Source organism: Eptatretus burgeri, chromosome 22, assembly GCF_056783735.1.
Source record: "Eptatretus burgeri isolate ZD-2024b chromosome 22, Ebu_testis_v1, whole genome shotgun sequence".
Lineage (NCBI taxonomy): Eukaryota > Metazoa > Chordata > Myxini > Myxiniformes > Myxinidae > Eptatretus > Eptatretus burgeri.
This window is the reverse complement of record NC_140982.1, coordinates 181,805-250,415: the sequence shown is the minus strand read 5'-3', so window position 1 is coordinate 250,415 and position 68,611 is coordinate 181,805. Positions and strand designations below refer to the sequence as shown.

At 46.0% G+C, this 68,611-nt stretch overlaps 3 protein-coding genes across 10 annotated transcripts; 2 read left to right on the top strand and 1 right to left on the bottom strand.

Moving 5' to 3' along the window:
- Positions 1-21,429: 21,429 nt before the first annotated feature.
- Positions 21,430-23,036, bottom strand: LOC147007986 (tubulin alpha-3 chain-like). Of its 2 annotated transcripts, none has more exons than XM_085865737.1 (3): positions 22,747-23,036; positions 22,032-22,173; positions 21,430-21,897 (listed from the first exon to the last, which is right to left on the bottom strand). In XM_085865737.1, the coding sequence occupies exons 1-3, from the start codon at positions 22,830-22,832 to the stop codon at positions 21,853-21,855; spliced, it is 273 nt and encodes a 90-aa protein (XP_085721863.1). In that variant the 5' UTR covers positions 22,833-23,036; the 3' UTR covers positions 21,430-21,852. The 2 variants fall into 2 exon arrangements, with proteins under 2 accessions (XP_085721863.1, XP_085721862.1); XM_085865736.1 differs by having other exon boundaries at positions 22,692-23,018.
- A 506-nt stretch (positions 23,037-23,542) lies between these two features.
- Positions 23,543-37,241, top strand: LOC147007985 (junctional adhesion molecule 3B-like). Of its 5 annotated transcripts, none has more exons than XM_085865730.1 (10): positions 23,550-23,794; positions 24,670-24,735; positions 30,651-30,773; positions 33,491-33,658; positions 33,811-34,013; positions 34,138-34,237; positions 34,418-34,525; positions 34,658-34,676; positions 36,756-36,822; positions 36,957-37,241. In XM_085865730.1, exons 1-10 carry the CDS (start codon positions 23,728-23,730, stop codon positions 37,017-37,019), a joined length of 984 nt encoding a protein of 327 aa, XP_085721856.1. In that variant the 5' UTR covers positions 23,550-23,727; the 3' UTR covers positions 37,020-37,241. The 5 variants fall into 5 exon arrangements, with proteins under 5 accessions (XP_085721858.1, XP_085721860.1, XP_085721856.1 ...); XM_085865731.1 differs by lacking the exon at positions 23,550-23,794 and adding an exon at positions 23,816-24,335; XM_085865732.1 differs by lacking the exon at positions 30,651-30,773 and having other exon boundaries at positions 23,543-23,794.
- A 6,748-nt stretch (positions 37,242-43,989) lies between these two features.
- LOC147007984 (uncharacterized) lies at positions 43,990-54,856 on the top strand. 3 transcript variants are annotated; one of them, XM_085865664.1, is made up of 7 exons: positions 43,990-44,109; positions 45,016-45,162; positions 47,053-47,238; positions 49,984-50,099; positions 50,652-50,793; positions 52,349-52,570; positions 54,315-54,856. In XM_085865664.1, exons 2-7 carry the CDS (start codon positions 45,132-45,134, stop codon positions 54,386-54,388), a joined length of 771 nt encoding a protein of 256 aa, XP_085721790.1. In that variant the 5' UTR covers positions 43,990-44,109; positions 45,016-45,131; the 3' UTR covers positions 54,389-54,856. The 3 variants fall into 3 exon arrangements, with proteins under 3 accessions (XP_085721790.1, XP_085721792.1, XP_085721791.1); XM_085865666.1 differs by having other exon boundaries at positions 43,993-44,109; positions 49,984-50,066; XM_085865665.1 differs by lacking the exon at positions 43,990-44,109 and adding an exon at positions 44,173-44,192.
- The last annotated feature ends 13,755 nt before the right edge of the window (positions 54,857-68,611 follow it).

Below are 68,611 nucleotides of genomic sequence, written 5' to 3'. Positions count from 1 at the left end.
ATGTCAAAAAATAGGAATGACGTCATAAAAACGAATATGACGTCATAGCGATGCATCATATGTGCGGTAATTCATCTCTGCTAATGCCCTGTTCGATTCCCGCAAACAGAATTCAAAAAGCTTGTCTACTTTCGGAGATAATTATTTCGGCGATTTCCATCAGCGGAGATATTTTGACGTCATAACTTTTTTTCTTGGTGGAATTTTCAAAATCGGAGAGGGTTACTGTCTGCGCAGGTATTTTTACATGTATATGCCAAGTTTCAGGAAGTTTCGTTGAAAACTGAAGGCTGTGAAACAAAAAAGTCCACAAGAAGAAGATGAAGAACAACAACGTGAGTAAGACTCAGAGATCCTCCACAAGGATCGAAAAACAATGGACCCCAAAAATCCGCACCCCCTCGTGGCCACGATCTTGATTATAAATATGGCATTTCGTCGACATTTGTTGTATTATACTGCTGTAAACACAGGATAGAATGTGTCCATATAATATTTGTTGTATTATACTGCTCTAAACACAGGACATGATGTGTCTCTAATATTTGTTGTATTATACTGCTGTAAATACAGGATATGATGTGTCTCTTATATTTGTTGTATTATACTGCTCGAAACACAGGATATGATGTGTCTATATAATATTTGTTGTATTATACTGCTCTAAACACAGGATATGATGTGTCTATATAATATTTGTTGTATTATACTGCTCTAAACACAGGATATGATGTGTCTATATAATATTTGTTGTATTATACTGCTCTAAACACAGGATATGATGTGTCTATATAATATTTGTTGTATTATACTGCTGTAAATACAGGATATGATGTGTCTATATAATATTTGTTGTATTATACTGCTCGAAACACAGGATATGATGTGTCTATATAACATTTGTTTTATTATACTGCTCTAAACACAGGATATGATGTGTATATAATATTTGTTGTATTATACTGCTGTAAATACAGGATATGATGTGTCTCTATCATATTTGTTGTATTATACTGCTCTAAACACAGGATATGATGTGTCTATATCATATTTGTTGTATTATATTTTTTCACAGATGGTTAGAATGGTTGAATAACATGATGGTTGAATAACACAGGATATGATGTGTCTATATAATATTTGTTCATTTCTTATTCTTTGTTTGATGCCTTTGTTGTGAGAAAATTGGCATCTCAACGCATACGGCACAAATTTAGCATCGAAATAAGTGAAAACATTGAGATAACAATTACTAAATAAAAGTTCTTTATTTTCAGGTTGCAATGACACGGTGTGAATGATGGAGAAACAGTTCCAGCTCGTTAAACCAAGTGATGAAGCTGAAGTCCAGAGGCCGCCAATAGACTGGACCTTGTGCATTCTTTGTCGGACAACATCCGAATCACTTTCACAACCCTGGCGAGGACGTGGATGAGGACGAGGTCATGTCGAAGGGACTGAAACAGGTTTTCAATCATTTGAAAGAAACCTCGTGAAATTCGAAGAACTTGGCATATTTCCCTTGAACGAGTGCCCTGATGAACTGAATGATGGGTTGGGGTATTGCAGAAACATTGCAGAAAAACAAAGCACAGTGGCATAAGACTTGTAGAAACTTGTTTAGTGACCTTAAGTTAGAGTGGCAAATAAGACGTGCGTCGGGTGCAGAAACGAGTTCAGATGTCAGTGGCCCAAATAGTTTGGGAATTTTAGTAAATTTTCTAACCATCTGTGAAAAAATTGCTTACCGATAGCTTTCATCACCAATGTGTTCATGTCGGTGTCTACTAACGCCTCTCAATTTATTCCAACCAAATATCCACGGGGAAAATTCTGGGGAGCCAACAATCTGGGGAGTTGGGCAACCCAGACCGGGGGGCCTGGGCGAAAAAATTCAAAAATAAAAATTTGCCAATATTAGCTTGTGGGATGTGTAACTCGGGGGTTTTGGGGGGTGCTGAATCTATTCCAACCATTAATTTTCAGTAAAAACCACTCCCTGGCCATAAAATATTGGTATTTTTTATTTGTACGTATCTCAAAGGGTGTCAACAGTGGGGTTTTTTGGGTGTTGAAGTTATTCCAATCATTCAATGTGAGCTAAACCCACTCCAAAAAACATTGTACAAAACACTGCAACATTAGAGTGGACACTTACTCTGCACATGTTCAGCAGGATTCTCTCTCTGCCTGTGGAAATGGAGCGGCAGCATTTCACCTTGGCAGAAGTTTCAACAAAAAAACGATTTTGAGGTACAGTATGAAAGTTACTTTTTATTAAGTGTTTTTCTTCTGCTGTCTAAAGTTTAGATGACTGCGAATTTAAACTTACATCAGTTTTATCTCGAGGTTATTGCTTAAAAACGAACATCTGAACAACCTATGCTAATCGGTGTTGCCAGCTCGCACAAGAGATTTTATCATGGCTGCAAGATCGAGTACATGGCCCAATGTAAGAACTTTGTCTGTGTTGATCGACTAAAATTTAGTTTTTAAGATTATCATGCAGTGGACTCACTCTATAAATTACACATAATTCAATGTAAGATTGAATCATTATTGTTGTAACACAGATCTATTAGTGTGATTGTTAACACACATCACTGTATGGACTCATTTTGTCTGTTGTGTGCCAAAATACATGACACACGTATGTGTCGTCAAAGAGAGAAGTATTTTGCCAAATTCTCTTGTCTTTTCGGACAGTATGGAAGAGGATGTAATGACTGCATCTGGCCATGGCTTGAGGTGTTTCATCTGTGATGGTCCCGGAACTGAGATGCAGAAGCTGTCAAAAGTCACCAAATGTGCCACCCACAGATGTTGTCATATTCTGAGCGCGTGGACGATGCGGCGCTGATCAGGAGACTAAATGAGTACTGGAACAACGGAGATGACCCCAAGTTGAGATATCATTTGGATTGCCGAACCGAGTTGTACAATCGTGCGAAAAGTATATCCACTGCAACTGCAACTGCTAATCGTAAGTTTTTTAGATTTATCATTCAGAGGAAGTTGCCACTTGCAGAGAATTCGATCCCAATCTGTTCTAAGTTGTGACGTTGCAAATGAATAGAAACTACCCAAAACTATCTTTCTACACAATCCATTCCCGAGGACAAGACGAGGAGGACCGATTATCAGACAGGATGAAAAGACGCCGGGTATTCTCTGGGTCTGAAAGCACTTCAAGTGCCGGCAGCTCCATGTCCAAAGCCCCATCAGTAAACCTTGTCTGCCGTGAAGTTTGTATACTCTGTAACGAAGGCATCAACGTTGGAGCATTGGCCAGACACCCTGGTAAGTTGCCTGTCTGCGGGGTCCTACAGAAGTTCAAATGAATGTTTTGAGAATTCATACTTATTTTTTATTTTTCTTGCTCCTCACTGGACTACTCGGAGTAGAATCATCTAATCATGCGCCTAATCCTATATATGTGGCTATTTTAAAACATACCTATCTCCCAGATAGAGCCCGGAGGTTGTATCGTGCACCTGACAATCTCAACAAGGACCGACTGAAAAGGAGCTTCATGGAGACAGCAGTGAGCCGAGGAGATGCCTGGGGAATTGAGGTCGCCGGTCGCCTGTCTGGGATCATAGATTTGTTAGCCGAAGAGGCACTGCAACATCTTCGGTGCATGACCCTGTTCGAGCACTCAGTTACAAACTCTGAGGTATTGACTTATCCATCTATAATTCCAGGTGTGTGTGTGTGTGTGTGTGTGTGTGTGTGTGTGTGTGTGTGTGTGTGTCACGGCTGTTTCTCGACAACCACTGGTCCGATCTAATTGAAACTTGCCAGGTATATTGCTGGGGACCTGAGTATGTGCCTTTTCAAGGTTTGATATTAATCGCACAAGTGGTTCCCAAGTTATGGCCATTTATTTACCAAACCAATGACAGTATACGTTGCTGCGTCGGTGTGGCCGATGGGGAAAGGGTGCCATTTAGTTACCAATGACAGAACACGTTGCTGCGTAGGCGTGGCCGTTGGGGAAGAAATCCTCAGCTGCAGTGCCCATTACGGGTTACAACGTACAGACTTCCGGATAGTGATGACTCACTGTATTATAATAATTTCTCGATTTCTTATGCGCATTTATAGACAAACACAATGCCCCAATCCAGTCGTCATTTACGAGAGTGAAGGAACGGCCTGTGTGTTTGTTTGAAAGTTTTTGTTATTTTTTGCATGTACGGCCACGCACGTACGGGCACGCGAGAGCGAAGGAACGGCCTGTGTGGTTGTTGTTTCTGGTACGCAGATTCTGGTACGCACTAGTACATTATGGCCATTAAATTATAGCCATTATGTCTCCTTATCCGTGCTGTTGGGCACAGCACGGATAAGGAGACAGCATGGTCCACTAGTTAGTTCACGCACTAGTACATTATAAAACAAGAAAAAGAACAATCCGAGATTGCAGACCCTCGCCAGGACTTCTTTTGAGTGGTGTATTCTTAAAGGTTTTCGGGTAAATCCAATATGGCTGCCAAACCATGTGACCTATGACGTCATATGTGTAAACCTTTTGTTCCTCATGGACAGCCGGTCAGACGTGTAAGGTTTCGCCTCGACTTGTTCAGCCACTTCAACCAAGAAGATTTTTGAAGGTTTTTGTGTTTTTTTTTAAACAATATGGCTGCTGAATCACGTGACCGATGACGCTAAATCTCTGAAAATTTTGGCACAGCTCTGGCAGACACTATAAATCAGCAGTTCCTTTGGGGGACAGGGTGTGACGTCAAGCAGTGAATACATTAAATCATTTAGCTCAACGAAGCTGGTTCATTTTGGCACATTTCTAAATCGTTTCTTCACCAAATATAATTCTCCAAACAGTGAAAAAGAAAAGTTTAATATTTTGGAAATTTCACATTTTCGTGTGTGTGTGTGTGTGTGTGTGTGTGTGTGTGTGTGTGTGTGTGTGTGTGTGTGTGTGTGTGTGTGTGTGTGTGTGTGTGTGTGTGTGTGTGTAGAAGGAGGGAACATAGCCTTGCTTGATTGAAGTAAATCGGTATATATCGGCTTAGTTATACGACTCGTGAGAGTAGATCGTGGGAAATTGTTGGATGTAATGCATGAAATCGCTCCAAGCTCCTCATTTGAAAACTATTAGCACTTACAAAAGCGATGTACACAGCCATTCATGGCTTTGATGAACAGGCATTCAATAATATGAGTGAGGAAAGTGGAAAAAACAATTTTATCGTGAAGAAATCATTGTGGCCTGTTCCAAATCAGGGCATGGTTGAGGAAGCGAAAAACATGGCGGCTTCAGATCCCAGCAAGGTGACCCAGGAGAGGTCTCAAGACCCCAAAGAGCGAGGTGGCCGAGGATGCACCCAATAAAGGATATATTTAAATAATGCCGTTAATTATCTCCAAAAGGGGTGTGTAATATCCAAATAATAACCGGTCCCCTGAACCGGAAGTACTCTCGGATGAGGAGGGAACAAAGCTGGTGTTGAAACCAGCATGGCGTCCGGCTGACTCATTATTACAACTGGCGACGAGGATAACGGTTATTAGCTCTTCAACACTCCTCCCATCTCTACAAGGGCAGAACGGCGCATCTCTACAAAGGGAGAACAGCCGTACAGCGAACAGGAAGCCGAAATTTCAGCGCAAAAGCGCAAAAGGAGAGAAAGAAAAAACCATAATTTTTTTTTGTGACGCCAAAACCACGTGGGTTCCACCTCATTCTGAGCTATTCTAAATCCGAGCCCCAAAGACTGTGATGTGTCAACTCTCTTGTGCATAAACTGTTATTGTGGCGTGTGCTGTGACAATATTCTAAAACACAAACGACCCTGTGGGTGAGCGATAACAAGTGAACTGACCCGTCCCGAACTTTTTGTGTTTTCTGTCGTGTGCAAAACAAAACAAGAACAATGTCTGTTGTTATGAATGTGCCCCCTGTAGCTACTTTTGATGCACATGGTGAGCCAAGCACCGTGTCAGAGCGCTGGAAGCGCTGGCTCAGAAGTTTTGAAGGCTTCGCCGCTGCATCCGGCTGCACAGACACTGTGCAGAAAAGAGAACTTTTACTGCACTGCGCTGCCATAGATGTGCAGGACATCTTTGACACTCTGCCAGAAACCGAGCCGAACACATACAACACTGCCAAAGCTGCGCTCACAGAGTACTTTGCGCCACTCACAAACACGTCATACTCCCGACACCTGTTCCGCCAAGAGAAGCAGAAGGATGGAGAAACCGTAGCTCAATTCTCCACACGTCTGCGCACCATGGCGAAGACCTGCTTCAGCGAATTTGAGCCCGAGGTCATCAATGACTACGTCCGTGACCAGATCATTGACGACTGCAAGTCAAAGCGTCTACGCACCAAACTGCTAGCGCAGAAGAACCTGACGCTGAAGACCGCGCTGGAACTCGCCCAAGCAATGGAGGCCTCGGAGCGACAAGCCGCTGAGATGGCTCACGAACGCACCGATCCCGAGAAAGCGTACGCCGTCCACAGCGAGAGTCACAACGCGCAGAAGCCGTCCCAGCGAGGAGGTCGCAACAGCCGCCGTGGTGGAAAACCGCCACAACGATGCCGCCGCAAAAACCATCATGAAGGCACGCAAGGATCTCCGCGCCAGCGCATTAAAGCCCCCCATCAATATTGGTGATGTTGTCCTCGTCAAGCAACAACGAAAGAACAAGTTCTCCATGCGCTACAACCCCAAACCGATGGTTGTCACCAACGCGCAAGGCTCCATGATCATCGTAGCATGGAAAGATGGCGCAAGCATGACCAGAAACTCGTCTCAGTTTCACGGCATACCGATCACACCCACATTCAAGGTGGTAGACAGTGACACCCCCCTTGATCCTCCACCCGATGAACTGGTCCCAGCGACGATCCACCCAAATCCCGTCGGAACAACGCCCGTTCCAGTTCCTCAACCACTAGTGGCGCCCTCAACGACAACACCCGAATCCGCAACGCGCCCTAAAAGAACCGTTAAAAGGACGCGTCGACTCATTGAAGAACTCTAAGTCGGTTCGGACCCTCCATGGTGTTTTATACCTGTTTATTCCGTGTCCGAAGCACGCAGCATTTTCTTGCACAGTTCGAGAGGAAATGTACAACCTGTGAAAATGATTTATATGTTTACATGTTCTAAATGTACAATCTATGAGAATGATTTATATGTTTGCATGTTCTGGTAATTAGTTCCGTTTTATTACCTTACCATCTTACCGAACAGTTTGCATGGTATTTTGTTGTTATGCAAGTTGGAGAGGGATGTAATATCCAAATAATAACCGGTCCCCTGAATAATAACCGGGAATAAAGCCAGTGTTGAAACCAGCATGGCGTCCGGCTGACTCATTATTACAGGGTGTTTTAATTAACCCAAACACCCGATTTTCACTCTTGAACTTTCTTGGAATTTTCATAGCAATGCAAAGTTTCAGGTTGTTAGGTTTTACGGTTTTTGAGTTACGGAGCAGACACACTGAGGCACACACTGAGTCACACACTGACACACACACAGTGAGACATACACAGTGAGACACACACACGGCTTGGGGAGAGGGTTTGTTCCATATTCTTGGTTGCTTGCTGTGGTTAAACTGGATGTTTCAAGACCGGGGAGGGCTCTGTTGGGCACAGCACGGATAAGGAGACAGCTTGGTCCATAAGTTGTGGTTCCTTGCTGGGGTGAAGATGTATGCTTCATGACTGAGGAAGGCTCCGTTCAGCCTTAGGGACTCGTGAGTGAAGATGACGACTGGTGGTGGCGGCGCATACACACGCACACACACATACATGAATCGTGATTTACACATGTACATGCACGATTGTGATTTATACACCTCTCTAAGAAATAAAATTCTGTCTGCATGTTTGCATTTTTTTCAAACACTGCTGGGCCGACAAGTACAAAATTTGGAACACAGGCCAAGTCAGACCTGGAGATTGTTCGAAAGATGTTTTCATTCCCCGCATTCCCCGTTTTCAGATATATATATATATATATATATATATATATATATATATATATATATATGAAGATGTGTTACGTCATCTTCATATATATATATATATATATATATATATATATATATATATATATATATATATATATATATATATATATATATATATATATATATATAGAGGTGGTGAGACGTAACACATCCACGGACCAAGCTGCACTAGACACTCGGATCTTTCCTCGGAAATTCCTCCATCTTCCTCACAAACATAACATTGTTATCCTGATAAAAGTGATAACTATAACGGGCACTCAGTAGAGCGCATACCTTCGCCAACGCTACTTTTGCCCCCCAGAAACCGTTGATTGTGAGGGTATTTAATCCCATACCACATCTGCCATCTCATATGTGTTATGATGGCTTAAAAACATTAAATTTCCTGTGTCATATCGTATATCACAAGATTGGGCATTGAATTCATAACATTTTGGCATTGGTTGCATCCAAATTGGATAAAAATCGACCGCACAATGGCAAAATGACGATTTTGACCTTTTCATGACCTCGACCTTGACCATTGTTCTCTTAATTTTGTAATTGGTATTAGAGTGTGGGGAACAGAACAGTCAACATTTTGGTGTTGGCTTCATGCAAATCGGATAAGAATTGACCGTGTTATGACGAAAACTGCACATTTTGCAATGTCGTGACCCCCCCTTGACCTTTGACTCCCAACCGCTAATAAGGGTTATTACGTCATTGTGTCATGTCACATGTCACAAGATGGGGCATTGAATTCTGAACATTTTGGCATTAGTTGCATGCAAATTGGATAGAAATTGACTGCGCTATGGTAAAAGACGATTTTGACCTTTTCATGACCTTGACCTTGACCTTTGACCCGATCGCTCCCAAAATCTAATCAAATGGTCCTCGGATAATAACCAATCATCCCACCCAAATTTGCTGCGATTCAGTTCAATACTTTTGGAGTTATGCGAATAACAAACAAACAAATAAACACACATATTCACAAGTAAATAAATAAATACACAGCGATCAAAACATCACCTTCGCAACTTCAACAAAGTTTGCGAAGGTAACGACTCCTCACATGAACACGTGTGTCGAGTCTTCGTCTTACAGAGATCTTGAAATGAAGAGAACTTCATGGAATTCAAGATTCATCATTTCATTTTATCTTTCACCTCAATGTATGTGAAACATGCCTCCATGGCCAGATTGGACACATGCTCATGGAATCTTCACTGTGCGTATGTACGTGTCTCACCGTGCGTATGTACGTGTCTCACCGTGCGTATGTACGTGTCTCACTGTGCGTATGTACGTGTCTCACCGTGCGTATGTACGTGTCTCACTGTGCGTATGTACGTGTCTCACCATGTCCTGAAAACTCGGAATTGTGCCCCTTTTGCGACACCCCAGAGACCATTTTTCACATTTTCATTGAATGTTCAAGGAATGTCGCGCTCGGTTTGACTTTTTGTGTTTTTATATTTGGTTTCAATGTCTTGTATCAATGCAGAAATGAATGTCTTTTAGCAAACTTTTTGTGTTTTGAGGCAAAACTAGTCATCTATTTATCGAGGAAACGAAAACTGCAGAACACTGACGTTTTAGCTGATGACGTTTTAACTCTTTTTAAAGCATTGGATACATCACGTGTTCTTTTTGAGTTTGAAATTCAAGATCCTGTTTTATTTAAAAACCGGTGGTGTGCGAAGCAATCTTAATGTCGCACGGTTGGTGGTGCTCTGACAATAAATTTATAATTTTAAAATATTACTTCTTTGTGAAACCTTCCTTTCCTGGTTGTCTTTTTTTAAGCCTGTACAAACTTCCTTGCAATAAAGGAGAAGAAAAGTGAAAGTCAGTCTCTCTCTCTCTCTCTCTCTCTCTCTCTCTCTCTCTCTCTCTCTCTCTCTCTCTCTCTCTCTCTCTCTCTCTCTCTCTCTCTCTCTCTCTCTCTCTCTCTCTCTCTCTCTCTCTCTCTCTCTCTCTCTCTCTCTCTCTCTCTCTCTCTCTCTCTCTCTCTCTCTCTCTCTCTCTCTCTCTCTCTCTCTCTCTCTCTCTCTCTCTCTCTCTCTCTCTCTCTCTCTCTCTCTCTTTCTCTCTCTTTCTCTCTCTCTCTTGCCCCCTGCTGGTCGTTGGTGAGTCATGCATGGGTGTGGCATCATGACAGCTCCGTGTGTGCAGCTGTGCGTACTGTGCTGTGTTGGTGTTGTTCCTGTCCCCCATTTCGCTTCCCTCTGTGTCCCCATACGTGTTTGTGGAGTTTTTTCCCTGTTTCCCTTCCTGCTGAGACGAGAGAGAGAGGGAGAGCACACACGGTAGGTGCTTTGTGGGTTTTCCTTGAAACCTTCAGGTTTCCGGGCCTACTTTTTCATCTGCCTTGTTTTCATAGGCCTGCCGTTTATCGGTGGTTTAGCTTCTTCCTTACACTCTTCTTTTCCCTTATACTTTATTTGACCCCACTTGCTGGTTGCTTGTGACGGTTTTCCTTTGTTAAACTTAAACTTCTCTTCTTTTGCTTTAAGCTATGGCAAACGGACGTTTGCACAATAGTGTGTACGAGTCACTCACTCGGAAAAATGGAGTGACAATTACTCCACCTGATGGAGTTAGTGTTGAGAACGTGGTGATGGCTCTGGAAGACCTCGTAGGAATCGAGAATGTTCTCGCTGCTTCGAAAATGAGCCAACGTGTCGTGGTTTTCTTGTCGGAGGAGCGACACGTGGCTCAGGCGGTCGAAACCGGTCTATCCGTACCGCCAGACGTCTTCGTTAACGTTAGTTATCTCGACACGATGGCGGTAAAATTAACACTGTCCAACATCCCGCCCTTCTTCTCGAGTGAGGAGATTGTAGCTGCATTCAGCGTTTTTGGCACAGTTGTATCACGAATCTCCATGATTCCACTTCGTCTGCGCTCTGACGCTTCGGTTCGCCACATCATGTCGTTCCGACGTCATTGCTATATCATTCTAAAAAACAACGCTCAATCGCTCAATGCAGTTATGACTTTAAAAAATAAAAACCGCAATTACCAGATGTATATTGCAACGGAGACCACAACTTGTTTTATCTGTGGTGAATCGGGACATTTAAAAAGCGATTGCCCCAAGAATATATTAAGTGGCATATCTAGTGTGGTCGAACCCATTGAGACGAATAGTGGTATATCTAGAGTTGGACACGTTGGTGACGCTTCAAACTCGAACAATCTGCCTGGGCCGTCGAAAGTGGAGGTAAATCCCCCCCTGGCAGATGACGAAAGCTTCACCGTTGTTCCTTCAAAAAGGAAACATAAATTGAAGCATATAAATGATAACAATAGTCAAGATGTGACGGCGAGCTGTGCAAAAAAGATGGCGCCGGCTGCCGCGAATAATGACTCGTGTTTGGAAGCAACAATAGATGCTCTTTTTAAAACGAAAAATCGATTTGATGTAATTGCTCCGAGGATGATGACTTTTTTGTCGGTGGGGTTGGTGAACATGAGGAGGAGATTGGTTTTGTGCAGCAGGGAGCACACGTGACCACTCCCATAGTCACAGGCACCTTGGACATTAACACCGAATCCACTGTAATCCCCCTCCCTGTAAAGACCAACAGTGAAGTGTGTACCATTTCTAAGTCACCAATAACTCCAAACCTGGTTGAATCAGGGTGTAAAGCTTCAACTAGTGAAACACCAGGTTTATCTCAAGCGGAATATAACGTTCCTTCCATTCGTATACTTCCTCCTTCCCGTCCTCTTCACCCTCCCACTCCTCCTCCTACTTCTAATCCTCTTCCTCTTCCCACTCCTCCTCCTCCTCCCACTCCACCTCCCCCTACTCCTCCTCCCCCCACTCCTCCTCCCCCCACGCCTCCTCCCTCCACTCTTCCTTCCCCGACTCCTTCTCCCCCTTTGGAAGTGGAATGTGAGGCTTCCCTTATTAAACCATCAGCTCCATCTTTGGAGCATAACGATAATGTAATGGACACCGGTCGGTACTCGGATTATGATTCGGACGGGGCCTCATCACTTGCTTCTTGTGGCGGTGCTGAAGCATGGAATGACCCAGTTTCCCAAGATTCGGAGAGTGTTACCAGTATTCCACCTGCCGATATCATAAAGTTTCTTCATGACACCTTTCGCAAGAAACATGTTAAAATTAAAAACTTTTACCCTGACTTGTCCGGCCTTATAATCTCTGCGAAGTATTTGCTCCTCAAAGCCGGACAGCTTGGTGTGACGGAATCACAAGTGTATCGACTCCGGAAATGCATCCTCAAAGCAAAGAATGAGCTGCAGACACAGAGAGACTTAAGTTTTTGACACACCCAAACTCTATGTTAGCCTATGGCCTTCTCTATAGCGAGTTTAAATATTAACGGGGGACGCTCCTCCATCCGTAAAGCAGAAGTTAAACAGTTTGTTGAAACCAATCACATTGATGTTTTGCTTTTGCAAGAAACAAGATGTAGGTCCTCTTGTGCATGTGAATGGCAAAGGACAATGAGGGGAAAATGGTTTTTTAGTAGTCTGGAACACCCAAGGGCTGGGGTGGCTGTTTGTATACAACCTTCCTTTTGCAGTCCTAGTGTTGTTTTTAATGAGATTATCAAAGGGTATTTGATTTCACTCACCTTCACACACAATGGTTTTAAACACACCGTACTGAATGTCTACGCACCTAGCGATAGCACGGAGAGACTCGCCTTTTACACACTTAGAAACTTCTCTTGTACACATTGATTTTGATGGACTTGTCTGCTTGGGTGGAGATTTTAACTGCACGATGGACCCCACCATTGATCGTAATGGAGAGGAGCCGCACCCAGCAAGCGCAGCGCCTTTGTTGAAAGCCTTGTCCAAGTTTTCTCTGATTGATGTGTGGAGAATCCGCAATCTTTCTCTCCGCCAATACACGTGGAGTCGGTGTTCAAAAGGCCACCTATCACTTGCAAGATTGGACCGTTTCTACATCAACAGTACCTTTTTAAATGTTGTGAGCAATATGAACATTATTCCGAGCGGCTTCTCAGACCATCACATGGTCGCACTTCGTATTCACCAACCAGTTCGGAATCGTGGTGCTGCCTACTGGACCTTCAACGCAAGCCTTTTGGATGACCAACTGTTTGTTGATGCCTTTGGTGTGTTCTGGAGAGCCTTGCTCCAACGTAAAACTTCCTTCCCCTGCCTTGGAAAATGGTGGGACAACGTCAAAGTGCAAATAAGATCCTTTTGCCAACAATATGGAGCCTACCACACCAAATATGACTCTGCCCTTCAATCCTTGCTTGCCAAAGAAATATTATATTTGCAGACCAACCTCTTGGCTTCAAATGATGAAAGAACCAACCTCTTGCTGGCGAAGAAAAAAGCTCTTCTTTCTGGATTTTGTGCAAAGCAAGCCAGAGGAGCGCTGATTCGTCTCCGAATGGAGAATTTGTGTTACCTGGACACCTCCTCTAAGTTCTTTTTTGGACTGGAAGCTCAAACAAAGAGAAGTCAGCAGATAACTTCAGTAAGGACAAAGGAAGGAAGGATAACACACAATCAAAAAGATGTCAGAGCCTCACTCAGACACTACTTCACTGAACTTTATCATCCTCCGAAAATCGACAACAAAATGATAACAGTGCTGACTTCTTCCTTACCTCCCTTGTCAAAATCTGCAGTTCTACAAATGGACAAGGAAGTAACTTTGGAGGAACTCCAAGCTGCTCTTCAAACTCTACCCTCGGGTAAGGCCTCCGGCCTGGATGGAATTCCTGCGGAATTTTAGAAAAACCTTTTGGGACCTCCTAGGACCAGAACTACTTGAGGTTATAATCGACGGTCGACGATCAGGCTCACTGCCATTAAGCTGCCGGAGGGCTGTCCTCGCCCTTATCCCCAAAAAAGGAGACCTTCAGCAACCACACAACTGGCGTCCCATCTCATTACTCTGTGCAGACTACAAAATATTTTCCAAGGCCCTTGCCAACCGCCTTAAAGCCATAATCGAGGAGATCGTACACCCAGATCAGTCTTACTGTGTTCCGAAGAGGACAATTCATGACAGTATCTTCATTGTGCGTGACATAATTGACATCTGTTCTCCTGAGCAAAGGAATGTCGGGTTGGTGTTCTTTGATCAAAAAAAGGCCTTTGATACCATTGATCATTTTTATCTTTTCTCTGTTTTACGGGGGTTTGGTTTTGGGGAAAATTTTATCTCTCATGTGCAGTTACTGTATAACAACACTTTTAGTCTCTTAAAAGTTAACAACATTTTATGTCCCCCTTTCCCGGCTAATAGAGACATTCGTCAAGGGTGCCCTCTTTCTGGCCTCCTGTACTCTCTTGCGATCGAGCCTTTGCTCGTTCGGTTGCGTGCACGTCTTCTCGGTTTCCTTCCTCAACCAATGGCGAACCCGTTTAAAGTGATTGCTTATGCAGATGATCTTTGTGCAATCGTTCGCTAGAATGAGGACGTCTCAGCCTTGGTCCGTTGCATTCATGAATTTGGTTTGGCAAGTTCACACAAAAGTGAACTGGGGAAAAAGCAGAGCTCTCCATCTTGGTCCACAGAATGGCGCCATTCCTCCGACTCTTCCCGAGAAACTTAAATGGGAAAGGGATGGAATTCTTTACCTAGGCGTCTTTCTTGGAACTGAGAACTTCATTGAAAAAAACTGGGAATCTCTAATAATTAAAACTGAGAGACGTTTACGAAAGTGGAAGGGCTTACTTTGTCAACTCTCCTATCGGGGCCGAACCCTTGTTATCAACAACCTTGCAGCATCAATGCTTTGGCACGTTTTTATAGCACTGCAGCCCCCAGATTTGTTTCTTAAAAAATTACAATCAATTCTTATTGACTTCTTTTGGGGAGGAAAGCATTGGCTCCAACCTGGTGTGTTAAACCTGCCTGTTGCTGAAGGAGGACAGGGGCTGATTGCTATTATCAGCAAGGTGATGGCTTTTCGCCTCCTTTCGCTTCGCAGACTGCTGTACACGGACGTCTCGTGGAAGGCCTTGGCTCACTGCCTGCTTCGGCAGGCGGGGAAACTCGGCTACGATCAGCAACTGTTCCTTATTGACACCAAGAAAGTTGATATAGCATCAGTCCCCCTGTTTTATAGAAGCATGCTGAATGCATGGGAGGCAGTCACTGTTCGCCGAAATAACAATGACTACTCCCTGGAAATGTTCTGAAATGAGCCTATCTTTTTAAACCCCATTTTTGAAGGGGTCTGCAACAATTGTATTATTGTGCAGAAGTTTATTGATGCTGGATGTACGAAGGTAAAAGATCTCAGAACTCCTTCTCCTTACAAGTGGAAGCCAGCTGCTGACGTCGCCGTGGCCACTGGAGTTCGGTCCATTCGAATTATTGGGAGAATCTTTTCTGTGATTCTGCGCTTTTTCAAGCAAACCAAACTGAAATGGATTCCACAGGTGGAAGCTAACCTTTCTTTATCCCAACATCCCTTTCCAGAGCTTTTGCTTCATTTTCAAGGTATCACCTCCTTTAAATTGATGGAAAAATCTTCTGTTTATGCTTTGTGTGTTAAAACCCTTGTTCCCGATAGACCTGCGGAACCACAAGCACATTGGGGGAGAATGCTTCAGACCACTCATTCGACTTCGATCAACTGGCATGTTATGTACAAGGCACCCACTGCCAAGCGCTCCGGAGATTTGCAGTGGCGACTGGCACATTACATTTTACCATCCAATGTTTTATCTCATCGTATATGTCCCGATAACACAGAATTGTGTCCCTTCTGCGGTGCCACAGAAACGATTTTTCACATTTTTATTGATTGCTCAAGGTTGGCACCCCTTTTTACAGTCTTATCACGTGCTATCCGGGGACTCGGCCTAACTTTTACTTGTTGTGGTTTTGTTTACGGTTTTAGCATCTTCCACCAGCGTAAATATGAGAGCCTGTTAGCAAATTATGTCCTCTGAAGCGAAGCTTGCAATATACATGTCAAGGAAACGCAAAATTCAAGATGTTTGTGATTCTGTTTCCGATGTTGTTTATCTCTTTAAAACCTTGGTCACAGCACGCGTGCACCTTGAAATTCATTCCAGAGATTGTACACTGTTCTCACAACAGTGGTGTGTGAACACATCCTTATGTGAACTTGTTGATGGTGTACTTACATTGAAGTTTTAATTTACCTTGTTTCTTTGTTGGGCAATGCTCAGGCACTTGCTTGTACTGGTATAACTTCTCTTGTCACATCATGATCCCAAACAATCAAGAGGCCAAAAGGGTCTCTCTCTCTCTCTCTCTCTCTCTCTCTCTCTCTCTCTCTCTCTCTCTCTCTCTCTCTCTCTCTCTCTCTCTCTCTCTCTCTCTCTCTCTCTCTCTCGCTTGGCACGCACGTGCAAACACAAGGGGCTGTTGCTCAGACTCTGGTGGTACGTGTGGAGCCTGTGTTGCTTTCTCTCTTCTTATCATCTTCTTCTCCTCTCTCTCATGTATTTTTTGGGGATGTTCCTTGTGTATATACTGTTATCAATGCTTTATCGATTACTTGAAAATTGAATTGGTTTCTTCTCTTCTGTTTTTCCACTCTTGTATATAATCCTTTGCTTTGTTGTTTTGAATTTTTATCCTTGATACTTTTTTGTAATAAAAGGACATAAAAGTCAAAGTCTCTCTCTCTTTTCTCTCTCTCTTCTCTCTCTCTCTCTCTCTCTCTCTCTCTCTCTGTCTCTCTCTCTCTCTCTCTCTCTCTCTCTCTCTCTCTCTCTCTCTCTCTCTCTCTCTCTCTCTCTCTCTCTCTCTCTCTCTCTCTCTCTCTCTCTCTCTCTCTCTCTCTCTCTCTCTCTCTCTCTCTCTCTCTCTCTCTCTCTCTCTCTCTCTCTCTCTCTCTCTCTCTCTCTCTCTCTCTCTCTCTCTCTCTCTCTCTCTCTCACCCCCTCTTTCTCTCCTTCTCTCTCTCTCCCTTTCTGTCTGTCTCTCTCTCTTTCCAAAAGGACCATTCAACAAACTCTTCCATTTACTTTCTCAACAACCGTCTCGAAAACGTTCAGTCACTCAAACTCTCGTGTCTCACTTTCTGCCATGATCTTTTCTGGGAAAGTCACATTTCCAATCTGGCCTCCAAAGCCAGACGCCGACTGGGCATCCTCCGTCGTACAAAATCCTTCCTTGGCACACCTGAGCTCCTCCCACCTCCAATCATTTCATCCGCAGCTCACTGGAGTACTGCTCTCCCCTCTGGGCTGGCTCCCCTGCCTCACATCTTGCTCAGCTTGACGCTGTGGAAACAAAGGCTTTCAAAATCATGGGAATCTGTCGCGATGAAGCTGAGTCTGGGCCTATCACTTCGCCATTGCTGACAGGTCAGTGGTCACTCTGTCTTCTTCCACTTCATCTCTGGTCTTGCACATATTGCCCTCTCTGTGTTCCCCCCCCCTCCCACCAGGTATCTGCCGGGACGCATGCGGTCCACCAGCAACCCCATTTTCGCGAAACTGCCTAAATCCAGAGCCACTGCTCACCTCTTCTCACTTATCCCTCTCTTTTCCCACCTGTGGATCCACCTACCACACTCTCTTCAATCTCATTCTTCCCTCCAGGTATTCAAAACAGCTGTTCACCAACATCTCAAGTTCACCCCCATCCAAAATCATGATCTTTTCTTCACCCGTTAAACCATCCCACATTCATCCTCAAATTTTGTTGATGTTTTCATCCTGTCCGCCCTCTGCGTTCTCCCTTACCCCTCATCGTTACCTGCATCCCATGTTTGTCCGTCTCCATCTACCTTCTCGCTCGGCCCTGCTGTTAGCGTTTCCCCTTTCTCCTGCTGTTCCCCTTTGTTATGTTTTGTCCTCATCTGTTTTGGGCCCAAGCCCTTCCACAAGCGTAGACCATGTATATAAGTAAATTTCACAAGTGGATTACGTTGCAAAACCTCCTTTATCTTTTCCCCCCGATTGTTTGCTTCCTTTCCTCTGTGTACATTGACGAGGAGATCAGATCATCTGAATGTGAATGCCCACGTGATGTGTACTCGTGCAGCAACACTCATCATTTCTGGAACCTCATCACATGGGCAGGACGGATGTTGAGTTCCAGGAGCGAAGGTTTCGCGAGCGAAGTGAGATGTGTGGAGGACGTGTGCTCACCTCCTAAAACAATACAACCTCCTCTCACGGCAGCTAAACGACGGTGATCGTGACCGGCTTCGCAATCAATTGAAGACTCGTGGCGGGTTTCAAGGGAAGTCGCGGCTCGCGTCTCCAGAACCAGACACACGTGTTCCAGCAATCCACACTCTGGAGGAATCAATCCTTTCACCAGCATTTGTGAGCAAAGAGCTCCCAGAGGGATGACCGGCTGCTTGGGATGAGAGGGGGAGTCTCCAACTTCTGTCAATCAATTGGTGATTTGTTCCCGTTTGTGCATCACAAAGAACACCAGGCTGTGCGTTGTCATGCCAACGTGACAGGAAAGGCGGGTGTTTTGAACGTGAAGTCGGCACGCTTACTGGGGAGCACGGTGGTGGTTTACAGAGAATGTTGAGGTCATACAAATAAATGTGTGTGTGGTGGGGAGAGTGGGAGTGTATAATTACATATTTTATGTGACGTCACCACATTTCCCCTCCCTCACTCCTTGTGTTGGGATAATGGAGTCGAGAAAGATTGTTTCGAATCGTCAAAGGTTTCGTTTATTAACTTGCTGTGACGTCCCAGGTCCAGACACGAGGGAATCAAAAAAGCAAGAGAATGACAACAGACGATTTCCTTTGTCTCTCATCCAACACTGTTACGAGGTCCCTTCCATCAACCACCAAACCTTTGTCTATGTTCCTTTCAGAGCGAGTTTCGGCGGGAGATTGAGATGGGCATTGTTGAATGCCCATCTTGTTTCCCACAAGAAGTTCGTGGTAAAAGTGTTGCGGCTGATTGGGGTGAAATCACCACGCCCACGAACGTTGAACGACCAATGGCAAGAGAGAGGGAAGGGGCGTGGCACGTGATTTCGAAAACACGTGATGGAGTTAATAAAAGGGCAGGAGCGTTGGAAAACGAGAGGAGGTTTTCGGACGAGTGTTGCCTTGTCCAAGTCCGTGTTCGCCGTGCCGCCGCCGAAGGGAAGCGGAATCAGCTGCATCGCCTCTTCTTTGGAATTCTGCATTTCCTTCCTGATCTCCTCTGCCTGCCGTGACCTGCGAGCAACTATCGGTGCCTGAGATGAGCAACGGGTGGTCAGCGACCTACCGGACGAGTGACACCAGAATCCTCCTTTTCAAACTCTGAAGGTGTCTGGCCGCAGCATTCACACTGTCTTGTCAAACCCGTCTTTCTCCGGTGGTGTGTCAGATTGGGACTGAAGATAAATAATTAAGAATATTCCTATCTTTCGTTTGATACAGTGGGTGCGTATGTTTTGGGTGTTGGGTAAAGGGTTTTTGTTGGAGTGCTCATTGTTTATTTATTACATACGTGTTTTTACCTGTCTTTCTCATTAAATAAACATGACTTGGTCTCTGGTGAATTCTGGTTGTCGTGGCTCTGTTTTGTATACATTGTCGAGGCTCGTGGAAGAGAACACAACATATAACAAAGGGAACAGGAGATAAGAGGGGTGGGAGAGGGAAGCACAAAACAGTGAGGAACCAAGACATTGGGAGATCCATGGAAGGGAGAGGGATGGGGCGGGGAACACGAGGTACACAAGATGGACATTACAGGGACTTTCAGAAAGGAAAGCAGGGAATTTGAACGAGGTGGGTTTGGAGTGGATTAACGGGGGTAGAAAAGATCGAGGATTTGGATGGTGGACAATAAGAGGTGGTGGTGAACAGCTGTTTTGAAAGCCTGGAGGGAAGAATGGGAATGAATAGAGAGGGAGTTTATTCCAAAGGCGGGAAAAAAGAGGAATGAAAGAGTGAAGGTGAGCAGTGATTCGTGATTTTGGTAGTTTTCCCAGAAGGGGGTTGTTGGCAGACCTTGAGCGCCCTGCGGAAATGTGGTGGGGACAAATCGCAAAGACAGCAGGGGGGGCGAGGCTGGAGAGGAGACTGCAGAAGACAGAAAGACCACCGACCAGCCTGCGGTGAGAGAGTGAGAGGCCCAAAGACTCAGCCTCATCGCGGGAGATACCAATGATCCTAGATGCCTTGGTTTCCACAGTGTGAAGCTAAGAAAAGTGAGAGGTAGGAGCACCAGCCCAGAGGGGAGAGCAGTACTCCATCAGGCTGCGGATGAAAGCTTTGTAAGTGGTCAGAAACTCAGGTGGGCCGAGGAAGGACTTTACACGACGGAGGATTCCCAGTCGGTGACTGGCTTTGGAGGCCAGGTTGGAGATGTGGCTTTCCCAGGAAACATCATGTTTATTATGGACGAAGTTGTTGATCTTGATATTCTTGGACCAAGTTGTTGATATTTATATGCATGGACCTAGTTGTTGATGTTGAACTACAAGCATCATAGTTGTGCATCAAAGGTAGAAGAGCAATTCTGTGTTTCAGCTGAGTTAAGAGGAATTATGGGGAGGTGCATCTCAGAGACAATGAAACACCTGGAGGTGGAAGAACTTGGAAGGATCCGTTGAGTTCTTCAAAACCTGCTCCCACCTGAAATGGTGTTTTTGTCATCCACAAACGAAATACTTTGAGACTGAAAATATAAATATATTCGCAGAATGGTTTGAGGGGAGATGAGGGTCTCCTCTGCATCACACCTCATCGCCGAGACTCCAGATTTTAACTAACTGAGGCCCCTCACCTTTCCACTTCCGGTTCCGATTTTTGAGCGACGGCTGGTTCTTTCCAGGGGTCTCTGCCGACTTTCTCAAAGATAAGCTTCCGGTTGTTGTTTGTCACGTTTTGACTGTTATTTTGTTTAACACTCGGCATCGACCACCAGTGGGATTGCAATCGCTCTCCTTCCCAATGGCCGGACTCTTCACTCCAGATGCAAAGTTCCAATCGAAAATCTCGATGAAACTTCTACTTGCTCCATTTCAAAAATGTAGTTACCAGGATGCATGACCGCGTCATCGAAGCAACCGTTTCTGCAGGTGCGCATGTCGCTCGACAGACCTTCGTTCCACGGATTCCGATCTCCCCCTGAGACACCACCTTTCCATTCAAGATGCAGCGCCGCCACTTCCCAATCAGACCGTCTCTTGCTATGACTGCAAGCAAGTCCCAAGGACAGACACTTTCAAAGATTGGAATCTTCCTTCCTCAGGACTTATTCTGTCATGGTCAACTATATGTTGCTATGAGCAGGGTTGGACGGAAAGAAAACATCAAAATCCGACTCAAGAACGGCAATTACCAGGACAAAGATGGTGCCCACACCGACAACGCAGTTTACCATGACATTCTCTCTTAAGATGTAGATGCCCCACCTGTAAGCTTCACTCTGAGTTGTTAATTTAACACCAAAACCCTTAGTGAATGACTATAGAGATACAGGTCGATAGGTTGGTGAAGTTACGATAGCTTTTTATCGTGAATCCATAACACAGGTATTTCTGCTTGCTTCCGATAATTCACGGACAGGTGTTTGTTTGTGTGTTTGTGTTTGTTTGTCATGTCTCTAATCCTCCAGTTTTGTGCCGATTACATCCACACTTGCTGTATAGCTGCCAGTGTCAAAAAACATGTGTTTCGAACCTCTCGGGTTTAACATCAAACTCCACAACAACAATACGATGGATAACAACCGGAGAAATAAGAGGGCCTGAACCATATAGAAATCATCAACCTCCTCCTCATCAACAAAGACACCTCTGACCTCCTCATAGTCCTTCTCCAGCATAGCGAGGTCCTCACGTGCCCAGGAAACCTCTCCCTCCTCCATTCCATCCCCCACATACCGGTGCACACGGCCCACTGGAGCTTGACGAGATCACCTCCGGAGTCCCATGGTCGGAGGCCGGTAGTTCATGCTGACCTGGGAAGAGGAGAAACAATGGCTCCAACATCACCGCTGGACCAACAGGAGGCCACAAAGTTCCTCCAAGCCCAAATAAAATAAATAAAATATTAAGGAGCTTATTTTGAGAAAGCGATTCTTTACTGATTTACCTGCTGACGGATGCGGTCCAGAACCAGGTCCACAATCTCCCTTCCAATCGTGTTGTGGCCCCGAGCGTAGTTGTTGGCAGCTTCCTCTTTACCCGAAATAAGCTGCTCGGGGTGGAAGAGTTTTCGATAAGTTCCACACAAGCTGGAAGTTTGGAAAGAGAAGTGAAAAGGGAAGAGGAGAAGGAGGAGGAAGAAGAAACTTATCGACAGGTGACTCACACGACGGGTCACGACGGGTGAAGATGTATAAACACGAAATTAAACCGCGTCACTCTCAGGAGATTTTGGAACCTGGAAGGGTACTCGCTAGAGCGCACACCTCCGCCACGTGATGCCTGATCCATTAGAACATATCGGGCCCAATACATTATTTAAAATATCATACAATACAGAACTATATCGTTTTGGGAACTATCTCTCAATGGTGAAGAATCACTTTAAAAATTAAATAATCCTCGTATCCAGATCCGGATTCGGATTTTCACCAAAATTGAATCAGTTAGTCCTTGTCACACCCCCAACCTGTCCACTAAATTTCATCCGGATCCGTCCACAACTTGACATACTGCACACAGACAGACAGACAGACAGACAGACAGACAGACAGGGGTGAAAACATAACCTCCTTCCACCTTCGGTGGCGGTGGAGTAAATCCTCACCGCCATGTGTGGACTTGTGCTCCACCTTCCCGGTAGTGAGCCCGGCTCAGTTTACCTCGTGGATTCGCCAAGCTCGTTATACAGCAGAGTCCCAAGGATACCAGGAGTACCGAGGCCAAAACCATCCGACATATTAAACATCAACAACAAGGACAAACATCGAGGAGCATGAAGGACGCAGGACGAGAATACGTCTCAACAAGGCGGCACCTGATTGGATGGGAGGGTGAACCGTCACGACTCCACACAACGGGACAATTAAATTTAAAAAAACTGTGAAATCTTCTTCTTCTTCACTCGTTTGGCAGTTTCAAGGCCGACGGAAGGAATGAGCCGGACCAATCAGAATCAGTCTCTTGGACTGAATTAATGAAGAAAGAACAACAACTCGATAATCCATCGAAGCAAAACCCAGCGCAGTGTTTGTAAGTGTATATTTTAATACTATAATGATTTTAAGGATTGTTTTGAAAAAACATCCGGAAGTTTATCGCCGATGAAGTCGTCTCACATACCGCCGTCTACACCGCCCGATAGGACATGTCCGAATAATGCTAAACCGGAGGTTCTTGGAAGTATTAAGAAGGCGATTTCTGTTTTATAGTGTTGAAGTGTATCATTTAATTTAAATGAAAGAAGGATTGTTAAAGTCGGATGAATAAATTAATTCCTGGTTTTTACCGCCGTTGATTCCAGCGTCTATTACACCGCCCGATCGAACGCACGTAACACATGAGTTCAAACTGAAGCAGAGAAGACTCCGTTTCCGTGTTCATGGATGAGATGGGGGTGTTGGATTTCAAACTGAAGAAGAAGAAGAAGACTCCGATTCCGTGTTCATGGATGACACGGGGTGTTGGAAGAGTTAATACTGAAGAAGAAGAAGACTCCGATTCCGTGTTCATGGATGACACGGGGGTGTTGGATGAGTTAAAACTGAAGAAGAAGACTCCATTTCCGTGTTCATGGATGAGATGGGGGTGTTGGAAGAGTTAATACTGAAGAAGAAGAAGAAGACTGCGCTGACGTCCTCAAAATGGCGGCATGGCTCGTGCGTCACGTGGTCCTCCGCACTGTTCTCGTGTTGCCGCCGTTGATATCACGTGAGTTCCTCCCTCTCGGTTTCCCCCTCACCCTTCGGGTCTTGCTCACGTCCGGGTGTCCCGTGGCGGTTCCGGTTTACTCTGAGTCCTCATCGCCTTCGGTGCCGTCATGTCGGAGCGAAGGGGAGACGCCAAGGGCCTACTAAACTGGGGAAACGATCGGCTGGAATAAAATGATTCAGCCACACAGGGTTGTCCGCCATTGGGACAGAGTCACACACGGGGAATTGTCCGATGTCTGACAATGTCCACGTGTGTACAAAATCCGGGTTCGTCCACGTTGGTGAGCCAAATGTTGTTTGTCAAGTCTTTGACGAGTGCAGAGAACTAGTAAAAAATCGTTAACTAGTACTCAACCTTGACGAGCACCGCCTGGATAAGTACAGGGTACCTCCCGTCCGTACCTGATGTGACGTCATTAGGTGTGGCTGGGGGGAGGGGAGGAGTGAACTGTGGACGGAGTGCGCGCAGTGAGTGCGTCGTGTCCTGTCGGGAGTGATGCAACAAACAGCCGAGTACGGTGGAACCCTCGCCAAGAAAGGTGATGCATCAACGAGTACCTCGCACAGACGTTCAACCGGAGGAGGAGGAGGAGGCGAGCTATCGTAACTAATTTCCCAATTGCTAACTTTATTAACTGAACTAGTTACTAATCCCTGGGCTAACTACTTGCTGGGAAGGCAACGGCAAACCACCTAGGATAACCCCCGCCCAGAAACTGCTGCAGCAAAACTGATCTGCCTTGGGGTATAAACCCCAGAACTCTGCTCATTTCTCCCCCACAACCCCCCTTACCTTATCCCCCTTCCAGACAAACTATGAGGACCGTTATCAGTGCGAGGTGTGCACACACTAAAGGTGTTTCTGTCCACCAGGTGTCCACGTGCTGGGGGTCACGGTGAACTCTGCAAACCCGAATCTCGTCGTCACGGAGTTTGAGCGTAAGTAGATCGTCACGTGACGTGTTTCACTTCGTCACGTGACGATATCTTGTGACACGATGCGGGTCATTCCCGTCGATGAGTCGTGAAACGAGAGACCGAAGATGTCGGATTCCAACATTTACAATCAGGAATAAAACTGTGAGAGGTTAATTGTGCCTGATTGGTTACCATGGTAACGGGAGGATACCCCTTTGATGATGTAAGACTTGTTCGTGGTAATGGGAGGATACCCCTTTGATGTTGTAAGACTTGTTCGTGGTAATGAGAGGATTCCCCTTTGATGGTGTAAGACTTGTTCGTGGTAACGGGAGGATACCCCTTTGATGTTGTAAGACTTGTTCGTGGTAACGAGAGGATACCCCTTTGATGATGTAAGACTTGTTCGTGGTAATGGGAGGATACCCCTTTGATGTTGTAAGACTTGTTCGTGGTAACGAGAGGATACCCCTTTGATGATGTAAGACTTGTTCGTGGTAACGGGAGGATACCCCTTTGATGTTGTAAGACTTGTTCGTGGTAACGAGAGGATACCCCTTTGATGATGTAAGACTTGTTCGTGGTAACGGGAGGATACCCCTTTGATGTTGCAAGACTTGTTCGTGGAAACGGGAGGATACCCCTTTGATGTTGTAAGACTTGTTCGTGGTAACGAGAGGATACCCCTTTGATGATGTAAGACTTGTTCATGGTAACGGGAGGATACCCCTTTGATGATGTAAGACTTGTTCGTGGTAACGAGAGGATACCCCTTTGATGATGTAAGACTTGTTCATGGTAACGGGAGGATACCCCTTTGATGATGTAAGACTTGTTCGTGGTAATGGGAGGATACCCCTTTGATGTTGTAAGACTTGTTCGTGGTAACGAGAGGATACCCCTTTGATGATGTAAGACTTGTTCGTGGTAACGGGAGGATACCCCTTTGATGTTGTAAGACTTGTTCGTGGTAACGGGAGGATACCCCTTTGATGTTGTAAGACTTGTTCGTGGTAACGAGAGGATTCCCCTTTGATGGTGTAAGACTTGTTCGTGGTAACGAGAGGATTCCCCTATGATGGTGTAAGACTTGTTCGTGGTAACGAGAGGATTCCCCTTTGATGGTGTAAGACTTGTTCATGGTGACGAGAGGATTCCCCTATGATGGTGTAAGACTTGTTCGTGGTAACGAGAGGATTCCCCTTTGATGGTGTAAGACTTGTTCATGGTGACGAGAGGATTCCCCTTTGATGGTGTAAGACTTGTTCATGGTGACGAGAGGATTCCCCTTTGATGCTGTAAGACTTGTTCGTGGTGACGAGAGGATTCCCCTTTGATGGTGTAAGACTTGTTCGTGGTAACGAGAGGATTCCCCTTTGATGCTGTAAGACTTGTTCGTGGTAATGAGAGGATACTCCTTTGATGTTGTAAGACTTGTTCGTGGTAATGAGAGGATTCCCCTTTGATGGTGTAAGACTTGTTCGTGGTAATGAGAGGATACTCCTTTGATGATGTAAGACTTGTTTGTGGTAATGAGAGGATACCCCTTTGATGGTGTAAGACTTGTTCGTGGTGACGAGAGGATTCCCCTATGATGGTGTAAGACTTGTTCGTGGTAACGAGAGGATTCCCCTTTGATGGTGTAAGACTTGTTCATGGTGACGAGAGGATTCCCCTTTGATGGTGTAAGACTTGTTCATGGTGACGAGAGGATTCCCCTATGATAATGTAAGACTTGTTCGTGGTAACGAGAGGATTCCCCTTTGATGCTGTAAGACTTGTTCGTGGTGACGAGAGGATTCCCCTTTGATGGTGTAAGACTTGTTCGTGGTAACGAGAGGATTCCCCTTTGATGCTGTAAGACTTGTTCGTGGTAATGGGAGGATACCCCTTTGATGTTGTAAGACTTGTTCGTGGTAATGAGAGGATTGATGGTGTAAGACGATACTCCTTTGATGATGTTGATGTTGTAAGAGGATACCCCTTTGATGTTGTAAGACTTGTTCGTGGTAATGAGAGGATTCCCCTTTGATGGTGTAAGACTTGTTCGTGGTAACGGGAGGATACCCCTTTGATGTTGTAAGACTTGTTCGTGGTAACGGGAGGATACCCCTTTGATGTAAGACTTGTTCGTGGTAACAGGAGGATACCCCTTTGATGTTGTAACACTTGTTCGTGGTAACGGGAGGATACCCCTTTGATGATGTAAGACTTGTTCGTGGTAACGGGAGGATACCCCTTTGATGATGTAAGACTTGTTCGTGGTAACGGGAGGATACCCCTTTGATGTTGTAAGACTTGTTCGTGGTAACGAGAGGATACCCCTTTGATGATGTAAGACTTGTTCGTGGTGACGAGAGGATTCCCCTTTGATGGTGTAAGACTTGTTCGTGGTAACGAGAGGATTCCCCTTTGATGCTGTAAGACTTGTTCGTGGTAATGAGAGGATACTCCTTTGATGTTGTAAGACTTGTTTGTGGTAATGAGAGGATACCCCTTTGATGGTGTAAGACTTGTTCGTGGTAATGAGAGGATTCCCCTTTGATGGTGTAAGACTTGTTCGTGGTAATGAGAGGATACCCCTTTGATGATGTAAGACTTGTTCGTGGTAATGAGAGGATTCCCCTTTGATGGTGTAAGACTTGTTCATGGTAATGAGAGGATACCCCTTTGATGATGTAAGACTTGTTCGTGGTAATGGGAGGATACCCCTTTGATGTTGTAAGACTTGTTCGTGGTAACGAGAGGATACCCCTTTGATGATGTAAGACTTGTTCGTGGTAACGGGAGGATACCCCTTTGATGTTGTAAGACTTGTTCGTGGTAACGGGAGGATACCCCTTTGATGTTGTAAGACTTGTTCGTGGTAACGAGAGGATACCCCTTTGATGATGTAAGACTTGTTTGTGGTGACGAGAGGATTCCCCTTTGATGGTGTAAGACTTGTTCATGGTGACGAGAGGATTCCCCTATGATGGTGTAAGACTTGTTCGTGGTAACGAGAGGATTCCCCTTTGATGGTGTAAGACTTGTTCATGGTGACGAGAGGATTCCCCTTTGATGGTGTAAGACTTGTTCATGGTGACGAGAGGATTCCCCTTTGATGCTGTAAGACTTGTTCGTGGTGACGAGAGGATTCCCCTTTGATGGTGTAAGACTTGTTCGTGGTAACGAGAGGATTCCCCTTTGATGCTGTAAGACTTGTTCGTGGTAATGAGAGGATACTCCTTTGATGTTGTAAGACTTGTTCGTGGTAATGAGAGGATTCCCCTTTGATGGTGTAAGACTTGTTCGTGGTAATGAGAGGATACTCCTTTGATGATGTAAGACTTGTTTGTGGTAATGAGAGGATACCCCTTTGATGGTGTAAGACTTGTTCGTGGTGACGAGAGGATTCCCCTATGATGGTGTAAGACTTGTTCGTGGTAACGAGAGGATTCCCCTTTGATGGTGTAAGACTTGTTCATGGTGACGAGAGGATTCCCCTTTGATGGTGTAAGACTTGTTCATGGTGACGAGAGGATTCCCCTATGATGATGTAAGACATGTTCGTGGTAACGAGAGGATTCCCCTTTGATGCTGTAAGACTTGTTCGTGGTGACGAGAGGATTCCCCTTTGATGGTGTAAGACTTGTTCGTGGTAACGAGAGGATTCCCCTTTGATGCTGTAAGACTTGTTCGTGGTAATGAGAGGATACTCCTTTGATGTTGTAAGACTTGTTCGTGGTAATGAGAGGACTTGATGATGTAAGACTTGTTTGTGGTAATTACCCTTTGATGGTGTAAGACCTGTAAGACTTGTTCGTGGTAATGATAGATGTAAGACTTGTTCTGATACCCCTTTGATGCTGAAAGACTTGTTCATGGTAACGGGAGGATACCCCTTTGGTGCTGTGAGACTTGTTCGTGGTAACGGGAGGATACCCCTTTGGTGCTGTGAGACTTGTTCGTGGTAACGGGAGGATACCCCTTTGGTGCTGTGAGACTTGTTCGTGGTAACGGGAGGATACCCCTTTGATGCTGAAAGACTTGTTCATGGTAACGGGAGGATACCCCTTTGATGTTGTAAGACTTGTTCGTGGTAACGGGAGGATACCCCTTTGATGTTGTAAGACTTGTTCGTGGTAATGAGAGGATTCCCCTTTGATGGTGTAAGACTTGTTCGTGGTATCGGGAGGATTCCCCTTTGATGGTGTAAGACTTGTTCGTGGTAACGAGAGGATTCCCCTATGATGGTGTAAGACTTGTTCGTGGTAAGGAGAGGATACCCCTTTGATGATGGAAGACTTGTTTGTGGTAATGAGAGGATACCCCTTTGATGGTGTAAGACTTGTTCGTGGTAACGAGAGGATACCCCTTTGATGATGGAAGACTTGTTCGTGGTAATGAGAGGATTCCCCTTTGATGGTGGAAGACTTGTTCGTGGTAATGAGAGGATTCCCCTTTGATGATGTAAGACTTGTTCGTGGTATCGGGAGGATACCCCTTTGATGATGTAAGACTTGTTCATGGTGACGAGAGGATTCCCCTTTGATGGTGTAAGACTTGTTTGTGGTAACGAGAGGATTCCCCTTTGATGATGTAAGACTTGTTCATGGTGACGAGAGGATTCCCCTTTGATGGTGTAAGACTTGTTCGTGGTAACGAGAGGATTCCCCTTTGATGATGTAAGACTTGTTCATGGTGACGAGAGGATTCCCCTTTGATGGTGTAAGACTTGTTCGTGGTAACGAGAGGATTCCCCTTTGATGATGTAAGACTTGTTCATGGTGACGAGAGGATTCCCCTATGATGGTGTAAGACTTGTTTGTGGTAACGAGAGGATTCCCCTTTGATGCTGTAAGACTTGTTCGTGGTAATGAGAGGATACCCCTTTGATGATGTAAGACTTGTTTGTGGTAATGAGAGGATACCCCTTTGATGTTGTAAGACTTGTTCGTGGTAATGAGAGGATTCCCCTTTGATGGTGTAAGACTTGTTCGTGGTAATGAGAGGATACTCCTTTGATGATGTAAGACTTGTTTGTGGTAATGAGAGGATACCCCTTTGGTGGTGTAAGACTTGTTCGTGGTAATGAGAGGATTCCCCTTTGATGGTGTAAGACTTGTTCGTGGTAATGAGAGGATACCCCTTTGATGATGTAAGACTTGTTTGTGGTAATGAGAGGATACCCCTTTGGTGGTGTAAGACTTGTTCGTGGTAATGAGAGGATTCCCCTTTGATGGTGTAAGACTTGTTCGTGGTAATGAGAGGATACCCCTTTGATGATGTTAGACTTGTTCGTGGTAATGAGAGGATTCCCCTTTGATGGTGTAAGACTTGTTCATGGTAATGAGAGGATACCCCTTTGATGATGTAAGACTTGTTTGTGGTAACGAGAGGATACCCCTTTGATGATGTAAGACTTGTTCGTGGTAACGAGAGGATTCCCCTTTGATGGTGTAAGACTCGTTCGTGGTAACGACAGGATACCCCTTTGATGTTGTAAGGCTTGTTCGTGGTAACGAGAGGATACCCCTTTGATGTTGTAAGGCTTGTTCGTGGTAACGAGAGGATACCCCTTTGATGTTGTAAGGCTTGTTCGTGGTAACGAGAGGATACCCCTTTGATGTTGTAAGGCTTGTTCGTGGTAACGAGAGGATACCCCTTTGATGTTGTAAGGCTTGTTCGTGGTAACGGGAGGATACCCCTTTGATGCCTGAAGACCTGGCAAACGCAGGGAGGCCTCAACGATCACGTGGGTGAAATGCATGCAGTCATTCCAGGCTCTGCGATGCCGGACGTGACCTGCCATTTCCGGAACGTGCTTCTATCGTACATCTCGGTCCAAGGATTCTCCGTTATATACTCCTATTTGAGGCTTGACATGAATGAACACATTCTGGGTCCATGTGAGACTGGAGTGAAACCTTCATCAAAGACTTACCTGTTTCCAGGAGTGACACTCCCTTGCGAGTACCATACCGGGAGCAGAGAGCCACGTGTCGAGCCACGTGTCGAGTGGAAGAAAATCACCACCGACGACACCAATTTTGTCTTCGCTTACGGAGAACTCATTGGTACGTCTTTGGCAAACGTCACAGATTAACTTTATTTTATAATGTTGTATGTTCATACTTTTCTAGTTTCATTTTCATGAGCCTCGCCTGTCCCTTGAAGAGATGGTGAGTCTATGGTAATTGGTCGGTGTGAGAGTCTTTACACTTCAATATAGATTGTTGATTGTCAGATCTATTGTAATATATATATATATATATATATATATATATATATATATATATATATATATATATATATATATATATATATATATATATGTATATCCACTATACTAAAAAAATAGAATATGTTTGTATGTATGTGTGTTTGTTTGTGTGTTTGTTTGTTTGTTCGTCCTTTATAGGCGGCCAAACCGTTGGATGGAATGAGATGAAACTTGGCATGAGTGATCCTTGGGACATGACAACGGGCATAGGGGAGTCAAGTTCAAGGTCAAAGGTCACGGGATCAAGGGGTCAAGGTCACCGGATCAATTTCATACGATCGAGACGGGACCAACGCCATTCGACAGATAATCAAAATTTAATGACACAGTTGATTGACGACATTCACTTCTCACTTCCGGTTTTCGAGTTATGACGTCCTAAATTGACTAAAACGTCAATTTTTCATGTTTGTTTGTCCTTTATAGACGGCCAAACCGTTGGATACAATGAAATACCTAAGCTGTTGGGGTTAGGGTTAGGGTTATCTAACCCTAACCCTAACCCCAACCCCAACCCTAACCCTAACCATAACACTGCCTTTCCATTCCCTCCCTTCATTCCCTCCCCGCCCTACGGGCGGATACTGTCGAGTATCTATCTATAATTCCAGCAGTGTGTGGGTGTGTGTGTGTGTGTGTGTGTGTGTGTGTGTGCGCGCGCGCGCATGTGTGTGACTGATGTTTCTCGACAACCGATCTAATTGAAACTTGCCAGGTATATTGCTGGGGACCTGAGGATGTGGTTTGATATTAATCGGACAAGTGCTTCCCAAGTTATGGCCATATATTTACCAACCAATGACATGACACGTTGCTGCGGCCATTTATTTACCAACCAATGACATGACACGTTGCTGCATAGGCGTGGCTGCGTAGGCCGGTGCGCGGCTGGCCGACGATGACGTCACGGGACGTGCCGGTGACATGGCAGCAAATGAAATGTCATGGCAAGCAAAGACAGGGAGGTAAACTTGATTTTAATTTGGATTTTAATTAACTCTGTGTGTGGAAGTGTGGTTGTCGCGAGAACGCGAGAGTGAAGGAACGGCCTGTGTGGTTGTTGTTTCTGGCACGCGGTTTGAAAGTTTTTTTGTTTGCACGTATGGCCACGCACATACGGGCACGCACCTACAGGCATGCAGTAGGATATATAATTATTATTCTGGTTTTGGAAAACTTACCCCAGGGGGAGAGCATACATGGACACGTACGTGACCCGAGGATCAGTTATTTCATTAGTGTTTGTGTCGACAGTCCTTGGTCTCTTGTCAAAGGGCGGTTCGGGGGCTTTGGCTCAGCTGTATTTTTCCAGTGTAATGTCTCCCCCTTCCCCCTTTCCTCCTTTCCACCATCGTTCTGTTCAATCCCTCTGCTACTTTCAATCTTCCCTCCATGACCCCATCGATCCGTTTCAACGGTCCACCAATTATAATCCCCCCTTCAACAACCATCCTTTCAACAATCCCTCCTTCACCCCCATCGGTCTTGCCTTCGGTTACGCGGCCGTTCGGTCGTCCCTTGGTCCGGCGGAATTCCACTCCGTGTTCCTTCCATTCCCACATTGTTTAATTGAGCACGTTCGACCCGTCTGTGGTCGTTAACCCATCGGGTGCTCTCACGTTCATGTCCATGACGCTTGGTGCTCAGGTGAGGTGCAGCCCTTCTCGCAGGCGCAGTACAGTGCAGAACAGTATGAGTGGGCGTTTTGCGTGTGCAGGGGAGAGGGGGACTGGGGGGGAGGGCTTCCATCGCCTCTTTGGGTGTGCAAATGGAGAGGTGAGGTAAGGTCAAGTCATGGGAGCATGCGCCGGAGCAGCGCGTCGCTGCGTTCACTTTCTGGGGGTACTCCAGGGGCCTCCATCTGGCCATCCCCCAAGCAGATGCCTGGCCCATCCCCATCTCCCTGAGATGCCGATCAACCTGCTGCAACCACGAGACACGTGGTCGGCCCATTGGCCTCCTCCACTCACGAGACTCCCTCGCTGAGAGAATCTGGTGAGCAGGATCAACATCAGGAAAAAGAGCCACCTGTCCATACAGCCGCAGCTGATGCTCACGGACTATGCAGGTAACAAATCTCATTTGAGTCTCTCTCAACAACCGCTCGTTGGACACAAAATCCGACCAGCGATAGCCAAGGATTCTCCGAAGAGACCTGGAACCAAAGGAATTAAGTCTCCGTCTCAGATCCCTGGTCAGAGTCCAAGTCTCGCATCCATAGAGCAAGACTGGAAGCACCAAGGACCTGAAGACTTGGACGATCGTTCTCCTGGACAGGTACCGGCAGCGCCACACCCCATGATCCAGTATTTATGTTTTTAATCATCTCGCCGAACGATTTATTTTTTTAATATGAATGCTTTAAATATGTTAATTGAACCTCGATTCAAATTATAAGACGTTTAAAACTTTGAACCAACCGAAGAGATGTATTGACCTTTGAGCAACGTATTGATACGTGATCGCCAATAAATAAATAATTATAATTGGTGGTTCTATCACCCTGTGCAGGTGACCTCCGGGGTCGAGCACACCTCTCTGATCACTCACGGCTCGGCGATGTGTCCATCACCATCAGGAACGCCACACGCCTTGACACGGCAAAGTACCGGTGTGAAGTGACTGCTCCTCAAGACGCTAAGTCTCTCGGCGAGGTGTCCATTAATCTGGAGGTGCAAGGTGAGCGAAGGTCCGAGTTTCCTGCCGGTTGTCCGATTGCGCTTCACTCGTGCAATGTGGTTTGAAAGTTTGGCCTCGATTCCTCAACATCGTGATCAACGACCCTCGCTGTCTTCCTCACAAGTATTCATTTGGATTTTTGTTGCTCGCAGTGAAGCCATTGACTCCCCGATGTGAGGTTCCTGCTTCGGCGTACATCGGTCAGTCGGTGGCGTTGCGGTGCCACGAAAGCAACGCCTTTCCACCGGCTTCTTATTCCTGGTTCAGAGATGGCGAGGTGCTCCCCGTCGTCCCTCGAGCTGGCACGAAGTTCGTCAACTCTTCATACGTTCTTGATCAGGAAACCGGCAGCCTGGTGAGACGGCGAGGGAGCGACTGAAAACCGCGGCGCAGTTAGGCCTACCTTGCATAGTTTCATGATGAAACAGGAATGTTGTTTACGGATCCTTTGCTTGTGTCCTCCCCATTCCACTGTGCAGACGTTCAGTTTGATCAAGCCGTTTGACTCCGGTCTGTACCACTGCGTTGCTTGGAATCCAGCGGGACAGGCCCGGTGCTTGCCTGGACGCATGATAGTCAGTAAGAGCTGCTTGCACTGACCGCACACTCGTAATGGATCGTAAGCATTTCCCTTTGCATTGCACTGGAGATCCGTGCTTCAGGTGTTGTACGTTACAAAGCGTACGGAAGGTACTGTAGACCGGAGTGGTACCCGCCACGCTTGCGCACCCACCTGCTCATGTTTTTCTCTGTTTGCAGGTAAATTGAAAGTGCACGTGATAGTAATTGTGGCTATTGTAGTGCTCTTGTTGGTGGCCCTGTGCATCGTCGGTGTGTGGTGGGCGTACAAGATGGGACATTTAAAAAGTACGAGTCTTCTTCTTCTTCCTTTTTGTTATCCCTTACTGTGCATTTTCGTGCATCGTTTCCCTTCGCTGCTCTTGAACTGTTTCAGTGATTGTTCGAAAGGTGAACCTATTGTCCTTCTTTGTTTTGCAGAAATGTTCCCTTCTTCTCGGTAAGCTCCGCACTGCAGTTACACGTAACGCATGTGCTCATGTTAACATGACAAATTGAAGGTGTGGGGGTTCTGCTGAAAGCATGAACCGTGTGTGTGCGGTATGAATGCAAGACGGTCGACTCGGCATCACGCGAACCTTCCGTCCCGACTGTGTTATTTTCACCACATTCCAGCGGAGAGACACGGACAAACCACAAACAACCTGACAGTGTTATGATGCTGTTAATGAGGCTTCGTCAGCACAAGTTATCGAACATAATGAATCACGACTTCACCACTTCAGGCCTGAAATGAAAACTGTATAAAACTGTTTCAACAGTGGGCCCTTCCCTACCATCCGGGTGTCAAAATGCTGCTTCCCCTTCGTAACTAGGTTTGAATGCCCCCTATAGCTACAGTAGCGCCCCCCACACCCCCTCACCCCAAACCCAAACTCTATCTTTCCCTCTCTCTCTCTCTCGCTCTGGAATTAAGTGACGCATATGGCCATCTCCTAAAGTCAAACTGCTGGAATTTAAATAAATAGCAAACTGACAGCACATGCAAACAAGGAGAACAAGACATAAAATGTCCATAGCCCCCCGTGGTTTTAGTAATTTTGCCAAGTTTGAACAAAATCGGACCGTGCATGTCTGAGATATGGTTGGGGACACGTTTAAGTAACGAAAAGGCTGCCAGTAGGCCATCTTGCATCTGATCTCGAAAAATAATGACGTGCATATGTAAGCCCTCATTCATGATATGTGTGCCAAGTTTGAGCAAGATCGGGAAATGCATGTCTGACAAACGGTTGAGGACATGTTCAACATCGGGTTTTTACAACTACAAGTCCCACCAGTCGGCCATCTTCGATCGAATCGTGAAACAAAATGATATGCTAATGTATACCATCATGTTTTGTGTTTGTGCCGAGTTTGAACAAAATCCGTCCATACGTGTCCGAGATATGGCTGCATACGGACACACGGACAAGACAGACGCACAGACGGGTGAGACCAAATCCATAAGCCTCCCATTTCAGATGAAGTCCAGCAGGGGCTAAAAACAGTCTCGTCCGGTCAATCGATTCCGTTTTTAAGGCCAAACCCACCACAAATTGCAATCATGACACACTGAAAGTGTCGGGAAATCAAAACATTGGAACATTTCCATTTTCCATTTCCAGAACAAAAAAAAAATTTGCGCGCATTTAACGCACGCTCGTGCCGAAACAGGAGCCAATATGAAGAAGAAGAAGAAGAAGAAGAAGAAGAAGAAACTGAATTTTCCAAGTCTAAAAAGGGCATAACTCTGTGAAAATTTTACAAAACGCCCTGAAACTCGAGCTTCTTCTGTAACTTATCATAATGAAGCCGTGTACCAAGTTTCGGTTGAATATGTTTAAGGGTTTGGGAAAAAAAAGTCTGAAAAACCACTGGTGGGACGGACGGGCAGACGGAGAGCAAATCTATCGTCCCCTCCTGTGATGCCGGTGAGGGATGAGGCTGACAGGGACACACAAACTCAGCACAAAAACACACAACTAAATAGCAAACACCGTCAAACAAGACAGTTCCAGAAGAGGTGTCCTCATCTGTGGGAGACCACCTCTCATCGCAGAAAAGATGGCGTCTGGCCCCGAAGGGACCTGAAATCGGAACATGACACCCCCCACTTCTCTCCCCACTCTTCACTTCCTGTATCCAGTCCAGGTTTTGTTTGTTTATAACTTGTTTATCTCCCCTTGTTGTTTTCTAACTACATTTTGTGTTCGCTGATAGCGACATCATGGTGATCGGGTACTTACTTTCATGACTAGTTTAAAGACTGAGCTTTGTCCAGGCGACACTTGTCTGGTGGACTGAATGGAGGTCATGATTGGAGGATTTTGGGTGTGTTGAATCGTTGACGTTTTTTTTTTTCCTGGGTCACCTCCAATTGGTGGAAACAGGAAATCATCTTCACTCGTTCACAGATTTTATTTTTTTTAATAGTCTCGCATTGATCTTCACTGTCTCGTAAACACAATGGTGTGATCTTATTGGTGGGAATACAATCACCTCGATCTGTACACTGTGCTTGTTTTTGGAATCCCAGGGTCTACTGCCTGAAGGAATCACGACGAAGCAAAATTGACTTGAAACTCAAAGAGAGCCTGGAGGAGGTAAATCACTCGAGCTCATGGATTCGAGTGAAATGTGATTGATTGTTCGGAGGATGTTTTGATTTCCTTGGTGTTTAGGGTACCTGATTGATATGATGAGCGTTGTGGATTAATTTATTCTACCTCTTTTGCAGGGGAACTTACGACACAAGTTATCGTTTTGGGTCGATGACATCTATGGGTTGAATGAAGACTAAATATGGCCGGATGAGGGATGTCTTTCTGAATTTGTTTCGGTGTGCCTCCACACCATCTGTTGACATAACAGGCCTTCTCTCCAGGACAACCAAGTTCCATGGTGCACAAAGTCCTGGGTTCAGGCCCTTTATATTTATTTGAAGTATGTTTACAGAAGGGTCAGACCCACAGTCATTGAGACGTGTTACTCTGCAGTTGATCATAAAGTGCTTCCTCTCGAATGCAGCACTTTGCGTCATTTTTTCTGGGTGCGGATGTACCACCCCCCCCCCCCCACTTTAGGTTAGAGGAAGAATTTGTAATTTGTTCAGGTTGTCCAGGAGAGCTCAACTACTCTTCGCGAAGGACATTGGAGGATCTCAACGATCAACAACCACCATGCTCCACCGGTGCTCCATAAGGCACACCGGTACTCCTCCATACCGTCCGTCCCTTGCTGCGTCACCCTGCAAGCGAGACACCAGGATGGAAGTTCAGGATGGCGTTTCTTCTCTCCATTCTCTGAATTCGCCTTTATTGCATCCCTCAAGAAATGTGTTTAATCGCATAACTGACCTAAAACTTTAAAAAACCCAGTTTGCTATGAATGTTCGCTTTCCATCAACCATTCTTTTTTTCCAACTTCAGTGCCAACTCACCCCTCTCACCCCTCACTCTCAAAGCAACCATCCCACTCTTCTCCCTCCAAGCCTCCCTCTCACCTCTCTCAAAAACTCCCCCCTCACCTTTCTCCCACCATTCATCCCCCTCACTCATCCTTCCCAAAGTTGCCCCCCCCTCCCATCCACAAAGCTGCCTCCTTCCACTGCCCTCTCACCTCCATCTCTTCACTCCACCTCCTCAGATCCTCAACTTCCTTCTTCCCCCTCTCTTGTCCACCCTCTGCCCCAGCATCACAGAGCCTTTTCTCCTCCTCATTCAGCCCCCTCCCCAAGCTATTCTGCAATCCCCCACACTCTTTCAACAACACTCATTACCTCCCCCCCTCGTCCCTTGTCCTACCCTCCCCCTCCCCCACCCCCTGCACCCAAAGCCTCCTCCCCTTCCTCTTCATTAAAAGTATGCAACTCAAATATCCGGGGCCTTCGCTCAAAACTTTCAGATCTTTCCATACAGGTTGCCACTGACAAACCAGACATAATCTGCCAAACAGAAACTTTCCTCCCCCAAGACGTGTCTGACTCCCAATTATCTCTTCCTGGTTACTCCCTTCTCCGGTTTGACAGACCTGAGCCTCGTCCTGGTGGAGGAGTTGCTCTCTTCATCAAAGACTCTATTCCTCACTCTCCATGCACTGCCCTCACTCCCACACACCCCCATGAATACCTCTGGCTACGGCTTCCCCTCAATTCCCACCTCATGTTTATATGTGCACTGTACCATCCACCAAACAGTGTGACTCCATCTGCACCTCACGATCTGAAAACATGGACCAACTTCTATCTTCTCATGTAAAACTCTCTCTTCCTCATATGTGGCGACTTCAATTGTCATCATGCCAGCTGGCTCGGTGTGTGTACCTCTCTCACCTGTCATGGCAACACAGCAAAAGCTTTCTGCGACTCATTGGGACTGACTCAATCAGTTAATTTCAATACCCGGATCTCAACTAATGGTACTCCATCTCTTCTGGATCTGATTTTGACAAATTTCCCTGACAATATCTGCTGTTCTTCCTCCGCTCCAATCGGTTCTTCTGACCACGTCCTTGTCAAAGTGGACATCTCTCTGGCTGTTATCAGAGAACCACCTCACCGCCGTCGAGTCTGGCATTTCACTCAAGCCCACTGGCAGGGTTTCCAAGCAGCCCTCAAACTTATAGACTGGTCTCCTACCTCTACTTTCTCCAACATCAATTCATCCTGGGAATTCTTTCAAAGAAACTTGCTCTCCCTCATGCACAGATTTATCCCCTCTCGTCTTCAGTTGTCCTACCCTTCCTCCCGCCCTTGGTTCACTGAAGCTTGTGGTGAGGCAGTTGGCCTGAAACAAATTGCCTTTGCCTCATGGAAAGCAAACCCAACTGAGGGCAATCTCAGTTCCTTCCAAAAAGCTCGGAACAAGTGTGTATCTCACCTCAGGAGAGCCAGAAAACAACATCTTTTTCATCTCAAGTCTGAACTCTCAAACCTCTCTCCCTCCTCAAAATCCTGGTGGCATCTAGTAAAGTCTGTTTCTGGTGTATGTTCCCCCTCCATCCCCTCCCTTACCTCAAATGGCAGCACTGCTGATACCGCACGTGAAAAAGCTGAATGTCTAAACTCGGTGTTTGCAGCTAAATCTTGTGTCCAAAACCCATCACTTTGTCTACCCACCTTACCCAGTCGCACCCAACTGTCCCTGGACTCTGTGCTTTTCTCCTGACAAGGTGGAGAGCTTGCTGTCAAACCTCGACTCAGATTCTGCAACCGGTCCAGACAGCATCAGCCCACGTGTCCTCAAAGCCTGCTATTCTGCTCTTGCTCACCCTCTCTCTGTTCTATTCACCCTCTCATTTGCTCAAGGCCATCTGTTTGGAAATCAGCAAACATCACTGCCCGGCACAAAAAAGGTGCAAAAACAGATCCCTGCAACTACAGACCAATCAGCCTTCTCCCAATCATCAGCAAAGTGATGGAATCCATCATCGCTTCAGACATCAAATCCTTCCTCTTCTCCAATGGCTTGATTTCTGATCATCAATTTGGTTTCAGACCGGGTCACTATACCCTGGATATGCTGCTTCTGCTCTCCCATCAATGGATGGAGGTCCTCAATGCCAGACAGGAAATCCGAGCCGTATCCCTGGACATGTCACGTGCTTTTGACACAGTCTGGCACCCTGCACTACTCACCAAACTCTCTTCCGATGGTATCCAAGGCCATCTCCACTCATGGCTCGCAGACTTCCTCTCCTGTCGCAGTCAACGTGTGGCCCTAAATGGAGTTCTTTCATCCCCCCTTCCTGTCCAGGCTGGAGTTCCTCAAGGTAGCGTTCTAGGCCCTGTTCTTTTTCTGGTTTTCATCAATGATCTCTCTGGCTCTCTGGAAAATCCTCTTTATCTCTTTGCTGATGACTCCACCCTCTGCCGTACCATCTGTCATCCCTCAGACCGGCAAGCAGCAGCTTCTTCGCTCACTGCAGATCTGGATAAAATCACAAACTGGTCCAACACGTGGAACATGTCTTTCAATCCGGTCAAATCTCACACTCTCACTATGTCTATTCGAAAGGACCGTTTGGAAACCCCCCCCCCCATCAACTTTCTCAACAATCCTCTGGAAGAAGTCCTTTCTTTCAAGCTTCCGGGTCTCACTATCTGCCATGACCTTTTCTGGGAAAGTCACATTTCAAACCTCGCCTCCAAAGCCAGTCTCCAACTGGGAATCCTCCGTCGTGCAAAGTCCTTCCTCGGCCCACCTGAGCTCCTGACCACTTGCAAAGCTTTAGTCCGCAGCCTGATGGAGTACTGCTCTCCCCTCTGGGCTGGTGCTCCTGCTTCCCACCTTTCTCGGCTTCACGCTGTGGAAACCAAGGCATTTCGGATCATCGGCATCTATCGCAATGAGGCTGAGTCTTTGGGCCTCTCACTCATTCACTGCAAGTTGGTCGGTGGTCTTTCTGTCTTCTTCCTTCTCCTCTCCAGCCTCGCCCCCTCGTGATTTGTCCCCACCACATTTCCGCAGGGCGCTCAAGGTCCGCCAACAACCCTCTTCTGGTAAAACTACTAAAATCACGAATCACTGCTCACCTTCACTCTTTCATCCCTCTTTTTTTCCACCTTTGGAATAAACTCCCTCCCTCTATTCATTCCCATTCTTCCCTCCAGGCCTTCAAAACAGCTGTTCACCACCACCTCTTGTCATCCCCCATCCAAATCCTCGATCTTTTCTACCCCCGATAATCTACTCAAGCCCACCTCCTTCAAATTCCCTGCTTTCCTTCTTGAAAGTCCCTGTGACGTCCATCTTGTATTCCCCATGTTCCTCGCCCCATCCCTCTCCCTTCCACAGATCTCCTAATGTCTCTGTTCCCCACTGTTTTGTCCTTCCCACTCCCTCCCCTCTTGTCTCATGTCCCCCATGATGTGCGTTGTGTGTTAGCTCTCACACGAGGCTCGACAAGGTATACAAAAAAAAAAAATGCTGGGTCCCAAGCGAGACAAGTCAGAGGCGAGTGTGCATTCCTCGAGGGCCTCGGGCCTAGGCTATCCTGCCAGCCCCCTAAAATGCTTATCAGGAATGCATCCCAAAATCATGAACTGCGATCGATCAACCATTGTCCCCGGGATTTGTTTGAATCGAACAGTCAACATTGCGGAGGAGTCTGAAGAGGTAATGCTGAACGAGGAGTGTTCAGGTCAGGTCTGGCAGCATGCGCCGGATCAGCGCGTCGCTGGCTCTGAGCGGGACGGGGTTCAGGATGGTTCAATGAAACGTCGACACAGCTCATAATTATTGGGTTTCAGATGGAATGCCACATGCAAGGTGGTTTAGATTAAAATCCAGTTCAGGACTGTCACTTGTAATAAAATAATTTATGCTTTTTTTCCTGTAATTGTTGCTCTCCCCCTCATGGTAAATAGCCTCTCCTCTGTCCATTTTTCATTGTACGAATACAAAAAAAAGCTATGCACGTGTCCAGTGCCATCCTCTATCATGTGTTGAAATTCTCGATTGAGTTATGTGCTTTAAATATTAAAGTTATGATTGGTTCAAAATTCAAAAAAGCTGATTTTGGCCACTTTCAACAGGTTCTTTGATGGAGTTTGGAAGGATGTAGGAAGCTGAAACTCGGCATGCCAACTCTAGTACACATTTAGTTCAAAACGTATAAAAGCCAAAACGATTGTTCATTTAATTTCAAAATGGCGCCCGAACATGCATGTGCAAAAAACATGATTTTCAGACACCGAAAATGGACACATTTTCCCTCATATTTCCAAAAGTGCAGCAGCCACGAAAATGTATGAACACTTCCTGCATTCACAAGGACGTCCTCCATCATGTGTTAAAATTTCAGGAATCTGCTACTTAATGTGATTGAAAAGCAAATCATTTCAGGCACCACGTGCGAAGGTGATTTTGGCCACTTTCAAGAGGTTGTTAGATCGAGTTAAGAAGGGCGTAGGAAACTGAAACCTTGCATGCTAACTCGACTGTACATGTAGTCTATTTTGTGCAAAGCTCAAAGCTGTAAGTATTTCGGTTTCAAAATGGCCTCCGACATTTCATTCGCAAAAAACATGGTTTTTTTCAGACACGTTAAATGGACACGTTTTCCCTGATATCTCCAAAAGTATAGCAGCCACGAAAAGGATGAACACCTTCTGAGATCGGAAATGGTCGGGGAAATAGATTCCAATGTTATTTTGCGATTATATTGCTTATTTAACAGAATATGTTCCAAAAAAGTACTATAAAACACAACACCAAACACTGCTTTACGGCACATCGTCGCAAGGTATAGGACTGAAATTTACAGCACATACAGATGACGACCTCATGTGCATTGGACTCCATTTTGTGTCCATTGTGAATGGCGATGTAATACACAAAAGTACCTATAAAACGATTTACGTGAACGATATCAGGATGAACATTCACTTTCTGGTGTGCGTAAGCCTTCTACATATATATGTTAAATATCAACTCCGAAGATTCTAAAATAGCCGACATCGGTGAAAAACTCGGTTCAATTCTCGAAAAGCCATAACGCTCAAATTTTAATACGTGATTCAGATCCTATTTAAAGTTAAGGGTTCCAAATTTGGAGGTTCGAGCTCTTATAATTACCGAGTTATGAAAAGAAAAAAAAGACACCTCAGCCGATCAACTTTGACCAATTATAATTTTCAACTTCAAAAAATTCGAATTAGCCAATAAAAAGGTGAAGCATAAAAAAACGTTAGTTTCATACATCGAAAACATTCAGGACGATGCCATTTGGCAGCCATTTCAATGCGGCATTTGTACAAAATGTAAAATGTGATACGATGCAGCATGGAGCGGTGCTTTCCGGCATGGAGGGGTGCTTTCCGACATGGAGGGGTGCTTTCCGGCATGGAGGGGTGCTTTCCGGCATGGAAGGGGTGCTTTCCGGCATGAAGGGGAGCTTTCTGGCATGGAAGGGTGCTTTCCGGCATGAATGGGTGCTTTCCGGCATGGAGGGGTGCTTTCCGACATGGAGGGGTGTTTTCCAGCATGGAGGGGTGCTTTCCGGCATGGAGGGGTGCTTTCCGGCATGGAAGGGTGCTTTCTGACATGGAAGGGTGCTTTCGACTCCTTTCTGTACGTTGCAGTCCGAGACAAAGCGGCTGACGAGGAAAGCAAGAACCTGGAGGACAAGACAGAAACACGACCGGGACGGAACCATCGCAACTGCTTTTCGACTCAAAATTAACCTGACCGTACCTGACCACAACACCACAACTCATTGCATCAACTACCTGCACTCCAACCACTAACGCTCAAACAGTGACAGCAACCGAGCGAAAACAAAAAAAAGCGAAAGGAAGATATTGTTCTCAACTCTGAAAGAAAGGAAGATTTGCGCACACGGCGCTCACGTCAAACTCAAGGAAGGGAAACACATCGCAGCACATGACTGTGTTTGTCCAAGGAAGGGATAACTCCACCGAGTCGGACGAGACGACCACGTCGGATTGTTGAAGCTGAGTCGATGGGCCGATCACTTCGCCGGTCGGCCGTCCTCCATCTGATCTCGTCAAGAAATCACGTGCTCACGTCTATCATCACGTGTTGTCTTTGTGCCAAGTACAAATAAAATCTGTCCGCACGTGTCCGAGATATGGTACGGACGCACGCACGCACGAAGTTTGGACTCAGTCCAACGGAGGATAATAATAATAATTAATAATTAGAGTTATCTTTCAATACAAGAGGAGATTCGGTTCATCAAAGCCGTTGCTATGGTTACCAACCTGTGGTCTGTGTCCGTGCTCGATATTTATATAATTCTGAGTAAACCGGCTCGCGAGCTCCATGTACGAGACTCAGGGCGGGAAACAAACTGCGCATGCGCGATGACGTCACGCACTCCCAACGAGAAGCTCCGCCCCTCGACCTCGAGATTCTCTTCACCCAGCGGTGAGTGATTCCTCCATTCCTCCTTTCCTGATGTCCCGACTTCCCTCATGTTGTTAGATTTTCTCACAAATCGGGGACAAACGGTAAAAGGAGACAAAGAGGTCACGTGTCGTTTGTGGTTGAATTAGATTGAAGTAAAATCGAGAAGTAAAATCAATATGGCCGCCGAGTTCGGGATGGGAGATAAACTCGTCCTCCATGGGGTCTCGTGGTGGTTCATGTGTCCTGTAAGGATGAGATAAACACCATTTGGGTCATCGCTCCACATTGGAAATTCGGGGATGAAGGGAACATGTTCGGTATTTAAACAAAACACGTGGTGTGGTTGTTACAGAGATCACGTGGTGTGGTTGTTACAGAGATCACGTGGTGTGGTTGTTACAGAGATCACGTGATGTGGTTGTTGCAGAGATCACGTGGTGTGGTTGTTACAGAGATCACGTGGTGTGGTTGTTACAGAGATCACGTGGTGTGGTTATTACAGAGATCACGTGGTGTGGTTGTTACAGAGATCACGTGGTGTGGTTGTTACAGAGATCACGTGGTGTGGTTGTTACAGAGATCACGTGGTGTGGTTGTTACAGAGATCACGTGGTGTGGTTGTTACAGAGATCACGTGATGTGGTTGTTACAGAGATCACATGGTGTGGTTGTTACAGAGATCACGTGATGTGGTTGTTACAGAGATCACATGGTGTGGTTGTTACAGAGATCACGTAGTGTGGTTATTACAGAGATCACGTGGTGTGGTTATTACAGAGATCACGTGGTGTGGTTGTTACAGAGATCACATGGTGTGGTTGTTACAGAGATCACGTGGTGTGGTTATTACAGAGATCACGTGGTGTGGTTATTACAGAGATCACGTGGTGTGGTTGATACAGAGATGTGGTTTTCCTCCTCCAGGAGCTGGATGATCCCGTGATAAGTGAAGTCCTGGATCGTGATCGGACTTTCTCCGAGTATCGACCACAGTCCTTGTTCCCCGGTGGTGTTGGGGGAGGTTCACCTGCCCTGTGAACATGGGAATGGTGGTGTTTCTGCTGCTCACAGGTAACTTTTATTTCCTGTCATAATTTACCGTCCGACAGGTGTCCGGCAGAGTGGTGCAGCGGTAGCGCGCTCACCTTGGAGCTCTCCAATCGGTGCTCGATTCCCGATTCACCTGTAAACCGTCCAATTGGTGATTCGTGAGCAGGGTGTTGCATCATCGTGCCTCGGACGCATGTTTAGCCGGCTGTCCAATCAGCTAACGTGAGTCGGTGGACGTAAAAAACCCCACGGTGTCTTTCACGAAGAGCAGGTGAGCTCTCACAGCCTCCCTGAGTAAATTAATTCCCAATTATTGTAGAATAAAAGTGTTCAACCCCTTTGCTATGACGCTCCAAATTGAGCTCAGGTGTATACAGTTTCCTTTGATCATCCTTGAGATGTCTCCACAACTTGATTGGAGTCCACCTGTGGCCAATTAAATTGATTGGACATTAGTTAGAAAGAAACACACCTTTCGGATTAAGGTCCCACAGTTGGAAATACATGTCAGAGCAGAAACTCCACCATGAAGCCCAAGGAACCGTCCGTGGAACTCCGAGATATAATATTGAGGAGGCGTAGATCTGGGGAAGGATATATAACAATTTCTAATGTTGAAAGTTCCCAAGAGCACAGTGAGCTCGATCATTAGGAAATAGAAAGAATGTGGAACTACCTCGTCTCTTCCTAGAGCCGGCCGTCCGAGCAAACTGAGCAACCGGGCAAGAAGGACCTTGGTCAGGGAGGTGACCAAGAACCCAATGACCACTCTGACAGAACTACAGAGTTCGTTTGCTGAGATTGGAGAACCTTCCAAAAGGACAACAGTCTCTGCAGCACTTCACATATCGAGGCTTTATGACAGAGTGGCGAGACGGAAGCCACTCCTGAGAAAAAGGCACGTGACAGCACGTCTGGAGTTTATAAAAAGGGACGTGAAAGACTCTGAGAGCAAAGGACTTGGTGTGATGGAAACTGAGTACAGCTCATCATCCATCGAACACCATCCCTACCATGAAGCATGGTGGTGGCAGCATCATGCTATGGGATGCTTTTCAGCGGCAGGGACTTGGAGACTTGTAGGTATAGAGGGGACAATGAATGGAGACAAATACAGGGAAATCCTTGAGGAGAACCTGCTTCAGAGTGCAAAAGACCTGAGACTGTGATAAAGATTTACATTCCAACAGGACAATGACCCCAAACATCCAACCAAAGCAACACTGGACTGGCTTCAGAACAAGAACGTGAACAGTCCTTGAGTGGCCAGGCCAAAGCCAAGACTTGAATCCCATTGGGAATCTGTGGAAAGACTTGAAGATTACGGTTCACCGACGCTCCCCATCCAACTTGACGGAGCTTGAGCAAATCCACGAGGAAGAATGAGAGAAAATCCACAAATCCCGAAGTGTAAAGCTGATCCAGACAAACCCAGCAAGACTCGAACCTGTAATCGCTGACAAAGGGGCTTCTACAAAGCATTGACTCAGGGGATCGAATACTTAATAACGAAAGACATTTCAGCTTTTCATTTTTAGCTCACCTGGACTTGAGTCCGGCTCACCAGGTGAGCGTTACGACAGGTAACTGTTTAATTAACCTCTGTTTAATTAACTTTTTAAAATTTCTCAAAACATGTTTTCTCTTTGTCATTTTGGGGTATTTTGTGTAGATTTGGTGACGAGAAAAAAATCTCAATTTAATTCATTTTAAATTCAGGCTGAAACACAACAAAATGGGACAACAGTCGAGGGGTGAGAATCCTTCCTGGAATCACTGTACTTGTTCATCACAAAGAGACTCGACTGGAGAACTTATTACTCTCCGCTGTATCTTGTATAAAGTTTGTTTGATTTGTGTTTCGAGCGACGGTGTGCTCGTGCAGACAACCTGTGTGCACCTGTTGTGCAGTGACACTCTGTGCCGGGCAGACTACGGACAACAGGAATTGGACAAGAATCAAAAAAGTATCAACGACAACACCAACAACTTTAATCGACCACATTGAGAGGATCTCAATCATCCCGGACAACACCACGACTTCCAATTCGACAGGTGTGGGCTCTCTGCCTGGTCATGCCACCTCTACTTCTGAAGGTGAGGGCCTACCTGTGACGTCACACAACTATTATCAACCCTGATTGTCACCCCACCCGGGAGGAAACCCGTTAACATTCTCAAGAGAGTTGTGTTGATTTGTGTTTTTGTTAATTTCAGGGGTTTTTTTCTGTATTTTGAATTGATTTGAAACTTTCCAGTGAAATCCCTTTTCACCCCTTCGATCCATGCTGTTCCACATTGCAAACAGGTTTGATCGACCTTGTCACAATCTCTTCCGAGAAACCCACGTCAGCACCATCCAACACAGAGATCAACAGTGATTGTACTGAGGGGGGAAACATTAGGAAAAGAGGGGGTAAATATTGGGAACAGAGGTGGAAACACTGGACATCGAGGTGGAAATACTTGGTACAGAGGTGGAAACAATGGGAACAGATGTGGAAACACTGGGAACAGAGGGGGAAACACTGGGCACAGAGGGGGGGAAACTGGGCACAGAGGGGGGAAACACTGGGAACAGAGGAGAAAACACTGGGCACAGAGGGGGGAAACACTGGGCACAGAGGGGGGAAACACTGGGTACAGAGGGGGAAAAAACTTGGCACAGAGGGGAGAAACACAGGGTACAGAGAAGGGAATACTGGTCACAGAGGGGGAATACTGGGTACAGAGAAGGGAATACTGGGCACAGAGGGGGAAAAACAGGGCACAGAGGGGGGAAAACACAGTATACAAAGAAGGGAATACTGGGCACAGAGGGGGAATACTGGGCACAGAGAAGGGAATACTGGGCACAGAGGGGGAAAAACTGGGCACAGAGGGGGAAACACTGGGCAGAGAGAAGGGAATACTGGGCACAGAGGGGGAAACACTGGGTACAGAGGGGGAAAAACTGGCCACAGAGGGGGAAAACACAGGGTACAGAGAAGGGAATACTGGGCACAGAGAAGGGAATACTGGGCACAGAGGGGGAAACACTGGGAACAGAGGAGAAAACACTGGGCACAGAGGGGGGAAACACTGGGAACAGAGGAGAAAACACTGGGCACAGAGGGGGAAACACTGGGCACAGAGGGGGAAAACTGGGTACAGAGGGAGAAAAAACTTGGCACAGAGGGGGAAAACACAGGGTACAGAGAAGGGAATACTGGTCACAGAGGGGAATACTGGGTACAGAGAAGGGAATACTGGGCACAGAGGGGGAAAAACAGGGCACAGAGGGGGGAAAACACAGTATACAAAGAAGGGAATACTGGGCACAGAGAGGGAATACTGGGCACAGAGAAGGGAATACTGGGCACAGAGGGGGAAAAACTGGGCACAGAGGGGGAAACACTGGGCAGAGAGAAGGGAATACTGGGCACAGAGGGGGAAACACTGGGTACAGAGGGGGAAAAACTGGCCACAGAGGGGGAAAACACAGGGTACAGAGAAGGGAATACTGGGCACAGAGAAGGGAATACTGGGCACAGAGGGGGAAACACTGGGAACAGAGGAGAAAACACTGGGCACAGAGGGGGGAAACACTGGGAACAGAGGAGAAAACACTGGGCACAGAGGGGGGAAACACTGGGCACAGAGGGGGGAAACACTGGGTACAGAGGGAGAAAAAACTTGGCACAGAGGGGGAAAACACAGGGTACAGAGAAGGGAATACTGGTCACAGAGGGGGAATACTGGGTACAGAGAAGGGAATACTGGGCACAGAGGGGGAAAAACAGGGCACAGAGGGGGGAAAACACAGTATACAAAGAAGGGAATACTGGGCACAGAGAGGGAATACTGGGCACAGAGAAGGGAATACTGGGCACAGAGGGGGAAAAACTGGGCACAGAGGGGGAAACACTGGGCAGAGAGAAGGGAATACTGGGCACAGAGGGGGAAACACTGGGTACAGAGAAGGGAATACTGAGCACAGAGGGGGAAAACACAGGGTACAGAGAAGGGAATACTGGGCACAGAGGGGGAAACACTGGGTACAGAGGGGGAAACACTGGGCACAAAGAGGGACCATACAAACAAACACACACCCATACACACAAACAAAACAACACACGATTTTGTATGGGGTTTGGTGATGATCATAAAAAGAGCCCTTGGAACAAAACTCTGACAACAAAGTGGAACAGATTGGTCGATACACACACACACACACACACACACACACACACACACACACACACACACACACACACACACACACACACACACACACACACACACACACACACACACACACACACACACACACACACACACACACACACACACACACACACACACACACACACACACACACACACACACACACACACACCTATTTCCAGGCTCGTTCCGTTATTTACGACATCGATGCGTTCCTGGAAAACAAAACATCGTTGAGATGGAACTTCAAAATCCCATTGATTTCAACATGTACACACACATCTGTACACACACACAAACGTACACACACGCACACACACACACACACACACACATGCACACACACACACACATGCACACACACACACACACACACACACACACACACACACACACGCACATACACCTATATACAGGCTCGTCCAGGTATTTACGACATCGATGCGTTCCTGGAAAACATCGTTTCGATGGAACTTCAAAATTCCAATGATTTCAACACGTACACACACCAACGTACACACACCAACGTACATGCACACACGAACACACACACATAATACTTTCAGCACACAAAATGAAAATGTCCATCATCATGAAGAGCTGATTATTTTTATTCATTTTATATATTTTTTACAGAACTACGTCTGATGATCGCCCTGATCACCATTCTCATCCTCTTCTCCTGCATAATCACAACGATTTTGGTGTGCGAGAAATTCGTAAGGATTTGTTTGCATCTCATTGGGAACATGGTGCGTATTTCCCTGGGAGTGGAAAGGTTTGGACCCGTCGTTGGGAAAGCTTTTCGGTAAAGCAATGAGAAACTGGTTCTGTCATTCCAACAAAAACCCCGAACCATGATCATAACTTTTGGCTCTCTTCATAACTCCAACGTCCTTCGGCGCGTCCGTCATCATGGTCAAAAGTTGGGTTGGGGATGTAGTGTAGGCAGGATGGGCCGAATGACCTTTTTCTTCATCGACATTTCTCTCCAACATTCAGTGCGGCTCATCCTTTCAGCAATAGCAACGCATCGGTCTCTGGTCACGCTAAAGATAGGTCTCCCATCATTCCCACGAGAAACGACTAAACCTTCAACCGGCGAGGTTTGATGCACTCATGACTGGGCCCGAGGACTTCACTCAGAAAACGATTTCTCTAAAGAAAGGCCATGTGCTCCCTGGCTCCCTGAATTGTGCACATAATGATGTGAGCATGACACTTGATGTAAGCGTGACACCTGTCTCAAAAGGTGCGTGGTTTTGGGCTCATGAGGCTGGACTAAGAGGACCATTCCTTCACAGCAAAATGAAGACGATGATGATGATCCCGAGGAAACGATGGTGCAGTTGAATGTGGTTGGGAACACTCCTTCGCACGAAAATAGAGAAAGCGGTCATCATGATGGAGCGGTGCACATGGAGGTTGTTCATACATCAGATGCAGGTATGACGTTTTATATACTTTACCTTTTGCCCAGGTATCGAGCTTGTGGATAGATGGGAAGACAGAAATGGGGTAAATGGTGGGAGGACAACGAACGGATGATCCATGGGCACAAGGAGGGGGGAAATGGAGTGGATGGGTCTCACTGAGTTTCGTTGAACTCAGTTGTAGAAATGGCAGATAGCTCGAGGGGGAAGATGAGGAACGGACTTGAAATACTGGAGGGAATAGGTCGAGACAACTGATTCGGTAAGGTCGTTCCGCAGGTGAGAAAAGTGGGGCATAAAGGAATATAGGTGGGCATTTGATGGAATGGTGGGACGTGGATAGAGGTGGACGGGAGAAGCAAGAAGTAGAGAAGCTGAGGTGGTGCTGTCAGCCTGGATTGTTTAACCAGGAGGGAGTTACTGGAAGAGTAAGTACATTCTGGAGTTGCTGGGGAGGATCAGAGGACGGAGAGAGAGAGAGTATTGGGAGCAATGTTGGAGGATAAAACAGAGACCACTGACCTGCCTGCGATGTGAGAGAAATAGACCTTCTGCTTCGGCCTTGTCACGGGACATTCCAATTAATTTGAGAGCTTTAGATTCCAGAGAGAGAGAGATATACTGTATATAAATGTGATGCTGGAGTGCCAGCCCGTAGGGGAGAGTGGTGCTCCATTGAGCAACGGAGAAAGACCTTGTTGGCTGTGGGTAGTTCTGCTTTATGGGAGAAACTTTGTGCCAGAAACCTTCTCATCACATTACCTGTCGTCCATTAGGATTTTGCGAACTTGTACTGAGCTGTCTATCCTTGGTTCAAATCCTGGCCCAGCTGTAAACGACTATCCTGGTGTTTCTCACGTAGGACGAGGCATCGATGTTCACCGCCGTTCCTCAGATGAACCATAACCGGAGGACCCGCTGCTGGCACTGGTCGTTGGTGGACGTTAACCATTTGACAGTCTTCCGCGAAGAGTAGGTGAGTTATCACCAGAACACTGAACCGATTACAAATTCCTACCTAGACCGAGGGTACCGAGGGTTTCGGTCTTCTTGAACACTCCTTGACACCAACTTTCACGACTTGCTCTCGAGAGCGTGGTTGTTGTCTGGTTTAGCATCTCCCACATTATAAACAAATTAAACCTGGACGACACTCAGTAGACTGCACATAATGACCGCTCGGCCGACTGAACCCGTGGTCCAAAGATACCTGCAATAGAGATGTGAAGGCTTTTGACGTTGATCAGTGCGATCACGAGACAGCTGCGTTGGACGGAGACCGGCGGACGCACAGGCAATGAGAATCCCAAAAGGACAAGCAAACAAAAATGGCCGACTCAGCTCGAAGATAAGAGAAAAGGTAGGAAGCAGCATGACCACGACTTCCGGTTCCAATTTCCGGTTCCTGTAACACCTGCAACAGAGTACGCCACTCGAGGACTGGGATGCTGAAAGCCCCTCTTATGAGATGCAGAGAAGCTCAAAACAGTTACACGTGTGCACGACCGTTGTCCGAGTTGTATCATTGTCAATGTCGGAGTTTGAAAATTTACTTTACTCTCCTGCAGGTGGTGATGGTGATGGGAGGCTGAAAGCCAAGGATGCAGGTAACGGAACAACTACAGGAGAAGGTGTGGAGGAGAACGGTGGCAAGGCCGCTGACGAGAAAGATAAGAATGAAACGGATGGAGTAGGGGATGAAAAGCCTTCCTCATCCACCGTGTCACTCATTCACCTCTATGAGATCACCAAGGCGGAGTCGAAGCCGACATGTACCCATCAAGTTCAAGGTAGTTAATAATCAGGTGCACATGCGGTGGATACGCCTTGTGTACTGCACTGTATCTTGAACTTTCTCTTTCCTCCCTCGTTTGTCCTCAACATCATCCTGAACTAATTTGTCCTTGCCACTCTCATCCCATTGATCCCCATCAAATGACACTCCTGCGGCCGATTCTGGAGAGCTTGAATTAGATATCGGAAAACTTGACCACAACCTTCATCACCCGTGATGTACCTAATTTTGTTCAGGACATCAAAAAAATTCAGGGTCGAAGGAGGTCTGCGGGGGGTTTGAATGACTGTTGATCCTGATCCAGGTGAGGTTTTCACTTTGTCATTCTGGGGTATTCTGTGTAGATTGGTGACAAATTTTTTTTACATATATATAATCCATTTTAAATTCAGGCTGTGACGCAACAAAATGTGACAAAAGTCGAGGGGTGTGAATCCTTTCTGGAGGCACTGTAATTAGCCCTTCCATTGTCGTGCCAAAACTGCCACGTCCAGACCTCGCAGACGCTGCACAAGAACATAAATGATCGATTCCGAAAGAAAAAACACCAAATAACTAGGTCAAAAGGGATGGCGGTTTCAGAAACAAGCATTAGGAGAGGTTGGACGTGTCTTTCGAAAATAATAAATGTCAGTGCATCAGTGTGTCTCCTCCATAACTCCAAAACCATGAAACCGAGCAGCCTGAAACTTTGCATGCATACTAAGGGACCTCCAAGGGAGTGAATGAGTGAAAACTGGGTGTTTGGGTTGATTTAAACACCTCCATCACGCTTTCCCTTGCTTGGATCTTAATCCGCCATGTTTTTTTGGCCTGCTCAACGATGCCTTGACTTGGAACAGGCCGCAACGGTTTCTTTCCGATAAAGTTTTTTTCCCTTTCCTCACTCATCTTCTCGAATGCCTGATCATCATAGCTACGAATCGCTGGATACGTTGCAATGCTTATAAACGCCCGGAGACACCAGAGTTTGTGACTTTATTTCATTTCCGCACATGTCATAACCTCGAGAATCTCTTAAACGAAGCCAAATTTCAAAATTTAAACCTCTTGATTGACCTCGGCAGCAATCCTGACTGATAAAAATGTTCATTTGTCCAATTCAGATTTTTGTTTGACATTCCGGGTGCACGGTGTTTAAGATGACCGATCGGCGATCGCGAATCATTTACCGAGCCTGCCGTTCTTTATCAACCGTTTCAATGGCGTGTTTGCTTGAGTGCTTAAGCCACTTTGGTGAGTGCTCTACCAGCTGCTTGGTTCTTCGAAGGGACATCAGAACGAATGGGGTGCAAAGGGGGAGGGGGACGTCGAGGACAGGGAAGTAGGGTGGTGGGGGGAGGGGTTACAGCACTCGATGCACAGGTAAATTTGTCTTCCTATCCTCCTCTTTCTCGCCAAAAATGGAGGAGGCCTGTCAAAGTTGGGGGGGGGGATAATAACCAGAGAGAGCCGGGATATCGTGTGTCAAGGAAATATAGCAATTTTTGGCAAGTAGGATGATTAATTGGTCCATCAGCGAAGCGACGGGGAGGCTCTGCTTGTCTTCTATATGAAAGTGAATGAGATGATTGTTTGTTTGTTTGTTTGTGACGCCACTCCTCTGAGTCCCCAAGATTCACTTATTTATTTGTGGAATTCGTGTTTGTGGAATTATTTTAATAACCGTAATCGTTATGACGTCACTCTCTCCCCCTCCCCAATTCTGTTTTCTTATCAAAATGCTCATCATCGTTTAGCCGTGCTGCATAACAGCAGGAGAGTGAAACAAACCATGTTTGCATGTCTGTTCAACCACAAAAACCTCATCTGATCCTCAATCAACCCTGATCCTCGACAAGATGGCAACTTGGTAACAACACTTGGAAACACTGGGATATTCTTTGGCCTTCCTGGGATATTACATGGAAAGCCTTAAGTGTTGATATTCTAAAAATTAATGTGAAATGTTCGAATTGTTTACCTTCTTCGTTATACACCTTTGGGCCGACGGAAGACCTTTTCTTCTTCGTCTTTCATCGATACCATGGACAGTTTTTCTTGGTTGTTCTGCAGTTCAATTGTTAACTGTTTCATTGAGTTTTTTTGTTGTTGGTGTTTTTGCGATGATTTTGAGATGTACAAACTGTCGTCCTGGAAACCCTCCACAGAGCACTTTGAGATCATCGTCATTTGCGATGTGAATTCTCACCCCGACCTGTCTATCACCTGTTACCTGTTTTCATGAAATGACTTTGCCTTTGCCATAATCTGTGAAATAGAGTTTTTTTTCCAAAAGAAAGCCTGTGTGGTGTGTTTTATAATTCAGTTCTCAAGATTTATTGGATGGTGGAACAATAGGGGGGACGGAAGTGGGGAGGGGGTTGAAGGTCAGCGGATGGGGTGGGGAGTTACTGGAAGAAGGTGGACAAGGAGGTGCAGGTGCACCACAGCATGACCAGAAAAATGACGGCTCAAAGAGGGGACCTGAAGAGGGATTTTCAGGAGGGACCTGATCCTTTCCAGCCTCAACTTCTGTTCAAGTATAACGATCGAGAATCTGGGACAAGGGCTCATGGTCAGTGGGAAAGGAATTCGTCGTTTATTTATTTGTTTATTTATTTAGATATACAGGTATATAGATAGGCTCATGGATGAGCAGAATGACAGGGAGAAACGGTCTGTTTGGTGTAAAGGGAAAGCAATGGGACAACAACAGATGGATCATCTACAGCACCAGAGGGTGGGTGGGAAGGTGTGGAAGAAACATAATTGTATTTGTGTATTCTCAATTATAATTGTTGCTGGTACTTGATACTTGATAAATTTAATTTTTGCACAATAGTCAAATTGGCTGTCAGCCATGTTTCCCTTTTCCCGACAGTCTTTTGACTCGCGGATACTTGACAGGTGATGTACCTCGTTCAGTGATTTTTCTTGGGCTGCATCACTGATACTCCGTGATACATGGTAGACCAATCATGTTCCGTTCCCAGCCAGACATCATGGGGGCTCCCGCCAAACCCCTGACTGACATCATGGGGGCTCCCGCCCAACCCCTGACTGACATCATGGGGGCTCCCGCCCAACCCCTGACTGACATCATGGGGTCTCCCACCAAACCCCTGACTGACATCATGGGGTCTCCCGCCAAAACCCTGACTGACATCATGGGGTCTCCCTCCAAACCCGTGACTAACATCATGGGGTCTCCCGCCAAACCCCTGACTGACATCATGGGGTCTCCTGCCAAACCCCTGACTGACATCATGGGAGCTCCCGCCAAACCCCTGACTGACATCATGGGAGCTCCCGCCAAACCCCTGACTGACATCATGGGGGCTCCCGCCAAACCCCTGAGTGACATCATGGGGGCTCCCGCCCAACCCCTGACTGACATCATGGGGTCTCCCGCCCAACCCCTGACTGACATCATGGGGTCTCCCGCCTAACCTCTGACTGACATTATGGGGTCTCCCGCCAAACCCCTGACTGACATCATCCTGCCAAACCCGTGACTGACATCATGGGGGCTCCCGCCAAACCCCTGACTGACATCATTGGGTCTCCCGCCAAACCCCTGACTGACATCATGGGGTCTCCCGCCAAACCCCTGACTGACATCATGGGGACTCCCGCCAAACCCCTGACTGACATCATGGGGTCTCCCACCAAACCCCTGACTGATATCATGGGGGCTCCCGCCCAACCCCTGACTGACATCATCTGGCCTCATCAGCCAAACCCCTGACTGACATCATCTGACCTCATCAGCCAAACCCCTGACTGACATCATCTGACCTCATCAGCCAAACCCCTGACTGACATCATGGGGGCTCCCACCCAACCCCTGACTGACATCATCTGACCTCATCAGCCAAACCCCTGACTGACATCATCTGACCTCATCGACTCCTCCAGGAGGGACACCATTTCACCTTTTGATGCCATGACGTGGATCCCATGCAGGGAAGGCGATGCCACATTTCACCAATCAGATCAGTTTACTCCAACGATGTGGGAATGACGTCAGATCAGTTTATTCCAACGATGTTTATTCCAATGAACACCTGGGAAACATATTCAGGTCTCCAGCATCAATTGTGACGAAAAGTCATATCAAATGAAAAAGAATTGTGACGCTCCCTCTCTCTCTCCCCCCTCTCTCTCGCCCCCACTCTCACCCCCTCTCTCGCCCCCTCCTCTCTCCCCCTCTCTTGAATTGTGACGCCCCTCTCTCGCCACCTCTCTTTCCCCCCTCTCTCACCCCAAGTCTCACTCCTCCTCTATTCCTCCTCCCCCTCTCTCTCCCCCTCTCTCACCCCGAGTCTCACCCCACTTCTCTCCCCCCACCTCTCTCGCCCCTCTCTCTCGCCCTTCTCCCTCGCCCCTCTCTCTCGCCTCCACTCCCACCCCTCTCTCACACCCCCTCTCACACCCCCTCTCACGTCCCCCTCTCTCGCTCTCGCTCTCTCGTCCCCACTGCCACCCCCTCTCTCTCCCCCTAGTCTCGCTCCTCCTCTCTCCCCCTCCTCTCTCGCCCCTCTCTCTCCCCTCCCTCTCTCCCCCTAGTCTCGCTCTTCCTCTCTCCCCCTCCTCTCTCGCCCCTCTCTCTCGCCCCCACTCTCATCCCCCCTCTCCCGTCCCCCCTCTCTCGCAGATATTGGTTGACAGATAAATGGCCGTAACTTGGAAACCGCTCGTCCGATTAATATCAAACCTCGAAAAGGCACATCCGCGGGTCCCCAGCAATATTCCTGGCAAGTTTCAATCAGATCGGACCGTCAATCGTGCAAAAAAATGTAATAAATAAATAAGAAATAAATAAACATTAATTGTGACGTCATTCGTGATGTCATAGCAACGTGTCCTGTCATTGGTTTGGTAAATAAATGGCCATAACTTGGGAACCACTTGTCCGATTAATATCAAACCTTGAAAAGGCACAAACTCAGGTCCCCAGCAATATACCTGGCAAGTTTTAATTAGATCGGACCAGCGGTTGTCGAGAAACAGCGGTCACAGACAGACAGAGATTGCTGGAATTATAGATCGATGACGGGTCTCGCTATTGGCTCTGTCAAGGCACGTGACGAAATATCGGAAGTTGTTGCTGTTATTGTTGTTGTGATCAAAACGCTGATGTTTCGACTTTCTGTAATGAATCTTTCATCCAAAACAAGATCCTTCAAAATAGTCTTTCGGATAATAATAATAATAGGAAGAAAATGATTCTTTGGAAAGAAAAAAAAACTTTTCAACAAAGGAATATTTACATTGTTCGAATATGATTTGCATATGTGGGGAAATCACATGACCAGACTGGGAATCAAACACGGTTCTTTCAGTAAACCCTCCAAGTGCTCTGCCGTCTCCCATTTTCTCGCACATCCATGATATATAACTGTTCGTTCACACTTCCATTGTTCTCATAATTCCACAAGCACATTGACACCGTTACCCCAGCGATCTTTACTCCAGCCCTTAATAGTGACATCACAAAGGGGCGTGACATCACAGAGCTATGGAAGCTCTTCATTGACGCCACATCGCAGCGATCTTCGTTTTGGTTGAAAACATTTTTCAACATGTGGAGCGCACGCGCCGTCATCGTCGTTTTTCTCTCCTCTTTAGTCCTCTGTTATTACCTGGGACACATGCCGCACCTCGAACAGGTGAGTTTTAAAATGTCCTCATGTTATTTCCCACGGTGTCTCGATCCGTCAGCCGGAGTCTGTTCCATGAATTTAGTGACTGTACATGACGACGTACCGTGCGGTCAGTTTATTTCAGCTTTGACAAATGTTCAACATTTAGACAATGTTTAATTACAATTAGACAATGATTCGAGCAGAACCGGATTTAAGTTTAACATCCCCCAGGACATTCGAGTAGTGGAGACCCCCCCCCCCACCCACCCCTTTTTCACCACCATCTTGTTTTGTGAACTGGTGTGTCACATAATTAACCACAAGGGCAATCGGTGGAGCGCAAACCTCGTCCGCACAATGTCTGATCCGAGAGAACACATCAGGCCCAATGATGACATCGTTTTAACCTCATCACCGAATGGTGAAGAATGAGTTAAAAAAATTAAATAAATCGTGTACACAGATCCGGATTCGGATATTCACCAAAAATGAATCAATTCTTCCTTGTCACACACCCAACGTGTCCACTAAGTTTGGTCCGAATCCGTACAAAACCTTTTGAGATATTCTGCACACAGACGAAGAAACACACAGACAGGTGTGAAAACGTCACGTCCTTCACAATCGTTGGCAGAGGTAATAAGAGACATCATTGGAACTGTCACTTTGTAACTGCTGGCAGTGATGACCGGGTACCAAGACGTCCTGCTTTGATCGGACACCTGAGGAAGAGGAGGAGGAGGATGAGGACGAGGAGGTTGGGACCAGACTCTGTACATCGCATTGATGTGGACTCTGTACAGTCTCCTGGGCTATTGGGCACAATCCTGGACAGGTCACCACTCGGACGCAGGATACTCGAATACCGCAATCATCCCAGCAAGCTGGTTGGTACTCATTTTGCCAACCTCAGAAGGACGACAGGCTTAATCAACCCCACCTGGTATTAATTCAATGGTGAAAAGCAGGATTTGAACTCAGGACCTTAGGATCCCAATCCCGCCACCCTATCCATTCAGCCAACACCAAGCATTGACCCTGACCAATGACGTTTTTCATTGTCATTCAATTGAATTTAGAATGGGATTAAAATTAGTTAAATTAAAATCAAATCGGTTCAGTCCTCCATTGTTGTAATCAGAAGGAACCCAAACAAGGAAAAAAAAACAAACATGGAGTCATCAGGAGGAACCTGGATGGGATTTGCATTTCAGCTGCGACTCCTCCAAACCTCAAACACATCCAGGAACAGCCAAGTGAACCTCATTCAAAAAAAATAATCATAATAAAAAATAAATTCAAAAAGCAACGCAGATCAAAATAATTAAATAATCCTGGCTGCCAGATCATGCGTCCGATCAAGTTGAAATTTCAAACATTTATTCACCATCAGCACTAGATCATAATTGTGAAGTTTCAGGTCGATTGATTAAGCGGTTCCAGAGAAGACATTATTTAATATTTTCTTCAATCCAATATGTCTGCCAAACCATGTGACCTATCAATTATTCTTTAACTAACTTGTACACCGATGGCTTGGAGAACATTTGTGTGAAGTTTCCCCTCGATCTGTCCAGCCGTTCTGGAGAAGAAGATTTTTACAGGTTTCCAGCAGGGGTACCTGGTTGCGTTGCCGGGCAACGTCGCATCCCTCTTCCCACCCCAACCCTTCCCCTACTTCCTCCCACCCCACCCCTTGGCTGAAATAATGATGCTATAGATGTTTATCCTCATCGCCATGTCATGAATCTGGAGGTGTGTTCAGTTAACTAAGTTTCTTGTGGAGCGTTTGCCAAGTGGCTTAAGCACTCAAGCAAGCACTCCATGAGAAACCGTTGATAAGGAACGGCTGGTTTGGTAAGCGCAAGCTAGCTGCTTGGTAACAACATACCACTGGACATCTCAAGATGGACAACAACACACCACAAGATCATCCAATGATCTTGAAGGCCTTGGTTTCCACGGCGTCAAGCTGAGCAAGATGTGAGGCAAGGGGAGCCAGCCCGGAGGGGAGAGCAGCACTCCATCAATATGTGGATGAAGGTCTTGGAGGTGGATAGTCGTCCGGGTGTGCCCAAAGAAGGACTTTGTATGATGGAGGAAAGGCAAACGACAGCTTTTGGAGGACAAATTTGAAATGTGGTTTGGCCAAGAAAGATCATGGCTGATAATGAGGAGTTTGAATGCTGAAACTTCCTCAAGGGGGTTGTTGGAGGGGGTAGATGGTCAGACGGTCCTTTGGGAGAGAGATATTGAGAGTGTGAGATTTGTCAGGATTGAAGGACGAGTGTTTGACCTTCTTATGATTTTGTCAAGGTCTGAAGAGAGGGAAGAGTCTGCAGCCTTCCTGTCTGAAGGATGAGGGATGTGATGGTGGAGGATGGAGTCGTCGGCAAATAGATAAAGAGGATTTTCCCAGAGAGTCAGAGAGATCATTTATGAAGATCAGGAATCTGATTGGGCCCAGAGCACTGCCTTGGGCCACTCGAGCCTTGAGAAGGAGAGGAGATGAAAGGATTCTGCCGAGAGCCACACATTGGCGACGAGAGTCGAGGAAGTCAGAAAGCCATGTGTGTAGTTGGCCTTGGATGTCATCGGCAGAGAGTTTGGAGAGTAAGGTAGGATTCCAGACTGTATCAAAAGCACGAGATAGGTCCAGAGAGAAGGCCCTGATCTCACATCTGACATTGAGGGCCTCCATCTATGATGGTGAAAGTGGAAGCAGCATGTCCAAGGTGGAGTGACCTGGTCTGAATCCAAATTGGTGATCTGAGATGAGGTTGTTGGAGAAAAGGAAGGATTTCATATCAACTGCGATGATGGATTGCATGACCTTGCTAATGATTGGGAGAAAGCTGATAGGTCTGTCGTTAAGTGGATCAGTTTTCCTTCTTTTTTTAATGTAAAGCATTGAAGATAGCTGATTTCCAAGCAGATGGAAAAATGACCTCGGGCAACTGACAAGGTGAAAATGGCAGAGAGGATGTGCAAGAGCAGTTGAGCATGTTTTTTTAAGGACACGTGAGCTGACGCCTTCCGGTCCAGTAGCAGAGTCAGAGACAAGGTTGAAAGAACTTGTCCACCTTTTCAGTAGTTGTAAAAGACACATAACGTAGGGGCAGTTGGGTACGACTGGTCAGGGTGGGTACCGAGAGTGAGGGGTTGGGGGACAAGGTTTAGAAGGAAACACTACATTGAGGCATTCTGTCTTCTCACGAGGGTATTCGTATGGCTCTTGAAAGCTCTTAGAGATCTTAAATGGTCTTCGAATTTAGAAATATCAAATATCAATTTGATAGAATTTATGGCGGATTATGATGGGGGTGTTTTCACGTTTGTGTGTTATCGGACGGACGCACGCACCTCAGGGGCCGCACTTCAGTCCACCGGGGGCCGCCAGTGGCTCGCGGGCCGCGTGCAATGAAGTGATGAAAACAAAAGATTTTTTTTGTCTGTGTTTTGCAAGAAGACGATAGATGTCTGTGTTGTGTGTGGGGTCGGAAGGGATGTTAAGGTGAGTCAGTAAGTGTTCAATCTCAGAATCTTGAGTTCGCAAGGGGGAACGTTGGCAGCAGCCGAAAGTTCTGGAGAGAGGGGGCTGTGTTGTGTGGAAGGGAGAGGGGGTGAGATCCATCGTTGGAATGTGGAGAGAATGGAATCACATTGTTCTCCAAATCACTTTGTCTGATCCAACATGTGTGTGTGTGTCCGTGTCTTTGATACAGAAGTTGCAAGAATATTCCCAGGAGATCTCAAAGAGTCTCGGAAACTTTCTTCCCGTTGAGGTATGACATCATCAGCATTTGACGTGTCTGTGTGTACGTATATATTTGTGTGTATTTGTGGATGTATATTATGCACGCTCACACTAAGCTGCCCAGCCTTGGTTTGAATCCCGACATAGCTATAAAATGTCTTATCTTTGCTTCGTAGTTGGGGTAATTAATCAATGTGCATGCCGTCCTTCGGATAGACATTAAGCTGGGCATCCCATCTGCCGGAATTAGTTGGTGGGCGTTAAAGATCCCACGGTGTCCTTCACGAAGAGGCGGCGAACTATCGCCGGCACCCTGAACGAATTACAAATCCCTGACCTAAATACCGTGACATTTATGAACATGTATTATGAATAATGTCGTTTGGTCCGTGTGCTCGAGTAGGTGAGATTTACACTTGTATCAGGATCTGTCAGAGTTAAGTTGCACGTAACATGTGCACCACCGACGAAGGACCGTGGAAGACGGTGATTATAATCCGAGAGCAGAAATTTGTCAGGAGTACTGTGGAACATGTTCCGTACAGGCGAGGTCAGATGGAGGACTTGCGGCACCCGGCACTTCCATGGACAACACGAGCTGTTCGCTCGAAGGACTTCGTCATTTCGTTGATTAGATACTTAGTTGTGAGTCAGTCAGTGTTCAGGACGGAATCTTTGGATTCCAATGGGGAATCTTGGCTGGAGCCGGAGGATCCGGGGAGGGGGCAGTGTTACGAGGGACCCTCTGGTAGCTTGTACATGTTGCTGCGTTTGAGCCTGGGGAGTAACTGCTGATATGTATCCGTCCGGGTCCTTCCCGACATCTTTGTTCTTTGTTCCTTTCTCACTTCTTTCTGAGTTTTTTTTTTTTTACAATCTCTTTATTCATTTTAATTCTTGCTTTTTCTTCTCTTTCATCTCTTCAACTCTATTCCTCTCGTTCATTGTCGATCTCTCCAAGGAGAAGTGAATTATTGCAGAAATTTTAGTGTAAGACCCACTTGGCTGCGCCTGGATGGGTTTGAGGGTTGTGGAGTAGCGGCTGAAACCCGAATCCTGTCCAGGTTCCTCCTGACGACTCCATCTTTACTCTTTATACTTCTTCGGGTTCCTTCTGGTCTTCCATTTCATTATATGGAAGGGTGGGGATCCACAGATGGAATGTGGTGCCGTAAGAACAGAATGACATTTTTGTCCAAATCACTTTGTCTGATCCAACATGTTTTGTGTGTCCGTGTCTTTCATACAGACGTTGCAAAGATATTCCCAAGATATCTTAAAAAGACTGGGAAACCTTCCGCCCATTGAGGTATGACATCATGCAATATACCATTAAAATTTTAAGTGTGTGTGTGTGTGTGTACATGTATGTGTGCATATGTGTTATTATGTAGAAGGGGGAGAGGGGTCCACAGCGAGAACGTATGAAGAATTTTGTTTGGTCTGTGTGCTCAAGTTGGTTAGATTTAAACTTGTATCAGAATCTGTACGTAATTTCAGAGATAAATTGTACGTAATGTGTGCTCTGATCAAGGTGTTTGTAATCTTAGAGTAGAATATGGGAAGGAGTATTGTTTGAAACATTCTGGACAGGTGAGGTAAGATGAAGGACTTGTGGCACCCGGCACTCACGTGGACAACACGAGCTCTTTACCCAAAGCACTTTGTCATTTAGTTGATAAGACACTTCGTTGTGAGTCAGTAAGTGTTGATGCCGGAAGCTTAGCTTCTCAAGGCTGAACATTGGCAGGAGCCGAACGTTTTTGGGAGGGGGCTGTGTTATGTGGAAGGGTGTGGGATCCATTGCTGTGTGGAAATGGATTTCTCCAAAATTAGCCTCATGGTTGTAAGTATGATGATAAAAGGACAAATGTATCCAATTAAACTTGATTGATAATTAACTTGAGAAGTAAAGTTTTTCTTCTTCAGCTTCCAGGATCTTCTCGCTTCATTCTTGAGGTCTTGAAGTTTGGTCATTTTCTTGATTTCTGCATCGTATAGTCCAAAATCACTGTTATTAACACCTCAATCAGCAAGGCCTTCTTCTCCTGTTTTGTTTTTTTGTACCTAAGAATGATATCTGGTGACAATGCTTTGTTTTTGATGTTCACGCTCGATGGGATCATTTGGGTCGTACGTGAACGGAAGGCACTTCCATGTTTTCAGTGATTATTTTTGGTTCATGTTCCCTCAAATTTTCTGGAAATGGGACATCAAAGTTTTTGTGTGTGTGTGTTCGGTCATGAAGCAGAACATGTCATTCTCTTTACTACCCCCCCTCTCCCTCTCTCTCTCTCTCTCTCTCTCTCTCTCTCTCTCTCTCTCTCTCTCTCTCTCTCTCTCTCTCTCTCTCTCTCTCTCTCTCTCTCTCTCTCCCTCTCCCCCTCTATCTCCTCACTCTCCCTCCACCCCTCTCAATCACCCTGCCCTGTTTTTTCCCCCCATCTCAGTGTTCCCATCAGTGAAGTGACGGGTGGTATTTGCTAATATTAAATAATTATATGCCGGTGTCTGAAAGTCTGGCTGGACCCTTTGTGTCTGGAGTCTCGTGCTATTGGATTGTGTGCTGAGATAATGTCCACGTGTCTGCTTTGGATTCTTATCACCTTCTGATGGTAAATTTGTTTTCCAGCCATTGAGTTCAAGAAAACCTCTGAATAACCACTGCCAGAAGGCTTTGAATGATCTCTTCCACAATTCAAAAAAACAAGCCTCAGCTGTTCCATTGTCTTTGAGAATCACCAGATATCATTAAATAATCTCACCTTTCCACCTCCCCCCCCCCACACACACACTTTTTCTGAGTATAAAAGGAACTCAAGATCCATGTATTTGTTGGAAAAGAGGATAAATCTTGTTGCTTGCTGTTTGTGTTCCTGCATTGCCTCTCTTCCGCCATCATGATGCGTATGTATTAAATAAATGGTTCGAACCGTTCAACATCAACCGAACCGGAATTGAATTCTTCGACAGCTGCTGCAACGTGGTCACAATGGAATGACATTGTTCTCCAAATCACTTTGTCTGATCCGTCATGGTTTGTGTGCGTACGTGTCTTTCATACAGAAGTTGCAAGAATATTCTCAGGAAATCTCACAAATACTCGGACAGCATTTTTCCGTTCAGGTATGACGTCATGTAAATTTGTAATACACCATTGTGTACGTATGTACATGTGCATGTATATGTGTGGATGTATTGTTTCATAGAAGGTGGATGAGGAATCCATCGCGAGGATGAATGAAGAAGTTAACTTGGTCCGTGTGCTCGAGTCGCTCACCTGCATTTATTTATTTATTTATTTTTTTATTCATTTGTGGCTGTTTTCCTGTTTTTTCCAACGGTTCTGTGATTTTTCCCGGTGTGTCGGCTTCGATGTCCGTCGGCATGCAAAGTTTCAGCTTTCTCTGCCAACCGGAAGGTTCCGATGTTAATATCAGTCAGTGGGTCAGTGTGCCGGTAGTTGGAGTGAGCTTTCTCTCTTGGATGTGCGCTGTCGAAGGGAATGATGGTAATGTTAGAGTACAATGTGGTATTAGGAGTACTGTGGAAAACATTATGTACAGGTGACTCAGATGAAGGACTTGTGACACCCGGCGACACTTACGTGGACAAATCGAGCTGTTTGCCCGAAGGACTTCGTCATGTAGTTGATAAGATAATGATTGATGAGTTCGTGTGAGTTTGGGCCGGAATCTTCGGTTCGCAACGAGGAACATTGGCAGGAGCCTAATTTTCTGGGGAGGGGGCTGTGTTACCTGGAAGGGTGGGGGATCCACAGCTGGAATGTGGTAACAATGGAAACACGTTGTTCTCCAAATCACTTTGTCTGATCTGTCACGTTTTGTGTGTCCGTGTCTTTGATACAGAAGTTGCAAGGACATTCCGTGTTCATCTGGGAAAGTCTCGGAAAGCTTGTCCAGGTATGACCTAATGCAGCAAATACTTCACAACCGTTTAGTGTGTGTGTGTGGGGGGGGGGGTGTATATGTATGTGTGTGTACCTTGTACACCTCACTTCCCAGGTGTGACTCCACCTCAAAATGCACTAATCCAACATATTTTGTCTCTCCGTGTCTTTCAAACAGAAGTTGCAAGGACATTCCGTGTCCATCTGGGAAAGTCTCGGAAAGCTTGTTCAGGTATGACCAAATACTTCACAACCGTTTAGTGTGTGTGTGTGTGTGTGTGTGTGTGTGTGTGTGTGTGTGTGTGTGTGTGTGTGTGTGTGTGTGTGTGTGTGTGTGTGTGTGTGTGTGTGTGTGTGTGTGTGTGTGTGCTCGAGTAGGTTTGATTTCCACTGGTATCAGGATCTGTCAGCGCGAAGTTGTACGCAACATGTGCACCGATGAAAGCGATGATTGTAATCTTAGAGGAGAATAGGTCGAGTATTGTGTATAACATTATGTACAGGTGAGATCAGCCGATGGCACCCTGCACTTCGATGGACAACACGAGCTGTTTACGCAGAAAGACTTTAATTGAGTTGGTAAGATAATTAGGTGTGAGTCAGTAAATGTTTCGGCCTGGAATCTAGAATGTTAAAGTATTTTTGTTCATGCTCGGTATGGATATTGCATGCACAGCTGTGGAAGCTATCCCTCTGTTTTTTTTTTTCCCATCGACCTTTAATCTTACCAACCGCAGATTTACGAACCACGAGGTTTTTCAGGAACAGACTGCCGTGGTTGCCGAGGGATATGTGTGTTTCACTTCCCAGCTGTGATCGCATCCTCAACATTCACCACCAATTGGTCCAAATCATTTTTCCTGATCAAATATGTTTTCTGTGTCTATCTCTCTCATACAGAAACTGCATGGATATTGGGCCGACATCTCCTTGAGGTTCGGAAACCGTACAACCTTTCAGGTATGACGCCATGCAACACTTCATCAGCATTTGACATGTTTACAGAATGAGCAACAGTGCAGAAGTCTTTTATAAGAGGAGGTAAAACTCAAACAAAGAGGAGAGGTAAAGCACCGAACAGGTATCTTACAAACAGGTAGGGAAGTGGGAAAGGAAGGGAAGTAGGCAGGTCCGGAGGAAAATGTGGAAATTACTTTGTATCTCCTGAGTCCATATCTCTTCCATCACACATGACGCAAGAACATTGTCTACACAGAGCTTACGACGTGGTGTTCTAACACCTCGTGATCTCCATTCATCATTCGCCATTGACATAAACAATCTCCTCGAGTACAATCGTCCACCAGATTGTTCTTCTGAGTGAGCACATGTGTATCAGAAAGAGCTGATAAGACAATTTATATCGAGCTATATGCTAATATCATATATATGTTTCCTGGTGGTACATTCCCCTTGACAGTCGAAGACAATTGAGGAAATCCACTTTGACTGATACAAGATGTTTTGTTTTTCTGTGTTTGTCATACAGAAGCCTCAAAGTTTCTCTGACCATCTCTTGGAAAGGTTCTCCAAATATGTTCCCGTCTTCAAGGTACAATTGCATGGGGGAAGAGGGATTCTCATGTACGCACTACTTGTGAATGTCTGCAGCTATATGGGAACCTGGGTTTGGTTTAAAAACAGCAAAGAGTTTACTTACCTTGTGTAGCTTTCCGAAGTTGCTTTATGCTTTATGCAGCTTCAGTGGAGTGGAGGAGCGTGGGAGTTTATTTATGCGATAATCCCAGCGACCTTGGGTAATTGATTAGGTGTTTTTTAAAAATTTATTCTTGCATACAATGTGGAGATCTTTTATATGTTAACTGCTGTTGGCATTGCACGTGGTCCACGAAGATATTTTGTTCGTCTGTGTCTGTCCATACAGAAGCCTCAAAGTTTTTCCGACCGACTCTTGGAAAAAATTTTCAACCTTGTTCCTTTCTTGAAGGTAAGATGGCCTGGATGACTGCAGGTAGACAATTTAAAATGTTGGGATAAAAGTTAAAATTTAAACATGTAAATTAAACAGGCAACCCGGTTCATTTGTTGCTTGTGATAAAACCCAGAACCACCAACTGCCGAATGCAGTTCCAGCTACTACACCGGCAGCCGCAGCAACAATCAGCCTGCTTTCCTTTAGAAGGCTTTTATTGGCAAATCAGCAGCCCATCCCTTGGGGGAATGTGATCAATCCAGGGACATATTTCTGTCTCCCTGCTTGTCCTCAGCGTGGAGCAGATTCCCCTAGGTCCTAGGAGATGAGCTGATCAACCGTCCCGTGATGCTGTGTGTGTGTTTGTGTGTGTTGTGAGAGAGTACAACTTTGACTCGTAAGATCAGCGAGTGAAAACATCATCCGATTTGACATCATTTGTTCTTTCTGTTCCATTGCAGCCCCCCAAAACACACTGGGCAATGAAATGCTACAAAGGTAAGTCACATTTAATGTTCATTTTCGTCTTGTTTGTTTTGTTCACCATAAATGAGGGAGACCTCAGGTCAGTCACCTTTTGTCGATCAATGTAAGTAAGAACAAGCCTTTCAACACCCTCTTTGATCTCCTTTACAGGATTGACATCGATACGATCATTATTCCGGAACGAGTACTACATCCATGCCGCCGCTCAACGCCGGTCGACGGAAGTGATGATGACCTGTCAAGTCTTCCTTTTAATTGCTCTGGTCCACAGCATCATCGTCCAGGTATGCATTTGATGACGACATGGTGAAGGTTGACAA

Coding starts and splice junctions, on each gene's coding strand:
- LOC147007984 (XM_085865664.1), top strand. CDS start 45,132: ATGGGAATGGTGGTGTTTCTGCTGCTCACAG. Junction 45,163..47,052: donor GGTGTTTCTGCTGCTCACAG/GTAACTTTTATT, acceptor CCTGTTGTGCAG/TGACACTCTGTGCCGGGCAG. Junction 47,239..49,983: donor TGCCACCTCTACTTCTGAAG/GTGAGGGCCTAC, acceptor TATTTTTTACAG/AACTACGTCTGATGATCGCC.
- LOC147007985 (XM_085865730.1), top strand. CDS start 23,728: ATGGCGGCATGGCTCGTGCGTCACGTGGTCCTCCGCACTGTTCTCGTG. Junction 24,736..30,650: donor CGTCGTCACGGAGTTTGAGC/GTAAGTAGATCG, acceptor ACCTGTTTCCAG/GAGTGACACTCCCTTGCGAG. Junction 36,823..36,956: donor TCAAAGAGAGCCTGGAGGAG/GTAAATCACTCG, acceptor CCTCTTTTGCAG/GGGAACTTACGACACAAGTT.
- LOC147007986 (XM_085865736.1), bottom strand. CDS start 22,816: ATGGTTTTGGCCTCGGTACTCCTGGTATCCTTGGGACTCTGCTGTATA. Junction 22,174..22,691: donor GCACAAGTCCACACATGGCG/GTGAGGATTTAC, acceptor CCAAACTTCCAG/CTTGTGTGGAACTTATCGAA. Junction 21,898..22,031: donor TGGACCGCATCCGTCAGCAG/GTAAATCAGTAA, acceptor TCCTCTTCCCAG/GTCAGCATGAACTACCGGCC.